The sequence below is a fragment of the Mytilus trossulus genome, chromosome 14, assembly GCF_036588685.1.
Source record: "Mytilus trossulus isolate FHL-02 chromosome 14, PNRI_Mtr1.1.1.hap1, whole genome shotgun sequence".
NCBI lineage: Eukaryota > Metazoa > Mollusca > Bivalvia > Mytilida > Mytilidae > Mytilus > Mytilus trossulus.
This window is the reverse complement of record NC_086386.1, coordinates 67,850,862-67,922,950: the sequence shown is the minus strand read 5'-3', so window position 1 is coordinate 67,922,950 and position 72,089 is coordinate 67,850,862. Positions and strand designations below refer to the sequence as shown.

The 72,089-nt window shown below is 31.6% G+C and overlaps 3 protein-coding genes across 4 annotated transcripts in view; 2 read left to right on the top strand and 1 right to left on the bottom strand.

Annotated features, from left to right (window-relative positions):
- The window catches only part of LOC134695704 (uncharacterized), a 21,535-nt gene extending 3,790 nt beyond the window's left edge, over positions 1 to 17,745 (top strand). Inside the window, exons 2-9 of the mRNA XM_063557072.1 lie at positions 10,950 to 11,128; positions 11,656 to 11,725; positions 12,353 to 12,532; positions 13,760 to 13,829; positions 14,920 to 15,086; positions 15,640 to 15,724; positions 16,427 to 16,593; positions 17,398 to 17,745. Coding sequence (XP_063413142.1) covers positions 12,485 to 12,532; positions 13,760 to 13,829; positions 14,920 to 15,086; positions 15,640 to 15,724; positions 16,427 to 16,593; positions 17,398 to 17,550 — 690 coding nt within the window. The 5' untranslated portion in view covers positions 10,950 to 11,128; positions 11,656 to 11,725; positions 12,353 to 12,484 and the 3' untranslated portion in view covers positions 17,551 to 17,745. The remainder of the gene's footprint in view (positions 1 to 10,949; positions 11,129 to 11,655; positions 11,726 to 12,352; positions 12,533 to 13,759; positions 13,830 to 14,919; positions 15,087 to 15,639; positions 15,725 to 16,426; positions 16,594 to 17,397) is intronic.
- An 8,314-nt stretch (positions 17,746 to 26,059) lies between these two features.
- LOC134697261 (piRNA biogenesis protein EXD1-like) lies at positions 26,060 to 46,081 on the top strand. Of its 2 annotated transcripts, XM_063559426.1 has the most exons (13): positions 26,060 to 26,243; positions 28,450 to 28,518; positions 29,160 to 29,223; positions 34,785 to 34,924; positions 35,354 to 35,454; positions 36,480 to 36,566; positions 37,555 to 37,659; positions 38,800 to 38,880; positions 39,295 to 39,438; positions 39,966 to 40,157; positions 41,687 to 41,903; positions 44,629 to 44,741; positions 44,772 to 46,081. In XM_063559426.1, the coding sequence occupies exons 1-13, from the start codon at positions 26,135 to 26,137 to the stop codon at positions 45,876 to 45,878; spliced, it is 2,529 nt and encodes an 842-aa protein (XP_063415496.1). In that variant the 5' UTR covers positions 26,060 to 26,134; the 3' UTR covers positions 45,879 to 46,081. The 2 variants fall into 2 exon arrangements, with proteins under 2 accessions (XP_063415496.1, XP_063415495.1); XM_063559425.1 differs by having other exon boundaries at positions 44,629 to 46,080.
- A 3,303-nt stretch (positions 46,082 to 49,384) lies between these two features.
- LOC134696572 (F-box/LRR-repeat protein 2-like) lies at positions 49,385 to 65,614 on the bottom strand. Its single transcript, XM_063558428.1, has 7 exons — positions 65,594 to 65,614; positions 64,384 to 65,303; positions 63,119 to 63,290; positions 62,062 to 62,225; positions 56,216 to 56,302; positions 53,310 to 53,424; positions 49,385 to 49,767 (listed from the first exon to the last, which is right to left on the bottom strand). The coding sequence occupies exons 2-7, from the start codon at positions 65,259 to 65,261 to the stop codon at positions 49,672 to 49,674; spliced, it is 1,512 nt and encodes a 503-aa protein (XP_063414498.1). The 5' UTR covers positions 65,262 to 65,303; positions 65,594 to 65,614; the 3' UTR covers positions 49,385 to 49,671.
- Between the last annotated feature and the right edge of the window lie 6,475 nt (positions 65,615 to 72,089).

The following is a 72,089-nucleotide window of genomic DNA, read 5'->3' as shown; positions in this document are numbered from 1 at the left end:
CAAATAAGGCTAAGGTAATCTATTCCTGGGATAAGAAAATCCTTAGTTTTTCGAAAATTCAAAATTTTATATTCAGGAAGTTAAGTCGTGATAACAAGTTACTAAATCTTTAAAAAGGAGTTAATAGTGGAAGTAACCAGTTAGTTAAATCGTGATAACAAGTTACTACGTCTTTGTAAAGGAGCTAATAGTCGTAGTAACCAGTTAGTTTAGTCTTAATAACGCGATAGCTTAGTCGCGATAACAATTTAACTTATTCGTGAAAACGAGTAAGCTAATTTGTAAATAAAACTATGTGCTGTCACTAACCGGACTCCGTATATTTAACCTGGCCAACACAGTTCTTTTCACAGTAAAGATATTTCTTGTTTTTGACATTTTTTCTGGATTTCAATAGGTTACACTATATTGCGCTTAAAGAAAAAAAAAAGATTTGTAGATCTAATTCTTTCAGGTTTTTTTTTCATAATAAAACACACTAGTTCGTATGATATTTCATGTAAGTCTTTCAGTTTTGTTTCGGTAAAATGTAAACTGTTATGCGTGCATATATAAACTAATGATTTTCACATTTACGGTAAATAGTTAGGAGCTTGATACAGTTTGTGAAAGTCAATTGAGTGGGATTAGATATAGACGATGCTATGATGATGTAATCCTCCTTAAACTGTAGGTGATCGTGGTTCCAGTCTGATTCATTAACCGCCCTTGTATGTGACTTTAATTTGAATTTTTTGGATTTGTCTTGGTCTAGCGGTTTGTCCCATATACGTACTTTGTTTAATAAAATGTTCAAGACGAGGCACATTTTTTGTTATCCGATAACTGTGTCAATATTTTGAAATCTTATAGGTTTGTTTACCAGCTTCAGGTTTACATTCCTTATTCTGTTACAATCATGTACGATTTGAACATGATTTTTGGACTTTCTTTCTTTATATAAGTTTTATCTAAGGATAAATATGAAATTCAACGGCCTGATACCAAATTTCAATCGTGGTATCTATGATGAGATTATTTTCATTTTTAATCCTTCTGTCGAGCTTACTTTCTTAGGCAACATAACATCTTTCAGAATGGACAACGTTAACATACAAATCAATTTGCAGGATGTTATTAAAAAAATTGCATAATTTTCACCCAGTTTTTGGTGGGGTTCGTGTTGCTTAGTCTTTAGTTTTCTATGTTGTGTTTTGTGTCTTGTTTAATACTATTGTTTGTCTGTTTGTCTTTTTGATTTTAAGCCATGGCGTTGTCAGTTTAACTTCGATTTATAGATGAATTTGATTGTCCCTCTGGTATCTTTCTCCCCTCTTTTCAAAATAAACTCAAAATAGCTATAAGTTGTCATCGAATACATGGACTAAGCGTGAACTAATTACATTACATATACGATAGAAAAATATTGTTGGAAAATATAAAAAGACATGTGCTATTCAGAACTTATTTGACTTCTATCATCAGTTCTAATAGTTCAAGACGAAAAGTGTTTCAATTTGATTCATAATTCATAAATCTTTGAAGAAGCGAAGTACATGAATGAACAATATTTGTGGAATCACTTCTTATAAAAAGTCGATATACGTCCAAAATAGACTTACAAATAAGAGATCCAAGCAATTTGGACCAAGCAAACATTGATAGCATAAGTAATCAATTGACGATCCTAATAGCAGGTGTCGACAAGCTGAATAATCAGCTATGTTTATGCAATTTGTTACTACAAAGACGTACATTATTAAAATATTGTCGATAAATGGTTAGCATGGTTCAAAACCTGAAAACATGTATCTTAATCATTTTGCTGAAAATTGAAATGGAAAGCAAACGATGAATTCATAAAAAGAATGAAATATTTACATATTTAGTGATGCCCAGAGACAAGTTCGAGAAACCTTTGGTGAAAGGAACATGATGGTCTTGAAATATGTCACTGTGTATCTTCTGTATTACGTGTTATAGTGTTTTTCTATTTGTCTTAGCAAATTATTAAGCTTTACTGTTTAGTCAAGTTTTTGTAACATACTTTTGGTGTGGCGCGGTATTTATCCGTCCCGTCAAGGTTTTGTTTTGCTATTGTAATTCTTTTGTATTCTTTAGATATTTTACATCCAGTCTTTAATGATTATATTCTTTACAAAGCACAACAATATCGACATTCACATCGAAGGCTAACCAAACCTTTCAACAGACTTATTAGGAAGGGATAAAGTTACAATACTGGTGTCAAGTCATTAAAAATATCATATTTAGGTTTTAAAATTGATTCACTCTAGGTTCTTTGCATCGGAAAAAAATACATTTATTTTAAAACAAGTTGTTGGCATGATACGGATTATGTTCTTCTCATATATTTTACGAGAGGGATTGTGTTTGATTTTCATATAATTGCGCCAGTCCCAAGTCAGGAGCCTCTGGCCTTTGCAGTCTTGTATGGTTTTTAGTTTTAGTTCATTTATGTTTTGGAGTTTAGTATGACGTCCATTATCACTGAACTAGTACATCTTTTTAGGGACCAGCTGAAGTACGCCTCCGGCTGCGGAATTTTCTCGCTGTGTTAAGACTCATTTTTGCGTATGTGCTTTGTCGTCTTTAGACCATTTCTTCTTGATTTTTCTTTGTTGACATATTTGTTTGTTTTCATAATGATTAAGCTTTAAACACAATGTTTACTGCTGTTCACCTATTTTTGACATTTTTACCTATCATGTCTGTTAGTTTTGTTAACCAATTGGTGTTAATATAATGGGATTTCATGCGACTGTCATAGAAGTGAGAGATTTAGGTAATTTTAAGAACAGGTTTAATCAACACTTATCTACATAAGGATATGGCAGTAATATGACAGTTGTTTCCGTTCGTGGGATGTGATTGAGCTTTTGTTTTTGCCTTTTGATAAGGGACTTTCTAATGTGAATTTATCATTGGAGATCGATATATGCGTTAAAAAGTTACTTATTATAAAAACGATGCAAAATTGTATAGCGAATCGAGTTATCTCAGTTGTTGTAACGAGCAACAAAATCGTTAATAACGAGTTAACTAAGTCTTGCTACCATTTTAGTTAAACTAAAAGACAGATTGATAGAGTTGCTTCAGGTTGTTTTTATAAAAAAGAAAAAAAAAGTCAACGTAGATATAAGTGTTTTGCCTTAGGGAGGGATAAATCCTATGTTGTATTCCAACAAAAACACTATCTTAAAAATGACCTTATCAAAATGATTAGTTATGTTTGGAGGACGTGTTTTTCATCAAACATCCGGCGTTCCCATTGTAACAAAGTTTGTCCATCTATTAGCTGAATTGTTCATTTACTCAAATGAAGCTGACTTCATACTTAGGAAGAAATAAAAGAAGTTAGAAATATCCGTTAATTCTAACTCTCCGCTGTATAGATGATGTTCTCTCACTAAATAATTCATAATTTGGTGACTATGTTGAACGCATATATCCCATCAAACTTGAGGTATAGGATACAGCAATTACAATTAAGTCTGCCTTATATCTTGATATTCATCTAGTAATTGATAATAAGGGTCGGAGGGAAAAAAAAAAAAATCGACATAAGAGATGATTACAGCTTGTTTATGTGAACTTTATATTTCTATGTAGCTACATTACAGCAGTGACTGCATACGTAATATATATTTCCCAGCTAATTCGATATGTTAGGGCTTGTATTTCCTATCATAATTTCATTGACAAGGATAACTTCTCACAAGGAAGATATTAAATCAAGAGTTCCTATGGGTCAAGTCGAAATCATCCCTTTGTAAATTTACGGAACGCTAGCACGAGTTGGTTGACCGCTACGGAATATCCGTTTCACAGATGAAAATGGATATGTTCCTAATGTCGTAACTACAATCCCGTCCGCTTTCCCGTATGTGACTTACCGATTTTGACTTATTACCGGATTTTAATAATATGAGCAACACTACAGGTGCCACATGTGAAGTAGGATCTCTTTTCCCTTCCAGATCACCTGATACTTTTTCGTGTCGCTCAGTTTCCTGCTTTCTATGTTGTGGTATGTGTTCTATTGTTTGTTTGTTTATCTGGTTTGTTTCTTTTTCTTTTTGACATTTATTGTTTAAACCTTTAATTTTGCATGTACCTCTGGTATCTTTCGACTCTCTTTTAATTCGTAAAAACTAGTAAGCTTTGTCGTGATAAAATAATAGTTTAATCGAGATAACAAGTTACTTAGTCTTTTTTAAGGGGTTAGTAGTCGTGGTAATCAGTTAGTTTAGACGGGATAACCAGTTAACTTATTCGTGAAAATTAAGCGTACTAAGCTAATTTGTAATTAAAACTATATGCTTTCACTATCTGGATTTCTTATATTTTACCTTGTCAACACAGTTCTGGTCACAGTATAGAGATTTGTTGTTCTTGACATTTCTCTGGATTTCAATAGGTTAAATGAAAAAAACTATATCGCTCTTAAAGAAAAAAGATTTTTGTAAATCTATTTTTTCCAGTTTTTTTCATAATAAAACCCACTAGTTCGTATGATATTTCATGTAAGTAATTCAGTTTTGTTTCGGTAAAATGTAAACTGTTATGCGTGCATATATAAACTATTGATTTATAAGTTGACGGTAAATAGTTATGAGCTTGAAACAGTTTGTGATAGTTCATTGAGTTAGATTAGATATAGACGATGCTATGATGATGTAATCCCCCCTGAACTGCAGGTGATCGTGGTTCCAGTCTGATTCAATAACCGCGCTTCTATGTTACTTTAATTTGCAGTGTCAGTACTTGTTTTTGGTCTAGCGGTTTGTCATACGTACTCTGTAATAAAAATGTTCAAGACGAGTCACATATTTTGTTATCCAATAACTGTGTCATTATTTTGAAATCTTAGAGTGTATTTACCAGCTTCATGTTTATATTCCTTACTCTGTTACAATCATGAACTATTTGATCATGATTTTTGGACTTTCCTTCTTTTCTTTTTTACTATAAGGGATGCTATCTAAGGATAAACATGAAATTCAACGGGCTTATATAAAATTTCAATCCTGGTATCTATGATGAGTTTATTTTCATTTTCAATTCGTCTGTCGATCTTATTTTCTTAGACAACATAATATCTTTCAGAGCGGACAACTTTAACAAACAAATCAATTTGCAGGATGTTATTACAAAAAAGTTTGCATAATTTTCCCCCAGGTTTTGGTGGAGTTTGTGTTCCTGAATCTTTAGTTTCCCATGTTGTGCCTTGTGTCTTGTTAACTATTGCTTGTCTGTTTGTGTTTTTTTTAATTTTTTTGCCATGACGTCGTCAGTTTATTTTTTATCTATAGATAGACTGTCCCTGTGGTATCTTTCGCCCCTCTTTTCAAAATAAACTCAAAATCCCTATAAGCATGGTAAGTTGTAATCAAATAGATGGACTAAAAGCGTGAACTAATTTTAAAATATACATTAGATATACGATATAAGAATATTGTAGGAAAATATGATAAGACATGTGCTATTCAGCTATTTGACTTCTATCCTCAGTTCAAATATTTCAAGACGAAAAGTGTTTCAATTTGATTCATCAACCTGTGTAGAAGCGAAGTACATGTATGAACAATATTGGTGGAATCTGTTCCTATAAAAAGTCGATATACGTCCAAAAATAGACTTACAAATAAGAGGATTCTAGGATTTCAAACAAATTTGGGCCAAGCAAACATTGATAGCATAAGTATTCAATTGACGACTCTGAATGCAGGCGTCGACAAGCTTAATAATCAGTTATGGTTATGCGATTTGTTGCTACAAACATAATATTACAATATCATTTTGTCAATCAATGTTTTGATGAATGTTTTTGGTGTTATAAAAATTTGCTGTTACAAAATATTAGAAATTATTATAAATTGAGGAATGTATCTCCCTCATGCAAAGCTCTGATTTCTTTCACGGATTTGGCTATACTTTTTGGACCTTTTGGATTTTGCTCTTCATCTTTTACATAAGCTTTGGATTTTAAATATTTTGGCCACGAGCATCACTGAAGAGACATGTTTTGTCGAAATGCGCATCTGGTGCAAGAAAATTAGTACCGTTAATTTTATTCCAGACCTGAAAACCTGTATCTAAACAAAAATTGAAATGGAAGCAAACGATGAATTCAAAAAAAGAATGAAATATTTACATATTGATTATCTCCTCAATGTTTTAACGATGATTCATGGTCATACTTGCCATACGAGTACGAAAGGGGCCACATTGCTGTCCTATCAAACACACTCTCTAATTTGTTCGAACTTTAGACGCAGAATAAAGTCAAGTTTCCCCTATGTTTTATCCTGCAATTTGAAAATGACAATTTCACGTTTAGTTCTTTAATTTTGAAATGAAAATTGTCTTGGTTTTATAGAAATAATTAAGACTGAAGCGCGGACCAATCAGTGGAGCCCGAAAAATATCTCAAACGTAATAAATATAACATTATGGCAAAGACAACATATACAGCTCGTCTTTATTTTTTTTAACCTATCATTTGTACACTATATGGTGTGATAAATTGATGTATATTAAAGCGGGTGTTCTTTTCTTAGTATAGAGGTGTTCGATTAAAATCGACACGTGTCGCCGAATTTTTTAACAGGTCATTAGTCTCTAGGTCAATGTTCATTTACCTTTAAAGTTGATAACCCGTCTATAAAATTTAAAGTACTATTAATGAATAAAATTGAACAAAAATAGCATGGCGTACAAATCACGTTTATATGCACGTTTGGTCAAAGACATAAATAATCATTTATATAGTCTATGTTTTAGTACAAAAAGGTTAATCGTTAATAAATGTAATAACTAAATCACAAGAACAAACCTAAGTTGTAGGTGATACAAATGGGAATGGAAATTTACCTTAAGATGTTGAGGAAGGGAGCTATAATAAAATACAATTTAGAATTCAGGATCAACCTAGATAATAAACTCATCATAGACGCTAAAAGATTAATTATTTGTTTCACCAACCAGCTGTTATGAGAAAGAGCAATGATAATGTATTGTAAAAACTAGAAGAAGTAACAATTGCAATAGAATAAATTTGTCAAAACAAGGGAATATATCTGAGTTAGAAATATAAATCAATGATGTTAATGATAGTCAGAATTTAAAATCTACATACATAGAAAAATTATAACTATATTTATAATTAGATGACAATAAAATATTCACCCATTCTAATAAAAACAAAGACATTTCAACTTGTGTTTTCGATGGTCACTGATAAGTCGTTTGTCTAACGTACAAAACTATTAATAAATGTATATTTCTTTTGAGGTATAATACGATTATTGACCACTTATTGTGCTCCTTATAAGGTTGAACACATGAAATACTTGTTTATGAATTTCTTGAACTCCAAACTTTATTTCATGTATATTTATGGTTGAAAATATTTTTTTCCGACTTCAATTTTCATTCCTTCTTGAAACCGTCTTGTTTGCCAGCATAACACATAATTTTATAATCCTTTCACTGCAAACGAAACTCACATGCCCACAATTATTAATAGGATTATATAGACATTGTTACAAAAAATGGTCTAAGCATAAACTAGTATGATTTTATATACAATGTATGTACTTATTTAAAAATTTTTTATCTAGAAACAGGAGAAATATTGATTTTTTTTTCGATCCCTGCCTGATACTTTATATTTGCGGTTTTTTGGAACATGAATGAAACGAAGGGGCGCCGAACTTTTCTTTTGTTTTGAAGCGCGTGTAAATGATTTTCGATTGTATCCGTTTCTGACACTGTACGTCTTTTTATTTGACCTGAAAACTAAGAATTACTATTTAAATTATTTGTTTTTATTCCCAACAGTTGTCTTTGAATTTGATAAATAGCGACAACACTTAACGCGTCCCCAAATAATTATTACGTAGTTAGTAGTTATACCTTTTTCTCGAAAAGAAAATTACGAGTATACTTTTTGTATGTACACTTCAAATACAAACCACAAAATGTGGTATACAGCTGACTGGTAATTTCAGAATAAATGAATTTATTATTTATATATATATTTATATAAATTAATAGAGATATCACGATAATTAAAATTTGCGTTCTGTCGCCAACTAAATTTTTGAAAAGGTAAGTAATTACATTGACCTACCAATGTAGGTCAATGTTATTTGCGTTGTTTATAACCTTTGTGCACCATTTAAAGCACCCTTAAAATTCGACAATGATTGCAAACGAACAAAAAAGAATGACGTGAAAATCACGTATAATAACATTAACGGTACCAATTTTCCTGCACCAGATGATGCGCATTTCGACAATACATGTCTCTTCAGTGATGCTCGTGGCCAAAATATTTGACATCTAAAGCTTATGTAAAAGTTGAAGAGCTATAAATCCAAAAAGTATAGCCAAATCTGTGAAAGGAATCAGAGCTTTGCTTGAGGGAGATACATTCCTTAATTTATAATAATTTGTAACATTTTGTAACAGCAAATTTTAATAACACAAAAAATCCGTATTTTCATGCCAATACCGAAGTACTGGCTACTGTGCTGGTGATACCCTTGGGGACTAACAGTCCACCAGCAGAGGCATCGACCCAGTGGTAGACATAACATTAACGGTACCAATTTTCCTGCACCAGATGCGCATTTCGACAATACATGTCTCTTCATAAATGTTGTAACACTATAAATGCCTGTATTTGTCTCTAACATGGTACATAGATAAAACTTTAGTAGGTGTAAATATGATATCACTATTAATGGAAACTGGGTTCATAGTTGATACAAATGAAAACATTTTCAATTTTTTACACACATCGGTTGACGATGTCATTATAGTTCTTTCCCGTCACTAGTTTAATTGACTTTTTATGGATGGTTACTTAATACGTCACAGTATTTAAATAAACTTTTAACTTACATAAACCCTGAAATAGGAATAGGTTGACCTTATCGACCATTTCCTGATTGATATCTAGGTCGCAGTCACGGTAGGTTCTTAATATTTTGGGGCACTCTGGTAACAAATCAGTTGACCTTTTATAGACATATATAAGAAATATTCTACTTCAACATCATAACCCTAAGGCATTTAAGTTTTCCAACTTGGACTAAAATAACCTTTGATATAGTTTTGTCGAAGTGCTTTCAGGTCATTGGAGACAATAATTTGAAATGAAACAAACTACTGCACAGATTTCATGCTTTATTTATACAATAAGTATATTTACCGGTAAGTGTTAAGACTTAATAGTATATCTGTAAAAAAAAATTAATTGCAATGATTAAATTATCCGTCCTAGTCTCATAAAAAAGATTAAGGAAAATGAAAAGAAATCAAACGACGAGAAGACCAACAGCTGTATAGCTATAGATAAATATTACTTCTTTCGAATATAGACTGAATATAAGATATGTTTCACTAATCTTTTCAATGTTTCGATTGTAAAATAGATTAGTATGAATTGCCGTATTTCAGTATCATTTGTGTGGGACATCCAATATTTTGTCAGTGATACATGGCTATATATATACTATTATTAACGTAGTATTGTTGATCAATTTAAACAGAAATGTCGCATTAACGTGCTTTAATTGCAAAAAAACTACAAACTAACGAAAACTGTGAATTTGGATATTATCTTAAAAGTTTAGATGATAGAAATATTTTTACATTATTTAATTTAAAAATAGAAAATCATAGATTAGATGGCAAAATGTGCAAGAGAAAATGGAAAATGCTTTTAAAATTTGTAACTAGCGATACCGGATATGAATTTCATTATATTTTTCTGTACTCAATGATCGTCAAAAAATATGTTTTTTTTTAAAGGGAATTATATTTCCATAATGATTAAGTATTACTACCTCCAATATTGGTCCAATAAACGGACAACTTTATCTTTAATTTGATAAAATATCTTGTATCGTTTCTTTTGTTGACTAGTATATATATACTATAATTTATGATAAATTGCCTCTCTCTTGCTTTCGCATAAATTTTGTAAATTTATGTGGTATTTATTGTGTGTATCTCTATACGAATGTTATTTGGTTTGTTGAGAAATAAAGATATATAGTGTCAATGTGGATGATTCTTAGAATTTTTATACTAGAGGCAAAACTCAGCATTTTTAGCTAAAGGATATATCACACATCAATATTTTGTGAAAAACGAATATTTAAGAATAAATGCCGCTTTTTTAGCGGCTTATCAATATTTTGATTTAAGTTTTTCATTAATAGTGTATTTTATTATTTTACCACATTTTACGATCATTTTTATATAACAAAAATATTGTAAAGGTATAACCGAATGCTCATGGTAGCATAATAAGATACACTTTTAATGAAAAACTTAAATCAAAATATTGATAAGCCGCTAGTAATGGTAAGCACTTTTGTACAAAAACAATGAGAGATATTTTAAATAATAACCTATTCATATGTTAATCAGTAGTTATGTGAAGTGTAGCAACATACAGACTTGACCAATAGCCATGCGTCTAAACACTATCCCTACCACTTTACCATTTATAAAAGTGGTTACTTCTAGCTGTAATGGTCAATTCTAAGGTTTCTTTTAATTTTTATTATCGCTGAATCCAGAGTTTTTCTTAAACAAAACCTAACTCTTTTTCGACTTTTGATGGAAATCTCGATCCAACTTCTCCAGTGTAAAGGTTAGCAGTGAATACATAATCTTCTTTAGACGATTATCTTAGTCGTATTTGGCACAACATTTAGGAATTTTGGATCCTCAATGCTCTTCAAATTTGTAATTGTTTGGCTTTATAAATATTTTGATTTGAGCATTACTGATGAGTCTTGTGTAGACGAAAAGCGCGTCTGGCGTACTGAATTATAATCCTGGTATCTTTAATTTAGCATTCACAAAATGTGTCTTCTTATACTTAAATAGTTCAACATGCTAAATGTTTTCCATTTGAATTTCAGTTACATCAGCGCCTGTATTAATTGGAACATGTGAAGATAGCGGTGTTATGATTGCAGGTGGCGAAATCGATTGTAAATATTTAGAAACCCCTTCTGCCTATAATATCCATAAAAACCCAGAACCCTTTTGTATGAAGTATCAAAAAGAATGCTGTGTAACTTGTACCAGACTAAGACAGGTAATTGTTTGCAATAAGGAAAATGTTATGTGAACTGAGAGTAGTATCCCATGCTTATTTCATTATGGACAAATTGTATTTTAACTAAGGTTTTCAAAGTGTATTCTAAAAACATTAATAGTTAGCAGGAAAATAGGAATCAAACATTTTCGGGACATACAGTTGTTAGAACAAGCACATGTTTACTTTCCTTGATACCTTAAAAAGGCGGTATTTTTTGTTCAATCTTACGACGATCTGTAACGACTACACGAAAAGATGAACTTTTACTCGAATAACAAAAAGAAATAAAAATTTCTTGTATAAATCAAGAAACAGATGACAAATAAATTTACCAGAAACCAAATGAATAATATCAAGAAGGATTATTTGAACATACTTTGTAGAAAATACCACTTGGTTCGCAAAGATAGAGCATATTTCTTTAACTAGGGTGATACATTTCACCTCTATTCATTTATTTGTAAGCTTGATTTGTAGATATTAGTTTATTAATATACTTTTCATTAATTTTTTAACGTTTTCAGAATGGTTTCTTAACAACAAAGAGTACCGCTGTCACTCATACTACGACAAATGCATTAAGTCCACTTTCAGGTAAATTACCTACAAAGTTTTAAAACACACAAGTAGTCTTACAATGATGTTTAATTTGCCATTTATTATAACATATGTAAAAGTCAGTTATACATTTATTTATCGATGGCTAATTCCGTCTTAATATTACGCCACATACGCCACAACTACCATCCTCCAATCTAATACACTGATATAAATCCAATGAGTGACATTTTCAACCAGAACATATTCTTATATAAATATTAAGGTGAACTTAAATATGAAGAAGTCACCTAAACGACAAAAATGACAAAACTATATCTAAAGAGCAACATACAGCCTTGAACAATGAAACGCACGTCTTAACACTATCTCAAACTATTAATCATCTGATATAAGGGTATCTTCTACATCAAATGGTCAATTCAAAGTTGTTGTTTTTTTTTTTTTTTTATTATTTTTAAAATTTTGTTGAATCCCAGCGGTTTTCTAATAAACAGAACGTAACATTTTAATTTCAATTTTGGATGGAAATCTCACATTTAATTTCTCTACTGTAAAAGTTGGTTATGACCACCCAATAAACAGGTATGTTTCCTTTAATGGAATAAATGCATATCCTTTGATAAGTTAATCATGATCATGGTGTTATATTTTCAATTTCAGTTACACCGGTGTCTGTATTAGTGGGAACATGTGAGGATAGCGGTGTTATGATTTTCAGGTGGCGAAATCGATTGTAAATATATAGAAAATCCTTCTGCCTATAATATCCATAAAAACCCAGAACCCTTTTGTATGAAGTACCAAAAAGAATGCTGTGTAACGTGTACCAGACTAAAACAGGTAATTGATATCCTAAAATGTGCACTGCGGTTTCTATAAAAAAAAAAGGAGGTTTAAAGGAGACTAATAAAAACGGTGTACACTCAAACAAGCAATGGTTTTCCCGTTTGAATGGTTTAACACTAGTTATTTTGGGGCCCTTTATAGCTTTTTGTTTGGTTAGAGCCCAGGCGCCGTGTTGAATGCCGTACATTGACCTATAATGGTTTACTTTTATAAATTTTTATTTGGATGGAGAGTTGTCTCATTGGCACTCACACCACATCTTACTATATCGAGGTATATCTAAAAAAATAAATGAAACTCTCTGCTTGAATGACGGAAAACGTTTCCGAAATGTTTTGTTTTGTCGCAATTGCCATTTTTCCTCGTGCAAATTTTAAGGTATACGTTGTATTGCGTCGATTATAAACGATTAAGTTTATTCGAGCGTATGTGATGATTGTAATTATATACACTAAGGTCACGTAAATTCCGATATTTTAATTTCAATTGTATTCAAACTGAGGTTTTCAAAGCCAATGACAGGGTTGATATATTCTATTTCAACCATTTAATTTATTATTCTAAAAATTGAAATTTTGAATTTCAATAAAAGTGACCTATGTGATTGTTCCAGAAATTTAATTCGTTCGCATGGAAATAAGAATTTAACTTTTTGGTCACATATATTCGTAAGAACATGAACATGTTTTGTTCTCATATGAACCTTAATTTTTACTTTAAAATGGTTATGATTTTGTCCTTTCTTTTGAATTAAAAGAGAAAGTAGATTCAACAAGAAGTCTAGAGAAATTGACAACACCAACAACAACAGGAAGAGATAGATTATAACAACTAAAATTGAATAAAATGTATACAATTGAGGGAAACAAATAAATGTTCCAGAAACCAAATATATAATATCAAGTACTATCACCTGTAAACACACTGAACCGTAGAATACACGTTAAAGAAAAGATCACTCGGTTCTCCGCCAAGACATAGTCTATTTCTTAATTATGGTGATATAAACTCATCATAGATATATACCAGGATTGAAATTTTATATTTACGCCAGACGCGCGTGTCGTCTACAAAAGACTCATCAGTGACATTCAAAAATGTTTAAAAGGTCAAATAAAGTAGGAAGTTACTTAATTATGGTGATATATTGCACCTCTGTTTATTTATTTGATAGCTGTAAGGGTACTTTTTAGGTAAACATAAGTTATTTAATGTTTTCAGAATGGTTACTATACAACGAAAAGTACAGCTGTCTCTCACACTTCGACAAAAGCATCAAATCAAATATCAGGTAATTGTCATTTCGATTGAGATAGCATTAGATTGTTTTAATTGTTATGTCATACCTATAGTGTTGCCATTTATATAAACATTATAGAATAAACATGTCAGTACTTATTTTAGCATCTTTACATAGGTCCTCAATGCTCTTCCATTTCTTACTTTATTTTGCCTTTGTTTTTTTATTCGAGCGTCATTGTTTAGTTTTTTGTAAACGAAACACATGTATGGCGCAAATACAAAATTTCAATCCTGGTATCTGTGATGATTTTATTTATAACCCAATCGTTAAAATGAGTGTTATATTGCAAACATGTTGCCCACAAACTTGTCTGTTCATCCCTTCTTTAGTTGAACATGTACTGCAATTTCATGATGTTAGAAAAAACAGGAAAATCAACAAAACTACTTCCTACAACACAGGAAGACAGAACAAGACTAATGATCAAAATCCAATAGATATTATACCAAGCTATATCTCTATGCATAAGCCACAAAAATTACAAGATATGAATGAAAGTTAGTCATGGCACTATGTACATGCTATATAATTTGAAAATAAAAACATTTTGTACTGACCAATATCCACATTAAGTAGTAGGTTGATTACAATTTCTTAAATTCTTATTCTTATTCTTATTCCTTAAATTTAATTTCGAACACTTGACAATCTTTCTTAAACGTGTGCATTTTGCCTCTTTAAACATAAAAATTCCCCAACTCCACTATCTATATTTCTCCATCTTTGAATGAATATTTCTGCTGACTTATAAAAATAAAGCAATCCTTTACCTATAACCTATCATGGATTTGGGAGGGGCATTTACCAATTAAACACTCATAAAGTGATCATTGTCGTTAAATTCAAACCTCAAACTGCGAAATAGACTTAAACTTGTTCAACCGCCGATAGACCCAATTTGATCAAAGATGATCCTCTTCAATTCTCTATGAAATATATGTTGTTAATACATTTTGGCAATTAAAAAAAGGATTACTAAAGTTTCTGGTATCATGAAAGATAATAATAAAAGAACACTATCCAGTGTTAAACATCAGGGTTCTTAATCATAAACAAAGTTCTATTATATTGTTCACAGTACAACCGACAGAGATTTGCAAAGATACCGGAGTATGGATAGGAGACGGCTTAGTTGAATGCAGATATCTAGAACGACCATCTGCCTATAATATCCACAAAAATCCTGCTGGATACTGTCAGAAATATTTCAACAAATGTTGTGCTACATGTACAAGATTAAAGCAGGTTGGAAATTTTCAAAATACAAATGTTTGTAAAAAAAATACCAATAATTATCAAGAAAAACATTAGTCCAGATTGGCTAGATTAACATGACTTTTCCGTTTAAGTAATCATATCAAAACTGTTTGCAACTTTGTACGACATATTGACCGAAAACATGTTTGGTCTTCTCATTTTGACAACATAACTTCAAAGCTCCTGTTGATTTTATTTATATATTCGGCTTTTACAAATGAAGGTGCAAAATACCAAAAGAATGTTCAAACTAATAAGATGATAAAAAAAAAATTCATCGTAACGGTTATAGAACTTTTACAGCATTATTTCAGTCACCTGTAGGTCTTAATCAATTACATGGAAATACATATAAAACGTCATTAACTTTCAATGCAATCAATGACACATTAAATAAAATATATACGCTACTTCAAACTTTGAAAATAGTATAGTTCTTTGTGCTCCTCGACATTTCATCACTATTCCTCTGTTTGCAAATACACAAATTTCACGCAAGAGTTTATCAATGTAATTTCTGCATCTGTTTGCATTTTTTCAGAATGGCTACTCTACAATTGGAACTGTTTCGATAGTACCAACAGTTGTATCGCATACTTTATCGAAGGCATCAATTCCACTTCCAGGTAATTTCAAATGAAATTTAGATGGATTGACCAATTTCGAAGAAGCTCCAATATAGAAATATATATTTTTCAAACACAGTTATCCTATCAGTTTGATATGATTTCAATCCTGTACTACGTTTTGTATACAATGATCTGAAACGCTCCATTCTACATTATGTTCAAAGACCTCTCAAAATCATCTGGATGTGTTATGATGACACACACACTTTAGAATGTGTAAACAGGAAAATAAAAAAATAAACCAATAAAAAAAATATAAGAACAAGAAACTTAATAATTAGTTGATTAATATGGATATTTTTGTAAAACTAAAAAGCACAACAAAAACGCTTACTTAACAGTCAATATCTGGCGTCAAGGCTGACCTTTGGACGTTCTCATGATGCTTAAGAATTCTGGTCATGGATATTGACAAATATCCACACATAATCAATTTATTTATCAAATCGAATGTTACTTGTGGTCATGTTTAGTGATTAAAGAGGACCAATAAATGATTCGTATTCAATTCTCTGCCGAACTAGCATTTCATTTGAAGCTTTAGCGTTTAGTAGAATGGTCAACATTGAAAAATTTTGCGTTTGGAAACAAACAAAAAAGTACAGCCCTCTGATAAATTTTCTTACTTCTAAAAGAACGATGGCATGTTTTACAGTTAAGTGATCAATTATCGGTAAAGTTGTATCGTTTGGTTTTTAGTACGACCAACAGAGGCATGCAAAGACACAGGAGCCTGGGTAGGAGACGGCTTAGTTGAATGTAGATATCTCGAACAACCATCTAGCTATAATATCCACAAAAATTCTGATGGATTCTGTCAAAAGAATTTCAACGAATGTTGTGTAACATGCTCACGATTAAAACAGGTAAGACATCTTTAATGCGTGTATCAAACTGTCCATAATATACAAAAGAACTATGGTCTCCGGGAGTAACTTATGCAAGACAGCAATTAGTATTTTATTGTCGTCTTTTATTAAAAACAAGTTTTTTCATCAATTTTGAAGTCGTTTTAAAACTGATTACCATTCTCTCGTTAAAGTTTTCCGTAGGCGTTTCTGCTATTCTCCTATTGCCCCCTGTATTCTTAAAATAACATCTATCAGGAAACGGTATTAAACTTCCGAAATATTTTGACTCCAAGGCATCGAGAAGATGTCAACTGATATTTTTAAAACTTTCTTATTTTGTAATCCATTCAGAAAATTTATGTTTAATTTTTAATTTGCGTTTCTCAAGCCGTTTCCTGATAGATGTTATTTCAGCTATACTTTATTCTTATGAATCAATATTTAGCTTCTATAGTATTTTGTTTGTTGTTGCATTATCATGGGCACATCTCATTTTCATGTAGATTATTTGGTCTGCTCCTCAATCTTGATCTATTAATAGATTTTCGCTGATTTAAATGTTTAAGTTTGTGAATAGGACGGTTTAAGGAAAACCAATAGTTGTAGATCAATTTTATTTGGTAGAAAATTGTGGAAGCAGTGGTTTATCGCATTTCCATGACGATTGCTAAAAAAGGGGAAAAAGAGTGTTAACCCCTAATTATTGCCAAATGTTAAAATTTAACACATTTACATGATTCATGATTCTTTTAATTGAAATAGTTAATGCAATTACACTTCTTTACATATGATTAAGATTGACTTTAATTTGTTTTTCAGAATGGATTGATAACACTTAATTACGTTACAGAAAAAACAATGAAGAGTACATCGAAACCAAAGTCATTAAAAACGACAGCTTATGAACACTTGAAACTACCAAACTTTGTTTTAACGACCATAAACTTTGCATACAAGGTTGTCTCAGGTTAAAATACAAATTAAGTAAATATTCATGATATGATTTAAAATAGAAAATGTAACGTAGATGCATTCAATAGCAAACTGTATGGTACTGGTTTTGCTCATTGTTGAAAGTCTTTCACATTCGTGTCATTTGATCTCTGATGAAAAGTTGTGTCATTATATTATTTTTAAATAAAACGGGAAAGTACATTGACAACTCAGAAACCAGTCGACTAAAATGCCTGAAAAAAAAGTCAAATAACAAAAATACCGAACTCTAGCGTAAATTCAAATCGGAAAGTTCCTTTTCCATGTTTAACACATAAAAACGCTACCATATCGTATTATAATATGACCAGTAATGATATATTGAAGACTTTCGTAGCGTAAAAAATACTGTGTTATAACACGTTCGTGCTCCTAGAAAATATAGTTAATATGCTGAGACAAACAGAATCATATTCGTTAGTACACCAAACATGATCGATTAGATTGTTTAAAACTAGACTTGCATGTTTATTTGAAGTAAGGGTGGCATACAACTGACAATAAAGATTATCATAGTCATCACAAGATTGACGCTTGAGATTTGTTAAGAGTTGTTTTCATTTTTCAACACTGGTTTTACAGCCGAACGTATCATTAGTTCAGTTGTCAGTTCTCGGTTCTGGTGTGATTTATGAAAAGCTTTATAAAATTATTCGTTTATAAATTGATCATGTTTATATTTATTATGAAATACGATTTCAAATCACTTATTCAACGTAGCCTTAGATGTATTCACTTTATCATTTTATGTTCATCTGGTCATTTAGCTCTTCACTTTATAGGTAGTATGTATACATTCTTGGCTATTCAACTTTGATGAAGATAAACCCAGAAAAACGCTTCCGACTCATGAGATTTTTCTTTTCATTCTGTTGTTGGTTGCTAATGAAAAGTCATCATTCTATTAAGAATAAATGAAATTGAACAGATGATACAAGTCAATGTCTTTTATCAGGTCAGTGCAAACTGAAACTTGATGCTTATGCTCTTCAACTTCGTATTTTATTGGACATTTATTAGAATAGAGCGTCACTGATGAGTATTTTCGTGCACGAGGCGCGCGTCAGCCGTAAATATAAAATTTTAATCCTGGTATCTATGCTGAGTTTATTTATCAGTAAATAAGTGAATAAACTCATCATTGATACCAGGACTAACTTTTATAAATACGCCAGACGCGCGTGTCGTCTACAAAAGACTCATCAGTGACGCTCGAATCTAAAAAAGTTATTAAAGGCCAAATGAAGTACGAAGTTGAAGAACATTGAGATCCAAAATTCCAAAAAGTGTTGCCAAATACAGCTAAGGTAATCTATGCCTGAGGTAGAAAAGCCTTAGTATTTCAAAAAATTCATAATTTTGTAAACAGTTAATTTTTTAAATATCACAATATCAATGATAATTCATGTCAGCACAAAGAGTGCTGACTACTGAGCTTGTGATTACCTCGTGGAAATAAATCTCCACCAGTAGTGGCATCGATCCAGTGGTTGTACATAAACTCATCATAGATACCAGGACTAAATTTTATAAATACGCCAGACGCGCGTTTCGTCTACAAAAGACTCATCAGTGACGCTCGAATCTAAAACAATTTATAAAAAGCCAAATGAAGTACGAAGTTGACGAGCATTGAGACCCAAAATTCCAAAAAGTGTTGCCGAATACAGCTACGGTAATCTATGCCTGAGCTAGAAAAGCCTTAGTATTTCAAAAAAATCTATATTTTGTAAACAGTTAATTTATAAATATAACAATATCCATGACAATTCATGTCAGAGTGCTGACTACTGGGCTTGTGATACCCTCGGGGAAATAAATCTCCAACAGCAATGATTTAAATTTAAAGTGTCATATATATTTAGAAATCCGCAGTTAATAACTATGAAAATATAAGCATTTAGTTTGTTAATAGCACATTTGAAGTGCATTGAATCAATTGAAAACATTTGAACAAAACTATTTGCGAATAGCTAGATATCAAAATATTGCATTTATTTGCTCATCAACTACTTTTTGCCCATCAAAGCCCATAAATTCGGCCGTGACTTTATTAAAACTTATCTGAATAATCGCACATCGCAGGAACAGTTCTGATAAGGCTAAGGCTCAAGGAATGAGCATACAATAAACCTATAATGTTTTTTTTTTAAATAAAGTCTTTTTTTTACTAAATATTTGTGTGATTGTTTGTATGTGTAACTGCTATGAATTAATGTAGCTCAACTAATTGCTATGTTGAAAATGTATGATTTTAAGATATGAATATTTATTAAGTTTGTGACTTTGCAGTCAAAACTACCATTAAGGTACAACACTTGTAAAAGGTTGGAAAGAGTAAAACAATGTAACAATTTATAAACAAAGATTCCATAAAACGTATATAGATATGTACATAAAATTATTAAGTTTTTGTTATCATTTCAACATACTTTTCTATATAGTGTACATGCTCTTTGAGGTAAGTTCCCTGGAAGTACTCGACTTGTACCTAGTAAATAGAATTTTTCAACCAGAGAGTATTCGCCATTTAGGAGCCTATTACAGCAAATCATAAACATCAACACTTATACAAATAGTATTGAGTTTGACAGTGGGTTAATTATTATTTTATATTGGTCTTTTAATGCAATTTACTGTTTATTTATATAGATTAAATTTTTCAAGACTGTTTCATTATTTATTTTATTTTTTAGCATTGTAAAATACCTATTTTTGTTTAATTTCTTAAAAGATAAGTCTTTGGTTAATAAGCAATCATAAAAAAATGGGCAACGTAGATACAAGTATCTTGTCTTAGGGAGGAATAAATCCTACTTTGTAAAAGATCTGATTCAAACAAACAAAAACTGACATTATCAAGATGCTTGTATTCTTGATAGACAACACATTTGTTACGTTCTGAGGACGTGGTTTCAACAGACTGTCGGCATTCCAATGGGAACATTGCAGGCTTGTTTCTATATTATAATGAGGCTGACTTCATACAGGAACTTCCAAGGAAGAAAGATAAGAAGTTAGCAATATCTTTTAACTCTACTTTTCACTAAATAATTCAAAATTTGGCGACTATGTTGAATGCATCTATCCAATCGAACTAGAGATAAAGGATACTACATATACAGTTAAGTCGGCCTCATGTCTTGACTTACATCTAGAAATTGACAATGAGGGTCGGTTGAAAACAAAACTTTACGACATAAGAGATGATTTTAGCTTTCCAATTGTGAAATTTCCATATCTTAGTAGCAACATTCAAGCAGCACCTGCATATGGGGTATATGTCTCCCAATGGATACGATATTCCCGTGCCTGCATTTTTTGATAGATTATTGCAGCTAAGAGAGATTTGTTATCACATATTTAGCATGATGCACCACCTATTAAAAAATGTTTCAATATATTCATGTATGAAATTATCCAGATTGCATCTTTTTATATGTTGTTCGAATAGTACTGTTCGTTTTGATTTGCTTATAAGAAGGGTTGTTCCAAATGCACCACCTATTAAATAATGTTTCAATATATTCATGTATGAAATTATCCAGATTGCATCTTTTTATATGTTGTTCGAATAGTACTGTTCGTTTTGATTTGCTTATAAGAAGGGTTGTTCCAAATAGACTGAAACTTCAAATTAATTTTGCAAGTTCAAAATTCGACATTTAAAAAAAAATGACGTATTTATGTTTTGTCATCAGCATTTAAATTGTGCCAAAAATTTCTGTTGTCAAAACATTTTAAAGACATATAGGTCGAGTCATGTTTAGTGTGTCAAATGGAAAAACTGCATTGAACGTCATAAGTGTCAATTAAATTTAAGATTAAGGTGACTACCTGGGTATCATAACTATGTATGACTTTTATTGAATTTCATGTGTTGAAATGTTTAAGTTAATATTAACCCCAACGGATGAGCTATTTTGTTTCCATGATATATTAGATTGGAACTTGTTATCTTAAAAACTGAACACGACAAATGAATTGCTGTATATAAAAGTATATAAAAGTAGTTAATCGGTAATTAACAAAGTATATAATTTTATCTTCCTCAAAATTATGAATTTAGGTCAGATTTTGTTTTTTGAGTTTTGAGTGGAAATTTGTTGTGTGTGTTTTTATCATTAATACTACATATTTATATATTTGTATTTACTAGTTTTATGTTTGTCCATTTTTGTCGGATACTATCAAGTTTTGTTTTTCCTCAAACGGATAAGGGAAAAATCGCCAGTAGGGGGACTAAAGTTGGTCCCATAGGATATAAAACTGTATGTTGGTAAACAAATCTTATTTTTCACACAACAATCGGGGCACAACAATGATAGTTAACAAAAAACAGAGCATCTTTAGAATGCCATCTTCAGGGACATCTTTTTTGGTTTGAATATAAAGGATTTGACAGTCTTTGTTCAATGAAGATATTTATATCTACGTAGGTTATTCAAATCGTTTAAGTCTTTAAGTTCAGAATGAGGACCACGTGATATTTATTTGATATTGATCTAGTGTAAAAAGTTTCTTGTCGTGATCGGATCCATAGTTTCATAATATATTCAGATGTTATAAGTCCATGTTTTGTTATTGGAAACTACCATGACAACAAAACTAAATATTAGAAAAAAAAGATTAATGAAGTAGGTGGATCAATGCTCGATGGATGCCAACAATTATAAATCATACATGGTTTAAAAGTAAGAAGATGGGGTGGTATTGTCAATGCAAGCAGTATCACTATTCATCAATGACCAAACGATGTCTCTATAGCTCATATGTTTTAAGAACGGTACAAATTACCATAATCGTAATTGTTGTGGTAAAAAAATGAAATATGAAAGTTTACAATAACAGATTTAAAACTTTGTTTTCTGGTTAAACAATTGAAGATAAAGATGCATGAAAATCGTCATAATACAATACATCTTAAAACAAATTCAAACCATAAAAACATGTATGAAAAGTGGGTAAATCATATAATGTTTGTCATCAGCAATGTGTGTCAGATCTATTGTTGACAATACATTTTAAGGACATATAGGTCGAGTCACCCGTTTAGTATGTCTAAGTTGAAAAAATATATAGTACATCACAATTACCAAGGTTGAGATTACGACAACCTGGGTGTCATTTAATGTATATGCAACCATTGAATTTCATTTGTTGAAATGTTTATGTCATTTTAAACGCCTATGCATGAGTTATTCTGTTTTAATGATATACCGGTATTAGATCGTAAATTGTAATCTAGAAAATCTGAACACGACAAATATCTTGCGGTTTGAAAAAGTAGGTAATCGGTTATATTATTAAATTACACTATGTTGACGTTTCTATATATATATAACTGATTCTAGCTAAATAGGCCGGTATAAGTATAATGATGGGTATAAGGGCTTCGTAGTATCATACATTTGATGTGTTTGAGCTTTGGATTTTTCCGTTTGATTATGGACTTTCGAATTCGTTTTTCTTTATTACTTTACTTTTTCGTTTTTGTTTTAAAAAAATATTTTTTTAGTGGATTTTTTTTTTTTTATTATTACACCAGATATGTATATTCCTGCATTTATAAGTTTTTATGTTTTCCCCTTTTTCGGATGCTTTTATTTTGGTTTCTCTCAAACGGATATAATGGAAAAAATGCAAGAAAGTGGACTTAGACTAGTCCTATAGCCGGATATAGAACTATTCTTTGAGAAACTAAAAATAAAGCATCTTGAGAATTTTATCGATATCTTTTTTGGTTTGAATATTAGGATGTTTTACATAGTATTTGATAGTCCCTACCTTAAGGTAGCACAATACAAAGATCTTGTTACTTCCAATCACCAACCTTTAAAATGGTGTAACTTTTTATGAATGCATAAAAAAAGATAAAAGAGGTATATATAGATAGATAAAAGATTAATCTTTTAAATGGATGCAATATTTTTATTATGCAATTATTATGTAAATAATTATTACGTGATTAGTGGCAAAATCTCGGTCAGTTCACTTGAATAAATTAAGCTCTATCATCTCTTTAACAATACAGAAAATTTTAACGAAATCTTAATCAACACATCATGGGCTTCAAAAGGGTGTCTCAAATTGTCCCTATGGTATTCCATTCTCTCATGAATCTCTAATTAGTGTAAACATCCTTACCACATAAAAGAAGATAATTAATGTTCAATTAGGTGTAAAATTTGTTCTATATATTCTATCTGAAATCTGAGACACCCTTTTGTAGATAATGGCCATAGGAACAACATATGATAAAATCAACCCAATAGGAATACCTATTCAGAAGCTCATTTCAATTGAAAGTGGAAATTTGGTGAACAAATATTTTAGACAAAGTTAACATTATAATTGGTTACATAATTGTTGCATAATACTATCATTGCATTAATTTGAAAGCGTAGTCTATTAGCTATCCATAACTACCACTTTTATAAATTTACAAGCATTATTAAGAAAGTTACAGCATTTTAAAACTTGGGGGTTGGAATTATAAAATCTTTGTATTGGGCTACCTTAATGAAGATACATATACCTTTGTTGGCCAATTCATTCGTTAAAGTCTTTAAGTCTACAATGAGGACCATTTGAAGAAAGGACGGAGTAGTCAGTTATTTAATATCTATACGAGGATGATTAAAACACACAAAAAAAAAGTTTAAAATATATCTTGCTTGTTTCTATTCTTATTAAATCATGAGTGAATCTTAAAGTGCTTGCAGTTCTTAACCACTATTCTGGTTTGAGAAAAGGGAGGAGGAGGACTTTCTGTAATTGCTTTCAAATTGGAAGATGTCAATATATGTCATAATACCATCATTTATATGTATTTTGATTTCAATAAACAGTTTGCTTCCAACTACTGTTTAAAAGTCACCGTATTTAGTAGTCTAGCAAGGATTCCTGCAAAAGAATCTTCGAGTTTTCTCAATTTGTTACCTGAAAGGACTATTGATGGGGTTTACCAGATCGACAATAGTAGAAATACAAATGAATATAGATTGATTGATTAATTTTTGTTTGCTTAACGTCAAGTGGCAAATCAATCTCCCTGTTAAGGAATAAAGAAAAACGAGCGAAAACCAAATTAAGAAAAACAGATAACGGTTTGCAAAAGTATAAAGAATAGCTGTGATAAAATTGATAATAAGACCACTGGTTACAGATATGAATGATTTAAAGAATAAAAATATAATCTAATTACAAAAATGATTAATAGTATAATCCTTTTTCTGGTAATTTTACAGAAAAAGAGAGGAGAAAGTTGATCAGGTCATGCATTACTGATGGTTCCCGTCCGGTTTCTTGATTTTCTCCAATTAAATAAATATCCATAAAGGTTTGTGTAAAAAAGAGAAGCATTTTTTTTGCTCTTAAGATAACATTTGAATGCGAATATAATTATGTCCATTGCATTCATCTGCATGCATACAACTTAACCAAATTATCGGCATGAAAATCATTTAAATGATTGACATTTTTGTCACAAACTTCATATGTTTAGATTATTTTATTAATTAAAATTAATGGTTATGATAAAAAGAAATATCCAGTTGTGAAAAAAAGACATTGTTTTATGTTAATTATAATGCATTGCCTTTCATATGATTAAGTTAACAATGGCAACATATATGTTTTATAAATAGCAAAATACCAAATTGAACATTATATTGAAGATCTAATCTGGTTAGATATATATGTATAAATTGTCCGGTTTTAGACACATTGGTAAAGTAAAATATTAGCCTCGAACCACAATGTGAATATCTCTGAATATAGGTCGTACCTGCAGAAATCCTAATACAAATACGAGATATCACATCATAATTTTGGCGTTGTTACACAGAGCTCGATCTGAACGGTCTTTTTTTTCACATTTTTCAACTTGACAACAAACCATTCTTCTTGCATGTCTATCATACAGGAACATTTTTTAGAACTGTTTCTCTTATTTTCAATGGAATCCAACAATTGTTTAAAAAACACCTTTTCCATCCTCACAAAAGAATGAATGATTGGGATCTAAAATAATAAAATACTAATATAAGTTCATAAAACGTATTTTATATTACAATAATAATAAAAAAAATAAGAGCCAGAGATAAATAAATAAACTGATCTACAGCTCACTGATATATGCAGGAGGAACACTGACACGAACTGCCCTCCCTATTACCAACAAAACTTTTAAACCTTTAAACAACATGTCTAAATTGCAGCCGTTAATTCTTTAGTTATTAGAAATGATGTTACTTAAAGACGTCCACTGCGGTTTGTAGTCCATGAATATATCATTTAAGGTAGGATTTGAATATTTGTATAGTACTAAAAATCCTTGAATTTAGTGATATTTCTTTTATTCAATCAGCAAACTTATTAACATTAATGGGGTGATCGTAGTGAATGAAAAATTAGTGGATTATTAAACAAAAGTCCGGAATTGTCACCATTTCCGGTTCCTTTTTATAAATTTATAATTCTTTAATGGGAGGTAATTTCGAAGGGACTCAACTCATTTCCCCGCCAGACAAGGCACAGATTGTCTTCCAATTTTGCCACGATGGCCAACTTCATCGGTCGAAGAGTACGGATCATAACTGATAGCCGAACATATGAAGGATATGTGCATCTTCTTGACCAACAAAATCACCAGATATCTCTACAAAAAGGTTTTTAAAACTCAAACTTTTTTTTTTACAATATACATGTATTTACTGTAGTTATTTATAAACAAATCATTTCAAAGCTACATGTATCTGACAGCTGGTAGATTTAAAATACACTTTATTGCTATGTATTCCAATTCAAACAAATTCTGAACTTCTGAAAGTACACAACTTTTCCATGTTCCATGCGATGTCTCAAACCAGTAAAGCTCTTCCTGGCTCAATAGTTCAAATAATTATGACGTCTTGAAAGGCTTTTATAATTTATTTCTTTGACGCCGAAGTGAGGCGTCAAAGAAAAAAAGTATAATAGCCTTTCAAGACGTCCTAATTATTTGGACTAATCATGGCTATGTTAAAACAGTGTTTACGCAACCCTGCATGGAGTAGCAAAGTTTTTTACTCTTAAGGTAAGCATATCCGCTTCCTTTTTGCAATAAAATGTCATTAGATCTGGAATGAAAAGCGAAATATATGGGGAAAATATTGCAATTAGTGAATTAATTGTTTACTAAGTTATATAAATATTTGTATATATAAAGCCAAACAAAAAGTATGTATGTTACTTGATTGAATTCTTCTGTCCCTATAATTCATAAATTTACTAATTTACATTTGCATTTTTATGATTTTGCTATTTTCTATTTAAAAAAAAATAAAATTGTGAGATATAGAGACAGAAAGCTGAGTCCATTCAAAACAGGCGATTGTGGACAATTTGTTTGCGCTTATTATTCGCTTATTTTGTACTTGTCAGACATCCGTACCTGTATGCACTTAGATAAACGTTTTTTCTACAATTTTGTGTGCCGCAAAATAAGATGTGGTAAGATTGTCAATGAGACAACTCTCCACAAGTGACCAAAATAGCACATGTACAGAAATTAACAACTAGGTCACCATATGGCCTTCAACAATGAACAAAACCCATACTACATAGTCAGCTATAAATGGCCCTGAAATGACAATGGAAAACAATTCAAATGAGAAAACTAATGGCCTATTTATGTACAAAAAAATGAACGAAAAACAAATATGTAACACTTTAACAAACCACAACCACTGAATTACAGGCTCCTGACATGGGACAGGCACATTCAGAATGTGGCAGGGTTAAACATGTAAGCGGGATCCCAACCCTCCCCTAACCTGGGACAGTGGTGTAACAGTACAACATAAGAACAAAAATCAGTTGAAAAAGGCTTAACTCATCAGATGGATGAAAATACAAGTGGACGTGGACAGGAAGTTGTACATCTCAACAACAAAAACACACTTAGTACGGATCTGAGAGAACTTGTAGTTAACTGACAGCTAGTCAAAAGCCTCTTACAACTTATAAAAAAAATAATGCATCTAAGGGTAAATTATCCATACATACATCCAACATCCAATGGATTTCGTGTAAAGACGTCATAAAACATCAGAGAAAAACATGGCCTTGTGCAATCTACAAAATGATCACTTTCAAAACTTTTTACTTCCTCTGCTCATCACTGATGACCCTTAGTTTCATCAATAGTCCTTAGTTAGATACCTGACATATAATAACTGTTTCATTGGAGATTTTCCTCATTTTGTAAATTGTGTTGTTATAAGGAAACTCCAGTAAATGTTGCAAATTGAGGTCCATGAAAAAATATATTTTAACATTTTAAACTATGAATTAGTTTTTATTTTCAATTGATTATGATCAATTGGACAAATAAAGACACCTAAAATGTCTGTTGATCATTGATCAAACATGACAATAATAATAATGTAAATTCAGAAATAATTGCATTGTTTTTATTATTGCAAAAAATGTGTCAAGGAAATAATCACCATAATTTAAACTCCTATGAATTGAACATGATTTTTCTCAATATTGCAAAATTTATAAAATCACATTTTAGTTTAAAATGATAAAATTGCAATAATCATGATAATATTAAATACAAACAATAATTTCTGAATTTACAGTATTGGAAATTTATTTTTACTTTGTCAAAGTAAACTGATGACATTTTTTGAAACTAAATCAGAAGCATATCGTCTAAAAAAGTTTTGTACATGCAGAAAATTACAAGGGCTGCACTCATAACACTCCGTGAACGACTGTTTTCATTTATCAAATATATAATGACATACATACAGTTATGTACAAATAAATAAAAACACACTAAAGTGCAATATACAAGTATAAATTAAGGTTTGATTTATTTTGCAGTGATTATTCCTGATACTGGTAAAAAGTTGAATGGACTACAGACATTCTTCCAGGATGATATTACAAACAGTAAGAAATATGCATTCTGAAAATGATCTGTCTTTGGCATAGTTTTATTAGTATTCGTTTTTATAAAGAATACTGGCATGACTTTTACTGTTATACATATATAGTTTCTAGAAAAGAGAAGCCAAAATCTTCCAAGTTTCAATGCTTGTCAATAACTTTGAGAAGGAAGGTAACATTGTTAAGGTATTCTATTACTTTTGGATAACAATTTAGATCTTGATCCCTATTTCATTACTTGTTTTAAAGTATATTTTTTTGCAAGCAATCATACATATATATATGTATTTCCTATGTTTATTTCAGTTAAGGTATAAGTTTTTGCAAGCAATCATACATAATATATTATATTTCCTATATTTATTTCAGTTGAGGTATAATTTTTTGCAACCAATCATATATATATTTCCTGTATTTATTTCAGTTGAGGTATAATTTTTAACAACCAATCATACGTTTATTTCCTATGTTTATTTCAGTTGAGGTATAATTTTTTGCAACCAATCATACGTTTATTTTCTATGTTTATTTCAGTTGAGGTATAATTTTTTGCAACCAATCATACGTTTATTTCCTATGTTTATTTCAGTTGAGGTATAATTTTTTGCAACCAATCATACGTTTATTTCCTATGTTTATTTCAGTTGAGGTTCTGGAAGAGGAATGCAAGAAAGTGGAAAATAATGATAGAATGCTTCCTGATAAAAGGTGGCTTATCAGATTTAATGTTATTTTAATTAAGAATCAGTGTAATCAATTACATGTTATCTGTTATTTTGCATTGGGGTTTGTGAGTATCAAGGTACAGCATAACCTTTTGGCCCTTATCTGTCAATCAGACAATACATCTACAATGTCACTGTGAAATAAGAAAGCAACTTTAGGGCCAGGATTTTTTATTTTGTTGGTTTACGGATCCGCCGATCTGATTTTGCCGATTTCCAGAATAAAAATAAAATTAACTTTTCATGCTTTTTTATTTCCGCTGACCCTAACAAATGCATTATCACTGAAATATAATTAAAATATTCTTTTTTATATGAAATGAAATGCATTATAATCACCAACAGAATTGATAATACATTTTACTTTCTGATGTGAAAAAACACAACTTCCAGTTTACGTTTCTAAAAATAGACCAATAAATTATAACTGACCTTGAAATGTCGTTTGCACAAATAATTTTGCGGAACGAAAACTGTGTTTAAAACTAATAACCTAACAAGTTCGTTTCTCTTATTTGTCATCAGTTCATAAGATGCATCATTTCATAGAAATAGACTTGTCCAAAGATGGACAGGTGGAAGTTCAAGACATTAAGTTAAAAGTACTGAATATTAACAAATCATTTGAAATTTTCTTGTTTCGTAGATAAAAATCATCCAATTGGATAAAAATAAACGGGGATGCATGACAACAGATTAATCTGATATTCTAGGTTTTTTTAGTGGACGAGTCTATTACGCTTTTGACAGGTGTTTTGAAACTTATTTTCGTACGACGTTTTTACATTTTTTTCTTTAAATAAGCTTGAAGATCATTATTTATTAAGTTTTTCTGAAATTGATTAAGAGCTACACGAATCTGTTATGCTTGGTTGTGAAATGACGATTTAATTTCGTCTTTGTCCGTGCACCCCCCTATTTTACAGAAAATTATTAGACAATGTCATGCGATGTTTATGACAGCTGAGCAATAATATTTCAACTGAAATGTAAGAGATGATATCAAAATAGCATAACATACATATTATTAGAAAGGTGAAATATATATTTATTTTGCATAATCTCTCGAGATTTTTCTGTTTTTTTTTTTCTTTTTTTTCCGTCCGACCAACCCAACTTTTTCATGGAGAAAATCCGTAAACCAACAAATTAAAAAAAGTGGCCTAGATAATGTTCAAATGTACATTCTTCAACAAAGTGCAAAACCCATACGACACAACTGACGGCTAAAAGAATTCAACTTGAACTAATAGCCTGATTTACATTTTGTAAAATACAAGTATTATATTTAAAAACAACCACTGAATTGCATGCTCTTGACTTGTTAATTAATTTAAAAATAATCTGTTCTATTTACATGTGGAATAAACTAAAAGTTTTTTTTTTAGAGAGAATTGCCACCCAGTGAGATATTTTAATTTACACAAACCCCTTACATGTAGGTGAACCCTATGATAACTGTTTTTGTCTCGCCTTGACGGAGTCAAAAAGCGAGACATAGGTATGCTGTTTCTGGCGACGGCAATGACGTCAACAATGTATTAGTTTGTGATTAGCTCAGTTTTATGGGGAACCACTAGTGTTATGTCAATGATAATTGGTATGCAGATGTATTACCATTGCCACATCTCGTTGCCATGGAGATTATTTGGCTCCGCCCCCTCAGTCATGGTCTATTGACTTTGAATGGTTTTCTTACTTTACATGTATTAGTTTGTGATTAGGTCAGTTTATGGAGATCCACTTGTGGTACGTCAATGATAATTGGTATGCAGATGTATTACCATTGCCACATCTCATTGCCATGACGATTTTTTGGCTTGCGCCCTCAGTCATGGTCTTTTGACTTTGAATGGTTTGCTTACTTTACATGTATTACTTTGTGATTAGGTCAGTTTATGGAGATCCACTTGTGGTATGTCAATGATAATTGGTATGCAGATGTATTACCATTGCCACATCTCATTGCCATGGAGATTTTTTGGCTTGCGCCCTCAGTCATGGTCTATTGACTTTGAATGGTTTGCTTACTTTACATGTATTACTTTGTGATTAGGTCAGTTTATGGAGATCCACTTGTGGTACATCAATGGTAATTGGTATGCAGATGTATTAAATGTAGCAGTTAGGATTATTATGTCATAATTATTTCCCTTGTTTAAAACTATAAATTTCATATTTCTTATTTAAGAATTTACATGAAGTTTATTCCGCATATATTTGTTAAATTGCATAGCTTTTGCTATTTGAAATCATTAGTTAAAGGTATTTATTTTAATTGTAAAGTTTAATATTTGCATCGTTGCAACTTCTCTGGATACCTTCGGTGAGAGACTTATAGATTTTATATAACTTCTTTTAGATTCATATTTCGAATCCTCTGAGGACTGACATTCAGTCCCACCAAGGAAAGCCAAGCTTTCCAACCAGCTTTCAATAGGTTAGTGCATTAGCTACATGCCTCCTCAGTATGGTAAATTGAAGTCATTGAATGCTCCATTTCTACCCTTTTGGCTTTACGTGATATACATGATAACAGTTGTACTTTGATGATTAAATTATATATTGTTTTCAGTTTTGGGTTTTCATTTACTTAGATATATTACAGCTCATCACTTTTGGCATCAATTGTTTTCCGCACACATCAGTTTACAAACTAGAATTAGCTGTGGTCCGCATCCCCGAATCTTAGGCAGAATTGTTCCTGCTACATTTGGTAGTGCGGGTGGGGTGTGGAATTCTAAAGCAGCTTTTCTGGTTTGTAACTGAACCAAATTATTTATAAGAAATGGAGCAGACATTTGAGTCAATTCTTGTTGTGATTGGATATGGCAGTCCTCATCAGAGCAGTTTTGCATAGTTATTTCTGGGGTATTTTATGTTCATTGTTTGGTTCATTTTCTACATGTATATTTAGTTATGATTAGGTTTGAAGAAAAACCTTGTTTGTTTGATGGTATCAGCATTGATATAACAGATTATTTTGTGCATTTTGAGACTGTTTCTCTGTGGAATCAGTGGAATGAATTTGAGATGGCATGTCAGTTGGTAATGAACTTGAGAGGCGAAGCTCAAACTATTTTACGTTTCTTAAGAAGGCCACAGTTGTATGATTATGACTGCTTGAAAAATGTTCTCATTCAGAGGTTCAATCCTAAGGAGAGGGTGGCATATTTTAAATTTCAACTGCGAGTTTGCAGTTTAAAGGAAAATGAAACAATTTCTGATTTTGGTCAGCGTTTTAAGATACTAGCTCATAAGGCTTATCCTGATAATTTTTCTGATTTGGATTCGTATTTTATTGACTTATTTACATCATTTTTGAATATTGAGATGGCTAAATTTGTCACATTTAAGCACCCTCATAGTTTAGACGAGACGGTATCACTAGCTATTGAATATGAAGCTGTTCATTATTCTGGTGATCCTGAGATTATTGATGAGACAGAAAGTTTAGATTGTTGTAAATCAGTTCATAACAGTTTTGAAATTTTGATTAATATATTGAGGAGGCGATTAAGATCACGAAGGAAACGTAAACCAAAGAGATGTTTTAAATGTCATCAGTTAGGTCATGTCAGGTCTAAGTGTTCCAACGCGTCTTCGATATGTCATTCTAGAGATTACAGGTCTGCAGATAGTCAAGTGAAGATCTCAGAAATAGGCGAGATGTTAAAGAATGATAATTGTAGTTCAGATTGTGTAACCTTTGTTTAATGGTTGTTTTTACATTGTGTTTTATATTTATAGTTTTACTTCATATTTATTTCAATGTACTCAGGGGTGTCATGCCTCTCAGTTTGGGCTGTTTGGTTTTTCTTTTTCAAAGGGAGGGATGTTGCACATCCCAACTTGTTTTATTTTTCATTTAAATACTGGCTTGAATTATGGCTGATCTTCTGTTTAGTTTGAAGTGTAGACTGTTAGCTAGTTTTAGTAGGAATTGGTTTGTTTTATGAGTTGTTGCTCGTTTGTCTGGATCGTAATCTCTAGCTAAATATTAAATATTTAGGGAGTTTATGAGAGTCCGACTTCTTGACTTTTGTCATGGCAGAAACCAATAGAGTGAACGTTAAGCTTGAAGTTAGGAACACTTCTAGCTCATACAGATGGATCTAATCCATTATTTAGAACCTTGCAATTAAGATGGGCATCGTCCAACTTTATTTTGAGAACCTTGCATATAGATGGACCCGATCCATCTCCGGTGGCACAACGTCTGTGTTACCGTTATCAACAACGTTGGATTGCAGTAATATAACCCGGTGGTACACATCAAACGTGCCACTGTGAGATCAACATTGGTGGACATTGCCTGGTATAACTTTTCATGTTGGATTTCAACCGTTAGCTTTGCCGTTACCCTATATGCCGTACCACTGATTCAGAAGCCTACCTATATACCAAGAGGACTTAAAGTTGCGTTCGTTAACAGATGAAGCTAATCCCGATGTGTATCCGTGTATGTGTTAAACAGTGACATTAATTTTAAATGGATATAATTACATGTGTTTCAAAGACATTCAATCTGAACATTAGGTATCAAATGTTATTTCATTTACATTTGTTTTCGAAGGGAGGAAGAGGGTATCAGACTGGTGTTGTGATCTCCTTGAACATTCTCGTGCTTCAACTTTAACTGATGTATATTTGATTTAATGTTTGATCCTGACATTTGGATTTTGTGTGCGTATTGATGCAGATACATGAATTTGATAGACATTTTAGTTTGCAGACTTTATTTATGAAATTTATTGTTTGTCTGAGGGGGGAGGAATGTAGCAGTTAGGATTATTATGTCATAATTATTTCCCTTGTTTAAAACTATAAATTTCATATTTCTTATTTAAGAATTTACATGAAGTTTATTCCGCATATATTTGTTAAATTGCATAGCTTTTGCTATTTGAAATCATTAGTTAAAGGTATTTATTTTAATTGTAAAGTTTAATATTTGCATCGTTGCAACTTCTCTGGATACCTTCGGTGAGAGACTTATAGATTTTATATAACTTCTTTTAGATTCATATTTCGAATCCTCTGAGGACTGACATTCAGTCCCACCAAGGAAAGCCAAGCTTTCCAACCAGCTTTCAATAGGTTAGTGCATTAGCTACATGCCTCCTCAGTATGGTAAATTGAAGTCATTGAATGCTCCATTTCTACCCTTTTGGCTTTACGTGATATACATGATAACAGTTGTACTTTGATGATTAAATTATATATTGTTTTCAGTTTTGGGTTTTCATTTACTTAGATATATTACAGCTCATCACTTTTGGCATCAATTGTTTTCCGCACACATCAGTTTACAAACTAGAATTAGCTGTGGTCCGCATCCCCGAATCTTAGGCAGAATTGTTCCTGCTACATAGCATTGTCACATCTCATTGCCATGGAGATTATTTGGCTCAGTCATGGTCTATTGACTTTGAATGGTTTGCTTACATTACATGTATTAGTTTGTGATTAAAATTACAAAAAGGCGAGACATATCTCTGTGATAACAGTTTATTATTTTAACAATGATCTTTGTATCAACAGGGAGCATGGAACTCGGCTGCTTCATACCAAATACACTCCATCCCATTTAAAAGGATTGGTAGATTTTGAGCCATCAAATTATCTATTGAAAAAGGTTGTCAATGATGAAGAACACGGTACTGGAGATGTTCCAAAACCAGGTTTGTTGTCATGGAAACTGAAATTTCAGCCATTCAATAATTAAGATTTCTATACTGAAAATGTTTAGGCAATTCAAAAAGATCTGTGATGTTTCTTTGATATATTAGACTCTAACAAGTATGAAAAAAGGTTGATTTATGTTTATTTAAACTATTTTGAATAACAATTTTAATTGTTTTTAATTTGACTAGACTATAAGGTTTACACTATAAAAAAAGGATGAGTTCAACCCATTGATTCATTTGACATAGAATAAAAGGCAAATCTGTGTATACCAAAATATAGGAAGACCCTGCTGAACAAAATAAAATGCTACTTTAATGTTTTTTTTCTCTTAAGACATTAAAATCTGTAATGTTATAATAAATTACTTGTTTTATGAAGAGTTTCATGTAAGCTATCATCTACTGATTTTCTTTCTGTTGTAGCTAATAAAAGTTCTGACTATGATTCAAGCAGTGATCAAGAAACTCTAGATTTTGAAGACTGTATCTACTTATCTAAAATCAATCAAAGATTCCATGATGCAGTAAGATATTTTATAATATTACCAAAACATAATCAAACTTCTTAAATATATAATATTCTTCTTTGCATAATAGTTATTGATAAAATTCCCTTTATTTGTCAGCAGGTTGTTCTTATACATAAAAAAGTATACAAAATGCAATATAAAACGTATGCAGTATGCTGTTCTTATAAATACCCATACATAGTATCTTTATACTTTTTATGCTCCTGCCGTAGCGAAGAAGGCGTTGAGTTCTACCTTTGTAGGTCCTTACATTCCAAAGTTTGTTTCTGTTCTCTAACTTTTGTTTTTCCCAACCAACTTATATGAAACTTATACAATATGCTTGTCACCACTAATCACAAATCAAGTATGAATATTGTTAGTCTCACTTTAACCATTCTAGCGTACAATGGAAAAAATGCTGAGTTTTTATTTCCATTCCTTTACCAGGACTCAAACATAGTATCTCTATACTTTTCTTATATACTGTCCTCATACTATAGGTTCATGTTACATGCATCATGTGTATAGCAGTTGCCTGTAGCTTAAACCATCATTACAATCTACAGTGGTACCATTGACAGTTGTAAATCTAGTGTTTGACAAAGGCTTGTTAAAATCCTTAAGTAATGAAAGGTACAAAAATGTATCTAAATAGTTATCAAAAGTACCAGGATTATAATTTCATAAGCCAGACGCGCGTTTCGTCTACATAAAACTCGTCAGTGACGCTCAGATCAAAATAGTGAAAAAGCCAAAACATATACAAAGTTGAAGAGCATTGAGGACCAAAAATTCCAAAAAGTTGTGCCAAATACGGCTAAGGTAATCTACTCCTGGGTAAGAAAATCCTTAGTTTTTCGAAAAGTTCAAAGTTTTGTAAACAGAAAATTTATAAAAATGACCATATAATTGATATTCATGTCAACACGGAAGTGCTGACTACTGGGCTGGTGATACCCTCGGGGACGAAACGTCCACCAGCAGTAAGTTATGTTCATTACAATGAATAATGGAACACTTTAAATTTCTGTTTACAGATTAGTCATTTAAAGGAGCAGTCCGAGGTTGGAGTTTCTTTCTCAGGTGTGTGTATTGGACGAGATGGGAAATTGTCATTAGTTCAGGTAAAACACTGAAATTTAAAATCAAACATTTTACATTGTTATTTTAATGGTTGATGTAATCCCAAATGCTTTTTATGCCCCACCTATGATAGTAGAGGGGCATTATGATTTCTGGTCTGTGTCTCCGTTCATCCGTCTGTGCGTCCGTCTGTGGGTCCGTCTGTGCGTCCGTTCGTCCCGCTTCAGGTTAAAGTTTTTGGTCTAGGTAGTTTTTGATGAAGTTGAAGTCCAATCAATTTGAAACTTAGTACACATGTTCCCCATGATATGATCTTTCTAATTTTAATGCCAAATTATAGTTTTGACCCCAATTACATGGTCCACTGAACATAGAAAATGATAATGCGAAGTTCAGGTTAAAGTTTTTGGTCAAGGTAGTTTTTGAAGTTAAAGTTATATCAACTTGAAACTTAGTACACATGTTCCCTATGACATGATTTTTCTAATTTTACTTCCAAATTAAAGTTCTGACCCCAATTTTCACGGTCCACTGAACACAGAAAATGATAGTGTGAGTGGGGCATCCGTGTACTATGGACACATTCTAGTTTTGGTATAGAATGGTCATATGAGTTCAAAGAGTCGGAAAGATAATTACTATATATATCAGATTATTTATATGACTGACAGCTTTCTGTACAATCAAATAAATAATTAACACATGTAACAAAGAGTAATCAAACTGTCAAAATGTTTGTGAACAATCTGTAAACCATATAAACCACAACCACCAGTCTCCTTTCTTTCAGCTATCTGAATATGTACAATTGCTTCTTCGTTCTTTCCCCTCAAGCTAAAACTTTCTGATAGAAAGATAGATATTTATATATAGTCAAATAAACAATAGACTTTGTCAAGCAGTATCTTACATATTTGAAATTTATGTAGTTTCATTACAGCCGGTTGATATTGCACACAAGTACCTGAATATTGTGATGATTTAAAGCTCTCTAGAGTCAATTATATTTGTGTTTCATTTTATTTGCAGATTGCTACCACCATAGATGTATTTGTATTTGATGTTTTAGCTTTGGGACCTAATTGTTGGGATTTAGGTTTGAAATCTATTTTTGAAGATCCAAGACTTTCAAAGGTAAATAATTTTATTATAAATGGTAGTTATTCCAGTTCTATGATATTGTGTTTTTGCTCTTGTGGTTTTAACCAATTTGATTGTTTGATATGTTGAAGTTCAAAGGGCGGCACCAGAATAACTTCAACTTATCTGAGGTTTGGGTCATCTATGGTTGCAAGTTATACCAATTGAATAGTGTTCCTAACTTCCTTGATGTTCAATATTCCAATCCATCATTAATAACAAGATGGAGAATGCATAACTCTTCTGACTGATGGTTACAAAGATAAATTAGTTAGGCAATCATGAATTCTAATGCAATTATTTTGTAACAATTGTTCTGATTGGATAACAGCAAGCGTAAAATTCTCTATCTCCTTGTCTGTAACTAAGGAAGCCGACATTTTGAATTTCGGAATGTATTCCCATGTTAATTCTACAATAATAAACAAAAAACTCACATGTTGCGCCTAAAAATCTTCATTTTATCAAATTTTATTACATTCTGAAGCGGCACAGAAGCCAGAAAACACCTGGTGTTTATGTTTGACGCCGGAAGCATACATATGACGTCACATAGTGTAGGGACCAAAGAACATAACATCTTTTCGCGGAATTTTTTTTAAAGAACATTTTACACTGAAATAATGATTAAAATTTAATCATAAACTTGTTTTGCATTAGAATAGAGATAACTGTATTGTATTTGAAGCTTTGCGGACGTCCATTGGTAGTTTTACTGTTGCAAATACCCGTTTACCTGTCTCTGCTCCGCGTCGCCAGGTAAACTAAATTTGCGACAGTAAAACTACCGATGGACGTCCTTAAAGCTTCAGATACAATACAGTTATCTCTCAAGTACCTTTACCTAAACAGATCGTAGATAAATGTCTTAATATATCTCAGTATATTAAAACTCTTAATTCTTTTCAATCTTTAATAAGGACATTCTTGTCTTGGGTCTTTTAGATACGTGTCTGTAATTGTCTCATGTACCACAAACTTAATTTGCTACTATAGTAATCAATTGACAAAGGTGTTGACAAACAATAAACATGCAATTCCAAATTGTTTATAATGATTTAGGAAATTTGCACACAGAAATATTTGATCTACTATATGTATCCTATATGTATCTGATTTATTCTATAATTTCAGGTGATGCATGACTGTAGGTTTCCTTCAGATATGTTACATCATCAGTTTGACGTTAAACTGGTTAATATATTTGATACACAGGTCAGTATATAGAACATTTTATTGCACTTGTCTTGTCTTTTGATTATGACTGCATACTAAGTGCATGTAGTGTTGATTTACATTGTATATGTAAATCAACATTTTGTTGCAGATCAGTATTTTTGCTGTTCCTTTGTTTTTCCTCTTAAAGTTGATTTAATGTATAACCCTTGGTTTTAGTTGGTAACTGGAATATATTTTTGCGTAATTCATTGACTTTTGATCAGTGGTATACCACTACCTTTATTATTTAAATTTGTATTGAAATAATTCACAAGCATGCTGGCAGTTACTGAAAGTTTGCTTTTTTGAAATGTGTAAAGCTTGCTGACGATCTTATCAATTTTGTTGAGTTGTATATGCATGGCTTAGGAAAGGAGAATGAAATTATTTAAGGAAAATCTTTTTTTTCAGGTAGCAGAAGTATTTGTATACAAACTTTATCACAATGGAAGTTGGCCTAAGTGGGTAACTGGTCTCTCATGTTCTTTGTTTGACCACCTTGGTCTTCCTGAAGATATGGTTAACAATTTAAAGATAAGAGAGAATTTGAAAAAGGTATTTTTATGTATTTAATGATTTATCTGGTAATTTGTTAAAACCATAATTAGAAAGGGAAATCTGCTGGCAGCATATGAAAAAAATAACATCATTGATCAGACTTCAGAGAAATATAGATATCCACCAATATTAAAAGTGTGGTTGTATTAGACCTTCAAGTCTTCTAAGCCAAAGAATTTGGATCATTATTTTAACTTGGTAAAAGAAAATTCATAAAAAAAGTCTTCAATCAAAGTCAGTGTGATTCAACTAAAATTCTGGACAAAGGAAGATAACTCCAAATTTTAAGGATGGCTTTAAAAATGACAGCATTGATATTTTTTTATCTTGCAAAAGTTATGTAATTTTCTTGACGAGTATAGTATCATTTGGTAACTTTAATATCTGAGCATATATTTCATTGATGAATTTCTGGAAATGTTTATGGATAGGAGGATGTATAGAATATTATGATCAATGTCACATTTGTATACATGTTCATGAATAGAATTATAATAATACTCAATATTCAATTCTGATTGCAGGAAGATCAAGAAGTTTGGATGCAGCGACCATTACCTAAAAATTTACTGAAAATCGCCATAAAAGAAGTTAACCATTTGATACAACTGCGCCATACTTTGATGGAGAAGATGATGGGAGAATTCATTGCAGGAGTTGATGTTTACTTGGCACAAGTTAGGGAGGCATCAAAAGAAGATGTGAAGAAATGCCAGGTATAGTTTATGACAAAAATTATAATTATGAAAAGTTAGATTAAAGGAAGTAAAAAAAGTTCATTTGATGCTATTAGTCAGAGTGGAAGACATTCATTTCTTTAAATAAAACCAAAATTTTTTGTCCATGTGTGCAACAAATATTTCCCTTTCACTTTTCTCAGGTACTACTTGAAACCATATTTTCTCTAGGCCACAGTGTCTTAATTATGGAATTTGCATATTTTTTTGTGCTTCAAATTTTTAATAAATTCCATGTTTATTCTGTACTGTGCGGCGAACAACACTTTCTGTTACAAAAAAAAATAGTAAATTTTCAATAGAATGTGCCTCGCACAACACAATCTATTCAAAATACTTTGTATGGAAATTTATATGAACTGCTCAAAACACTATAATACCAAATCAACATGGCATTTATTAAATTTTCAAGCACAAGATATTATGCAAATTCCATAATTAAAACTAATTCCAAGTTCAAATTATAGACTGTTTTAAAAATGTTTTTTTGAATAAAATTGATATTTTCATTCTGTCTATCAAAGATGGTCACAATTATTTCCTTGAAATGACAAATTACAATAATTCAGATATCACTCAAGTATTTAAACTGTCAAGTCAATAATTTATTACCTCCCCTAGACCAAACTATTATTACTAACAATTATTAATAAATTTCTTTACTGAACTGTTTGTTGATATATTCCTTTGTTATAAAGAAAACACTTTAGGTAGCTTCATTAACCCCTTATGAAGACTCAAAGCATCAACATTACTAAACACATAGTTCATTTAAAAAGATGGAAATGCAGTTATTCTTTGTGGCTGAAATATCCTAAACATCTCAATCCTTCTTCGTCTGTAAGCACGCTGCTGCAGCCAAAGTTTTTTATTGCGTAATTGAGACATCTTAAGCATCTTTGAATTACTACAAATTATCCAAATGGCTTTCATAACTGCTAGAAGGTTGTTAGAAACATTTGAATTTGATTCTATGTAATCAGCATTTAAATTTCTTAGAGTTACCAAGGATGAACAAATCTTTTTTGTTATTTTTGTTTTGTTTTATCACTCTAATTATCTACTGTTTTATTTTGTAATAATTCATATGATTGTTTACTGGTTAGCTCAAATGTTAGACACCATGATTGGTTAATAAAAAAAAGATCTATCTGCTAAACAGAATGATTTCATATTTGGTTGGAAGCTTTACATTGATTTATTTGCTGCAAGAATTTATAGGTTTCTATTATAAAATAATTTGTACAAAATTGCAAATAAACATGTAGGACCAAAAATGTGTTGAAAATCAAAGTTGAACTGGAGATTATGAAATAAAATTTTAATTTGATGAGGAATGGAATCAAGCTATAAAGTATTGTAAATAAAACAGTCCAAACTTTGCCTAAACCTGTAAGCTTGGTTATTATGTCTCTAAATAAAATGGAAAAAAAATAAAGCTCCCTGTTGTCATCCTAATGATTTAGTTTTGTTTAGATTTAATGATGTATTATTTTGTATAATTTCAGAACAATGCCCACAAACTTCCTGTTGCATTTGAGAATTTATCAGGCTTATTAGCCAGCAGAGACAGTCGCAGATACAACCGACACCGTTACAATAGAGGACCACCAGATGATCATGACTTCAATAAGGACTCCTCTGGATTCAATGAAAACTGCAGAGGGATCATAGGCTTGGATGTAAAATACAGCAATGCATCTATATGGCATGAAGGATTAGGGGGTAATCTTATTTTTGATAATGAGTCCCCTACCAACAAAGTCAAAGGGGACTATAGGTTTGCACGCAGTCTGTCCTTCTATCCTTCCGTCAGGCATTTTTCGTCATGCTTGAAGATATTGATTTGATATTTGTTTTTATAGTTCCCACCATGACAAGTTATAGATCTATTTAGCTTTTTGTTCCAGTGCAATGAAGTTTTGAAGTTATTGAACTGCTCTTAAAAGGTTTGTGTCCCTCCTTGAAAGGTAGACATAGGTATGCTGGTATTTTCCACTCCTGAAATAGGTACGACAGAGTGATTTAAAAATTTGATAAAATAAATTTATTTGCAAATTTTTTAGGTGAATCTTGTAAAATATAGGCGAGGTAATATTTTGTGTTTTGTATACATAAAATCATAGGTTCCAACAATATTGATCAAAACAAGATGGTATGAAACTTGATTTACCACTTGAACATTTTTTTAATTCATCAACTGCTGAAGTGATTTACGTTGACATGTAATGTTCACTTGTAATTGCAGAATATCAGTCTGTGCCAAAAACTATTTGATGCACTAGCCCTATGGGCTTGTAAAAAAAAAAATTACTAGCCCAAATTGATATGTACTGGACCAAATAAAATCTGTGTCACCGGTTGAGGATCACGTTTCAATTAATTTCTCATTCAAATTTGACTTTGGAAGTTAAAGAGATCATCCTTTCTGATGAAGACCAAGAAAAGAAAAAAATCAATCAGTTAAAATTTTATTCTTCATGATTTTTCATATTATTTTTCAATTTGCTGAACAACTCCTGTTCAAATACAAAATACAGATACAAATTTGCCTCCTTTTCCCTGCTCCTTACAGTAGCTACACAACATAACCAGATTCTCGTACTGGAGCCAGGGTCAGGGATTCAGGGACGACCGTCCGTCCAATGGGTTATAAATTCTTGGACCCGTTAATCCTCATATTTTTTTTAGCCTCCATAACTTGGTCGGACTGTCGAGACAGCCTTTTTGATGCTTTCATGGTTTCGCACTTTCCCACAGTGAAGCCATGTATATCAAGCGATGTTTGTGACCACAATTATGTGTACACTTTCGAAAAGAAAACAAAACTGGTTCCACTTCTTCATAAAATTAACGGTAACCTGTCACTGAAGTCGTCCTAATAACCAACTGTCTAAAACACACGACAAGATGTCAAGCGGGCAGTTACGAATTAATATCTTCTGACGCAAAAATGACTTTAAGGTTCAATGTTTTTATTATTTTCTGTTATGATTATATTTTATTAAGTCTATGCAACATAAATCAATCAATAACTACCAAAATTTGACATTTTCAAAACACGTGGTTCTGACCGTTTTCGCGCTTTTTTTAAAACTTTTGAACAATCAGTAATTAGGGAGACCGTCAAAACTGGTTTATGGAATTTTTGCAAGGAAGAGAGTATCAGTTTATTAATATCGATTGCGTTGATTGACATTCTGCGTTAACTTACGGTAACGATTAAAAAAGTACACACATATATGCACTAGACCGGTCGGACTATCGGCAGTGTACATTAACTAGTCCGAGCTTATTTAAACTAGACTCGGGCTTCGGGCTACAGCTTAACGTCGCAGACTGGAATATTATGATTTCTTATACAGTATTACAGTTTATACTTTCTGAGGACATCAGATCTTGATCTGAATTAGTCAGTAATTAAATTCAACTGCCTTAAATGATTTTCATTGAATTGTCATGGATGTCTTTCCTCCCTCTACAGACGACTTTTAATTAGCAACACAACAGGTGTCTTGCAAGAAGCAGTAATATAACTGCCCATCCTTTCAGAACAGCTGATTTCTTCTGAAGTTTTTAGGGTTTCATGATATTCTTTGATGTGTGCACTTTTAGTTTTATGCGTTATATAATGGAAGTCTGGGTCTGCTTTGAGTTGGTTTTCTCATTTTTGTTCTTTGTCTTTTTTGCACTTTGTATATAAATAAGATGGGGTATGAATACCAATGAGAACTCTCCATCCAAGTGACAATGTATTTAAAGTTCACTATTATAGATGTTAGTTAGGTCTTTAATAAGGAACCGATGCTCACACCTAACAGCAAGCTGTAAATTGCCCGTAAAATGTGTAAAACAATTCAAATAGGAACAAACTACAACTACTGATTAACAGACTTAGGACAGGTGCATAGAAATGCAGTGGATATGGATATTTTTACTTAAAGATGTCTGTATTAGCACATATACATCTTCAAATTTCTATTAAATCTAACAGCTAAAATGTACAGGATTGTGAGAAGACTAGTCCTTCACAATTGATAAGAAATCTGTGTTAATGCTGGAAACAGTTTCTAGGGTCTCAATTTGACGTTCACTAAAACACTTAAGTGATTGTTGGTTTTTATTTACAATATAAAGAAGCGTTGCAGGAAGTAGACACCATTACTTTTCCTGAAGCAGGAATATTTGAAAGGAGAAAAAAATCTGTAAAGAAAAAAATGTCATGAATGTGGGCGGGTCCGTACAACAAAGAATTTAATTGGTGTGTCCTAAGACATGTTAGTTATTGAAAACACAATTTGTTGTTAAGTCATTAAAAACTCACAATATAAAATGAAATAAAAATTGTACATGAATACTGTACGGGAAAATAATCTACATTTGTTGATACATGTAGTAAGGTAATTGATTAGTTCAATTAATTATGTAATTGTTTATATGTATCTTTCAGGATCTAATAAAGATAGGCAGAAATTGGACAAACCAGTAACAAGAACTGCAGAATCTTTGTCCATAAGTAAGAACCAGACAAACAAGATATCATCTAGTGATATGTCTGAACCATCAATATCGTCCGTTCATATGTCTGAACCAGCAGTATCATCAAGTCGTACATCAGAGCCAGCAATATCATCTGGTTACATGTCAGAACCAGCAATATCATCTACTCCTACTGGGAGACAAACCTTACTGAAAACTCCATCATCTCTACTGGAAAAATTGAAGATGGCTGCAATGGCAGATGAAAGGAAAGTGCCATGTGGTCACACCTATGAGAATGATAACACTACAGCTAATCAGAAGCCGTATAATAGTCCGAAGGCAGCTGATGATAACTCGGATAAAGATATTTCCGTTGGACGTTCAATAAGGTCATGCATCAAATATTACGATTCAGATTCTGATGTCATACTAGTGCCAGCAGGAAAAATGCTTCAGTATGGGAAACTAAATAAGCCTAAACAAAAAAAATTAACAGAAATAGAGCAGATGAGCACGAAAATGGAAGAATTGAGCAACTACATGAATGAAGTGAACACTTCAGATAACATGTCTCCTAATAAGAGTGGATCATCTTTTTCTATGGGAGATTCACTAAGGGGTGCAGTTTCACCAAGATCTTTTAATGCTTCATTTGGTGAAAACTATGCTACAGCCCCTACTTCACCATATCAGTCTGACATCAGTGAATCTATATCACAGAACACATCACTTGTAGATAATTATCAAACTGCTCCAACAACTCCTGCTATAAATTTGTCTCAAATTGTACAATCTGCCTCACCAAGGAAAAGTTCAATGAATATGCCTATGCCAAAAAGTCCAGAGATCATACTCTCAAAAAACACTCAATCAACTGAAAATTCATACTTCAACAAGAATCCAATGAGTGTGTGTTCTCCACGCAGTCCAAGCAATGAATCATCACAACAATCTTTGATATCTTCATCAGAATCTGATTGTCCTTCATTGTATAGTCATCAGATGACATCCTCACACAGTACATTATCATTAAAGGGAAATTACTCTCCCAACAAGGGAAATAACTATTCAGGAGTTTCAAAAGATGATTCAAGTGATTCTTTAAAAACTTCTGAACTATCTGATGATACAAGTAGCAGGCTAAAATCAACAACCAGCAACATTGAACGAATTAGAATTCTCATGGATGCAGCTAAAAAGAAGTCACCTAAATCCTAACTGACTGTGCATTTTTTAAAGTTTTTAGGAAAATTTTAGAATTCAAGTCGTTGAAGCTGCTTCGTTTTATTCAAAATACATGAAAATTTTAATGAAATTGCTCACTTGATGAAATTGAATTCAAAACTATGTGTCATCTTTTTCTGATGGAGTTGAAATCTTTATTATATTCTGAATTAAAAAAAAAGTCCAAAGTATTTTAATTATTCATCTTTCAGCCTTAAATTCAATAAAAGATAGATAAAAATTACACAAATTTTTAAATAAGAGATATCCTTTGGTTATTAAGACTGCATTATTCTATGAGATATTAGAAATGATATTTTTTGTTTACTTATAATGTTTGCCAAAGGCTTTCAAACTTCTTAAGTTTGCCTCCTCAATTGTCAAATTTATCATGATAAGAAAATTGAAAAAAAGTAGAAATATTCATTCATAGCAAAACATGTCTACTAACACCAGACAATTTCCAAAGCAAGAAACAGGACTTCATTTGCTGTTCTTCATCCCGGAGTAATATTGAATCTTTATACTACACACCAAAAAGAATGAATTTTAAGAATCATGACCAGTTGTCAGGTTGTTTTCTGCCCTTTGGTCCGACTTTTTGTCGTGCTTACATCTTCTGTTGCAGAAAGCTCGCAATATGAATAGGGATCTGATGGCAGTACAGTGTAACTTCTTCAAAGCTTTATATTCTAGGTGGAAGACATGAATGCTTAATACTTTGTATATAGATGCCTATTGTTACAAAGTTTGTCTGCCATATGTTATTTGTCCTTGACCTTATTTTCATGGTTCAGTGCACATGACTACTTGCAATTTTTTTTTATCTTTTTGTAATGTTAAATTTCTTCTTATTATGAGTAAAAGGCTTTATTAAGTATGTGCATACCTAGAAAGGTCCTCATGCCCGTCAGACAGTTTTCATTTGACCTTGACCTAATTTCATGAATCAATGAACAAGGTTAAGTTTTTGTGGTTAATTCCATATATATCAGATATTATAAGATAGATCTCCTATATTTGGTGTATGGAATGATTGTAATGTGTACAGGTCAAACTTGCGAGTGTCATCTGACCTTGACCTCATTTTCATGGTTTAGTGGTCAAAAGTTAAGTTTTTAATTTTTTTGTCTTTTTTTTCAAATAATATATATGAAATAGGTCAACTATATTTGGTGTATTGAAATCTGAAATGATGTTCATATCAGTCACACAGGTTTTATTTGACATTGACCTCTTTTTCGTGGTTCATTGCTCAGTGTTAAATTTTTTTGTTTTGGTCTGTTTTTCTTAACTATAAGCAATAGGTCAACTAAATTTGTTGAATGGAAGGATTGAAAGGTGTATATGTCTGTCTGGCAGGTATCATCCACATTTTCATGGTTCATTGGTCAGTGTTAAGTTCTCCTTGGTTTAGTTTGTTTAGAAGATAATAAAAGCAATAGGTCAACAATATGTAATGCACAGATTGATTGTAAGGTGTATCTGTTTCTCTGGCATGGTTCATCAGACCTTGACCTTCTGGTTTATTGCTCAATAAAATTGAGAATGGAAACGGTGAATATTTCAGAGCAGACAACATTTGAAGGCCACCAATGTGTCTTCAGGGCAGGGAGAAAATCCCGCACCTGGAGGTGGTCCTCAGCTGGCCCCTTAAAAAAAATCAGTGAAATGGATTTCACACTCAACTGAAACATGAACTTAAGTTAAAAATTAAAAAAAAACATACAAGACTAACAAAGGCCAGATGCTTCTGCAAAAAAGCTGTGGGGTTGAACATGATCCCTCCCCTTATAACTCTAGCCTATGTAGAATAAACAAACACATCTGTGCTGATGTCAGAATAGGTAACAGAAAAACTAAGCAAACTGACATTGATACATAAATTAACAAAGAACTACTAGCAGTTACTAACATGTGAGCTGTAACTTCAATTAAACTGATTGAAAGATTATGTCTTCATCATATGAAAAGTGCGATACTTTCCGTTTGGGTTTAAGTATCATACAATCATAAAATATATGAAAAGAACATAACCAGTATATCAATGTTTAGTTTTCTTGGTTGTTTGTTTCTTAGAAACTAAGCAATAGGTCATCTTTATTTTGTGTAATGAATATTGTAAGGTGTACATATATTTCTTGTTTAGTTTATATGACCTTCACCTCATTTTGTTGGATCCTGTTAAGTTAATGTGATATTTGTAGAGTTTTTTTTTTTATAAAATATTTTATGTTCATTTAGGTTTAAGAATTTGAATATAAATGTATTTATCAAAGTTGTACAAAGATTTGAACATGCCAAAAGTTGTTTGTTTATAGTCAGATAAAAAATGTTTTGTTATTTGTAGTAAGGTTTGTTAAGTTGGGATGTTCTTGGTTATTGCTCTTCATTTTGTTTTTTTTGTGTTTTTTAAATATATATCAATCAGGTCTTTGGACGTCTCTTTTGATTTGAATTGGTGATCTTTGTTATACCAAGGCTTTTTACAGTTTTTACTTTGCAATATGGTACAGTAGTTCAGAGGATAATTTTTTTTTAAAGTTTGAGATGATGGAGTCCAACTGATGATGGTAAAAGCTCTAATGGCCTTTCAGGCATGATGTGCTCATAAGTGAAATGAGATACTACAGATAGAGGTATATGTGTACATAAATATGTAGGATTCAAATCTATGGTGACTTCCACATCTATGCCAGATTCCTAATAAATGGCAAATATGACTTCATGCCATCCCAAATCTATTGCAGATTTTTAAAAATCCTAATCTAAGGCAAGTTTTGTATTTTTCTAAACCTGTGGCGGATTATTGTGCAAATGTAGAACAAAACAGTACATATATAATCAATGAGTTGTCTTGAACAGATGTCAATGTACAACAATGGGAGCATGTCTATAAACATCTGTGAAATAAAAATACCATAATGGAGAACCAAATGGTGATGGCAACCATAAAATTACCATAGTGTAGAAGTGATGTACCTTAATACAGAATTCAGGATTAAAATGATGTGAATAATAAAGGCATTTCCTCATATTTGTATGGTAAAATTGAGAATGGAAATGGGGAATGTATCTACCTGTTTAATTCATTTCTTATACCAATTAGTAAAAATGGAAGTCCCTTAGCAAACAAGAAAGCAGTTTTTAAACAACAGCTTAAAATTTTGAGGTTTATATTGCTATCATGTCATTGTCGCTGTCACAGTTAAGACTTTTCATAAAAATATCCTCTACTAAAAAACAGCAGTGCCTTTCGTCATCACATCTTCCTATAAGCCATTGGCAAATTGTTCTAGAGGGAAAACAGTGTGTTTGTTTGTATAATTTTGTGAGCCCCGTTTTAAATATCTGTTTTTGATTAACATTCTACAAATAGAAAATAATCATGACAAAATAACATGGTGTTATATATTACTGTTTTCCACAGAAAAATACAAAATTTCAGTCGGCTATAGATTTGGAGAAAACAAAAAATTGCCATAGAGTTTTGTGGTATTAAGCATTATGTATAAGTTTCATAATGTTTGGATGAGGAGAACTAAAGTTAGAGAATGGAAACAAATTTTGGGATGTACGTACAGACGACAAGGATATCACTTAATGCTCCCTCTGCCATGGTTATATAATGGACTGTAGAAAACAAATGAAAATCAATTAAAATGTTAATTTTTATGGCAGAAAAAATATATCAAATTAACAGTGCTACTACACATATTGCTGTTTTCCATACTGTAAGTCAACAGTGATATATATATGAGTTTTGTCAGTAAACTTTTAACTTGTGTCATGATTGTTCAAACATTACAGTTTCTCCATAGTAATTAATAACAGTCAGGTTTCTCTTCTGTCGAACAACATCCTCAATCAACTCATCTTTGATCTGAAATAAACAATACATTACAATAAGCAATACACAACAAATAACATTACATGAATATATGCATGTTTTTATATTGTTAATAACAAAAGTAATTGTTTTGTTTCATGTCCTCATATATGCATGAACAAATACATTCACAGCTCATGTGTTTTTCACAACAAACATACAAACTTGAAAATAAAATGAATAAAATAAAAATAAAAGAAGTATTCTGAGAGCACTGCATGGTAATACATAGTTCCCTACCAGTTCACTGTATTGGAACAAAGGGCAAACTTGATCTTTAACCTGTCATGGTGTAACCTATATAACAAGACCAAGTCGATATCTTCAATGAAACTAAAAATTGTTGAAAACTGATTATTTGAGTGAATTTTCTAATTTCAAGGACCATAACCCTGGACAATATCATTAGACATGAACAAATTCAACCTTGTTCTGTAACTGGTTGAGATAAAACTATATACCAATTATTGAATCAATATCTTCAAGTATCATGAAAAACATAGCTTTATTTCCATTTTAACATGGATAATTAAATTTGTTAATTTCAAGCTAAAAAGGTTACTTTCAAAACATACTGGCTAATGGCCATGTGAAAATTTCGATTGAAACTATGGCTTGCATCAATTATTCGTCAACATTAAATGTTTGCCTTTTATTATTCACTCCATCTATCATAGTTTCTGTAAAAAAAATTAGAAAAATTAGCTTCTAGGGACAATATTTCCTGTAGGAAGTCAATTGACTATTTTTTCAATCTTGACTCATTTGTAGATCTTTAAAACTATCTGGTAATGTTTACTGTTAAAAATTTCTCTCGTTCTGTAAAAGATATCAAGACAATGATATCAAAAACTGCAAAATTTCAGGGGCAATTACTCCAAAATGTGTAGTTTGATTTTTCTGGAAATTTGGTGTAAACAACATTTTATTCTGAATAGTACAAGTACATTTTGTAATATTTACAATAAGGATTTAGATACAAACAACAAGTACTTATATTAATCTGTCTCCTTGTTAAATTAAATACATTATACACAAATATATAAGAAAATACATGTTCTGTAACTTCTGTTACATAATGTTTAAGATCACTTAATTAAAACATTGGGTAGATGGAGTTCTGATAGTTATTATCACTATATAAAAACAGATAAATCTTCTATTAAGAAAGCACAGCAACAAATTTGTAACAGATAAAAAATTTCTAACAGTAATTATGTATATCCTTATATACTTGTGTGTATATATATATGTTTGTAAATCTATGTAGCATTAAGAATAACTCTTGATCATTTTATTTTCATGAACTAGTCAGTTGTGTGTATGTTATATCATTAATTTATGTACAGCTTAAATTGTGTTTCATAGAATTTCACAGTGTGTAGTTGAAGGTTAATTAATTCCATTACCCACTTTTTCACATTTCTTACCTTGGGGGTAACTCAGCTGCTTCACACCTGAATTTTTGGACCCTTTCGAAATTGACCACTGGTCAAATTTCTCATTTCCCCCAAGTCATTAAATGTAATACATCTACATTTATTTCTCACTCCACCGTCAATCTAACCCCCTTTATCGTAGCCACATGCTATGAAATGGAGCAACGCTTCATACCCTTACTCATCTGGTTCCGGTTGGTTGACGGAGTGTCCATGTCCATGGGGCTTGGTCCATCTATACCAAGTGTCGTCGACAGGGCCTGGAGCTAAATTTCCCTTTGCTGAGAACTTGACTCCCAAGGGCCAAATTATTTATATGTTTTATTAATAAAAAATAGAAATTAAATAATCTTGTTGTCAGGAGAAAACTCACTGATATAATGTTTGGTCTTACCAGATTCTTGGTTTCAATCTTATAGGAATGTCTATGTCTGAAGGTCACATTAAATGTCAGTTTGTCAACACTTCAGGAGTATGTTAAGAAATAAGTAACAATACAGGGTATAAAAGGATACTAGAGAACACCTAAACAAGAGAGCTACAAATACAGGGTATAAAAGAATCACCAAGAACACCTCTTAAAAAGAAGAATTCTTAAAAGGTCACAGTTTACTGAATCATGAGGAAAACTTAAACAAGAGGCAACCAGCTAAACAAGGTACATGAATCATTATCAATAAACCACAGAAAATAGATTACAGACTTAACAATGAATAAGTCATCACTTGCTGCATCCGTCGTGTTGTCAATGTCATGGTTACTTCTGTTAAATCGTAGATTTCAGTCGTTCTGTTATATCCCTAAGTCCCTGGAGTCATACAACAAATGAGAAATAAACTAATGTTTTCATTTGAAATCATATTTGACCCATTTAATAGTAATTCTGTGTCTGTTGGTACCGTTAATTTTAGGCTTTTAAATGATATCATCATTTCAAGTCTTATGTCCCAATATAATAGGCAAATAAAAAAATAAAAATAAACTAGTTTCTAAATTACCACAGTAATATTTAGGAGAAGAAAATAGTTTTCTTGGAAAAAGGTGAGATTTTAAAAAAACTACTATTCATTCTTAGTCAGGCATGAAGAATTTGGCCTTTTCAACATCCAGCATAAAAGTATAAATGGACTTAAATATTCTGATTACAAATTTGTTTCTTAAATGCAGAGAGAGATTCACATTTTCTAACACTTAATGGTCAATGATTCCATAATTTGATGGATGAAGGAAGTTAATAATCTGAATTAAGTTTTGTACGTGATTTAACCTCTAATAGATTATTACTTTCTGGAAATTTGAGATAGACTTTAACCTGCTTTTCATTTTTCTGCTGTCGGGTATGATATAACATGTATAACTACTTTATTATTTTTTTTAAGATAAAAGCCAAATACTTTGAAATTTACTAAATAAATTAAATTACAGTGTAATAACTCCAAAATGGATTAACTGTAAATTTGGCAGTTGATAGACCTTAACCAGCTGATCACTTTGACCACTATATATTTTCTTTAACTGCTTAGTTTTTTGGATATTAGCTGCATTTTTCCATTATCATCATGAGCAACAGGGGCCATGTTTGTTGATAGATCAAATCACTGGATACACTGATACTTATAAAGATTATTTAGTTGGAAATTTGGTAAAATTCAAAACAGAACTTTCAGAGGAGAATTTTTTTTTAAAAACTTCACTATGACAGACTCAAATGGATGGCAAAATCTCTTTGATAATTTCATCTTTCAGAATTCCTTATGGCATTTTGTCTCATGTGCCCTTTAAGTTTGAAGTTGCTCACTTGTAAACATAAGCAAAGTCAAGAGCCTCCAAACTCACAGAGGCAAGCTACCAGAGAGGATTAAATAATATAATTTTAAAACAAAAAACAAAAACATTTTGAAAAAGCAATTATTGTATTTTAAATGTATTATGGTCATCATTCTCTTATTTTTAACATACCATATTACAGTCAGATAAACATAACTTGGTTAAAAATGGCATATCAGTTGGTATTCTAGCAAAACTGTCACCTGCAATCGATTTGACACCTTGTAGACTGAGCAGTTCAAGGTATCTGTAAGTATATAAAAAACATACCCTGTTACACTGTTTAAGGTCTAGTAGTCTAAGGTGTGGCATTTCTGTTGGTACTCGCCCAAAACAGTCCCCATTTATCTTGTCGATCCCAGTTAAATCTAAGTGTAGCAAATTGCTGAAAAGATAGTAAAGTGACCATGACTCTTTCAAATTTTTCTACTGTTTAAAAGGATAAAGAAGTAAAAGTTTGATATTTTCATCTTCAATAAATTTTCAATGAATGGGGAACAACTTGAAAAACAAGCATGACTAAAAACAGTGTGGAAAACTGATTATATGAGTGAATTTTCAAGTCAAAGGACCATAACTCTGCACAAAATTATAAGACCGAAACAAAAATTCAACCTTGATCTGTAACATGATAAAACTATATACCAATTATCAATCAATATCTTCAAGCATGATTAAAAAAGTGTGTAAAACACTATGATATGATTAATAGTTGAATAGTTCTCTAAAATTAGATATGATGTAATACAACCCTATTTTCCAATTATAATCAAATAAAACTAATAGTTCATCAGTAGGGGAGTAATTTATAAAAGGGAATATGAGCAGGCAACTTGCTTGATATTCTTGCCGTATGATATAAGTATCTAAACCAAAAATGCAATATTTTTATTTATCATATATTTAGTACAAAATACAGCTATTTTGTATATCTAATAAAGGTTCTTTTTTCCAGTCTGTATCACCTACCCTGTATCGCATACCCCGTATCGCATGGCTAAACCCGTATCGCATACCCCGTATCGCATGGTAAAACCCGTATCGCATACCTTCTTTTTTTTTTTTTTTTTTTTTAAACTAAAGTCAGTTCTTTTGGGTTTTTTTTTTGCTTAAGAATTTTTTTTCTATTAAAAAAAAATAAAAAAAAAATATTAAAAATATTAAAAAAAAAATAGATTTTTTTTTCTAAAAATAGGTAAATTTTTTGAATGACGTCATTGTTTGGTATGTAACGTCACGAACATCAAGTTTTCATATTGTATGTGACGTCACGAACATCAAGTTTTTACAACAATTTTTTTGGCACACTAAATGCAACTATAAAAAATACAAAACACTCAATAATACAATAATAAACAAAATATTTTCAAAACAACAGATTGTAAGGTAACCTAGGTGCTTCGTATAAATAATTGAGCAGTTATTTTAAAGCTTTGAAACAAGACAAAAGAACTGAAGGTAACCCAGTGCTATGGATCAGAAAACAGTTCATATAATATAAAACAATTCCTAATCATTACATAGAGAATAATACATGGCAAAATCCGTATCACATGCCGTATCACCCTCGACCAATATCATCCCTCGGGCCTAAAGGCCCTCGGGCTGATATTGATGTCTCGGGATGATACGACATGTGATACGGATTTTGCCATGTATTATTCTCTATGTAATGATTAGGAATAAAAATGTGATAATGTGGACATTCTTACCTACAATGATCAACTACTGCAGTTACACCTCTATCTGTGATGTGTCAGCACCAACATAATGATTCTTACCTACAATGATCAACTACTGCAGTTACACCTCTATCTGTGATGTGCCAGCACCAACATAATGTGGACATTCTTACCTACAATGATCAACTACTGCAGTTACACCTCTATCTGTGATGTGTCAGCACCAACATAATGATTCTTACCTACAATGATCAACTACTGCAGTTACTCCTCTATCTGTGATGTGCCAGCACCAACATAATGATTCTTACCTACAATGATCAACTACTGCAGTTACTCCTCTATCTGTGATGTGTCAGCACCAACATAATGATTCTTACCTACAATGATCAACTACTGCAGTTACTCCTCTATCTGTGATGTGCCAGCACCAACATAATGATTCTTACCTACAATGATCAACTACTGCAGTTACTCCTCTATCTGTGATGTGCCAGCACCAACATAATGATTCTTACCTACAATGATCAACTACTGCAGTTACTCCTCTATCTGTGATGTGCCAGCACCAACATAATGATTCTTACCTACAATGATCAACTACTGCAGTTACTCCTCTATCTGTGATGTGCCAGCACCAACATAATGATTCTTACCTACAATGATCAACTACTGCAGTTACTCCTCTATCTGTGATGTGCCAGCACCAACATAATGATTCTTACCTACAATGATCAACTACTGCAGTTACTCCTCTATCTGTGATGTGCCAGCACCAACATAATGATTCTTACCTACAATGATCAACTACTGCAGTTACTCCTCTATCTGTGATGTGCCAGCACCAACATAATGATTCTTACCTACAATGATCAACTACTGCAGTTACTCCTCTATCTGTGATGTGTCAGCACCAACATAATGATTCTTACCTACAATGATCAACTACTGCAGTTGCTCCTCTATCTGTGATGTGCCAGCACCAACATAATGATTCTTACCTACAATGATCAACTTCTGCAGTTACTCCTCTATCTGTGATGTGCCAGCACCAACATAATGATTCTTACCTACAATGATCAACTACTGAAGTTGCTCCTCTATCTGTGATGTGCCAGCACCAACATAATGATTCTTACCTACAATGATCAACTACTGCAGTTACTCCTCTATCTGTGATGTGCCAGCACCAACATAATGATTCTTACCTACAATGATCAACTACTGAAGTTGCTCCTCTATCTGTGATGTGCCAGCACCAACATAATGATTCTTACCTACAATGATCAACTACTGCAGTTACTCCTCTATCTGTGATGTGCCAGCACCAACATAATGATTCTTACCTACAATGATCAACTACTGAAGTTGCTCCTCTATCTGTGATGTGCCAGCACCAACATAATGTGGACATTCTTACCTACAATGATCAACTACTGCAGTTACACCTCTATCTGTGATGTGCCAGCACCAACATAATGTGGACATTCTTACCTACAATGATCAACTACTGCAGTTACACCTCTATCTGTGATGTGCCAGCACCAACATAATGATAGATGTTTTAAAGTCTTTCCACAGCTGTAATACAAAAGGTGTTGAATAGAAAATATGTAGTTTAATTCCTAAACTGTTGGGACCAACAGTGAACACTCCAAAAATCAATCCCATTCTTCCTTTTGTGGTCATTAACCTTGTGTTTCAATTTCATAGATTTCTATTTACTTATACTAAAGTTATTGTGCGAAAACCAAGAAAAATGCTTATTTGTGCCTGTTTTTTTACCCCTAATTCCTACACTGATAGGACCAATAATGGCAATATCACCAAAATCTATTCCTACCTTCCTTTAGTGGTTATAAATCTTGTGATAAAATCTAATTGATTTCTATTCAATTATTCAAAAGTTATTATCTGGAAATCATCTGTCATTGGACGACGCTGATAATGACGTGATAGCAATATATGACCAAAACATTTTTACAGTCATATAAAAATTCCTGTTACTTCTGAGACTAATTGTGACATACATGACATATATTTCCTGACAGGGACTCCATTTTATACGTGAATTGCAAGTGATAATATTATCATTTTTTATGTTTTAATGTTACCTACAAATTATGTTTTGTCAGGCACTGAGATAAAAAAAAAAGTTAGATTCACAAGAAAAATGTAAAATTTGTGGTAGATGATATATATATATGACGCCCGACAAGCAAAAACGACCCTTATGGCAAAAATTATGAATTATCAGATTTTTAGTTAATTAAACAGAAAATACTTATGCCAACACAATGTAAAAAATTTGAAGACGATCGGTGAAAAATTAGTTTAGAAAATTCAATTTTGGTAACACATGAAATGTTTTCTAACGTTAAATTCAACGTAACGTTGAAATCATACACTTTGACATCGATTTCAGTTTGCTGCAATTAACTACTTTACTCTTCTACTGGTGCTTGACAAAATGTAACCTGATATCCCTTCCTAGCATAAGGACGATTTTTTAATTCATGTATAGATGTTCCTACAGAACACGTGCAGTTCTGGCTGCATGAATATCTACAGGACGAGCCAACTTATCGAACTAATATTAAGAACGATGCAGAGTATCTATTTCTTTTTATTTTGTGCATTTTTTTTTTTGGCAAAATTAATTTCTGATTTATCATGAGCAACGATGAAATAATGGTACTTTCTGATACCATAGAATAGGTTTAATCTAAACAGATAAAATTGGTTTCTAATCTATCCATTTTTTAAGTAGTTTCATCGTTCTCTTGCCTACAATGTTAACCGACTTAACTTATTGATGATGATTTTTGGAATAATTTTGTCACATGCGCTACAGTATCACAGTGTGATCGTCAATATTTTTTTAGCTTGACAAAATCTACCAAACGTTTAGTATGACCAAATGCTTATTTTTTCTAATATTGTCCAGTTACATGTAGCACACACAAAGCAAGATAGTCAGTCATAAACCTACAATAACAGAACAATAAAGACTTTCATTTGTTGGATTTTAAATATAAAAGAAGTGTGAACTCCTGATTCTTACAGGGCACTATCTGTTTTTCATGGGGTTCGTGTTGCTCAAACTTTAAATTTCTGTGTTATGTTTTGCATCACTCGTTTGATTTTAAGACATGGTCATCTGAGCTTTCTGTTTATGATTTATAATTTCACGTGTGGTGTCTGTTTGTATTTATTTGATATTTAATAAGGATCAATTTGACTCATTTTTACTCTTATTCGATCTTTCTCAGGTTCAGATTGAAACAATTCATATTGCCAGTTAAAACAATTTGGCCATTCAAATTCCAATTGACAATAAAATTAGAAATGAAATATAGATTAAAGGAGCACAATGTGGGAATTTTGTCGTGGAAGGTCAGTGTTTTGAACATTTAATCTAAAGGAGTGGAATGTATTTTGCCAATAGGGCGTTTAATACTGGTATTAATTTACAGCCGATTCTATTGCATGTGAAGGCAAAGGTAATATATTTGGTTAGCTTGATTCGCGACTAGCTAAACCGTGAAGTCATTTTTAGTTCAGGTAAACTCCTTTAAATGTAAATTCATCCGTCAGATAACCAATCTATCTGTCTGTTATAAGACCAGGCTACTCCGAAAGGATGGGCGTATACCTTAGCTAACCAAAGTTATTACCCTTGCCTTCACACTCAATGGAGCCGGCTGTAATTAATTTAATTGTTTCATATTTTTCATATCGGGGTCTTTTATAGCCGACGATACTGTATGTTTTATCTCAATGTTGAAGGCAGTATACGTACGAAATGGGACTATTATACCAGTATAAGAGTCCCAACCACGACATCAGAAAATATAGATGCAAATATTATGTGCGGACAGCAAGGCGACCAGACATTTGTTCATTCTGTTCAGTGGACATATCTAGTCTATAAATGGTCCGTGTTAAAGACCGTACTTTGACCTATAAGGGTTTACCTTTTTAAATTATAACATGGATGGTGAGTTGTTTCATTTACACTCATACTCATCTTCTAATATCTACAGCCAGTGCCATTTGTCTGAAATGCTGGTACATATGTGTCAAAACCCGACTGTTTTGATTCACAAGAAGATATAACAATCTGAGTTTCAGAGTCATGTCTGTTATGAGGTACTGTTTGTGGTAAACCATGCAGACTAGCTTAATTTTTCAAATATTAAATTCCCTCAAAACGGTCTATAAAATTTTGATATTTTCTGGGTATTTCTATTACTGTTGATGTGTTTAATCAACGGGACTCTCAAATACTATAGGTAATAGAAATACATCTCGACAAACTTATCTGTCGCCAAAGGTTTAATGTAAAATTGTGTTTGCTTTCGCTCTCCGTATCTTGAACGGGATTTATCTACGCCTTTTATTTTAATTTACCCAATAAATACGTATCTTTGCCTTCTTTGGATAGTTAATTTCTACATGTATTATCTTCAATGTTATCGTTAAATTAGAACTGCAGCTGCGTGTGCAATTTCGTCTGTTTCAGATATATTTCTTGCAATAAATATAAACGCATGTAAATGTTTACAAAACAAACTAAAACGCACGTTAAACTAAAAGTGATTTAAACGAAGAATAACATTTATATAAAAACTTTATATATTAAAAATATATCTCGAGTGCGAAATTTCAATCTGTCCATCTTCGTAATAAATATTAATTATTTTTATGTATTACTATAATTAAAATAAGTTTCGCTGGATATCCCTTATCAGAGAAATTCGATTCGAAGTGAACTTGAAAATTTCAATATTATGCAAAAGTAAAATAGATTGTTTTTTAACATCTAAAGTATGACATTTCAAGATTGAAAAAAATATGAAGAACAACAGGATTATTTGATGTGATCTAATTATATGTTTTTTTTCAGCTTGTGCTGCCTCAATTAGTCCTTGCTTCATGTTTACAGATCATTGTAATATATCCAGCATCATCTTTTTTAAAAATTAACGCAATATTGCAAACTTGCATTTGTTTTTGTTTCTGATTTTTACATGGCGTTTAAAAATTCCATTGAAAGTTTATTATCGGAGTGTTAACCTTATCTACCCGTGAATTCACGGAGATTTACACGACGGGTGATACAGTCAATGACTTCTGATCATTAAGTCAAAAACATCAATTTAAAAATTGTCTTCTCGTCGTTGTATAACCTTTCGTACTGGAGTTGCATATTTATTTCAAGAAAGTTAACAACTCAATTTAAGTCAAACAATATCCCGCATCTCGTTTTATTCACAATCAAAGAAAATTAAGACAAATGATATTAAATTGCGACCATTAAATAGTATACATTTATTTGACAACATTGTAACAATGATTAACCAGCTTAAGCAATCTCGTGTATGCATCCAAAATTGTTAATCATTTTTTGAATTAGCTCAAGCCTCTAGCATCTTTTATTTTCTAATGATTACTGTTGTTTTTTCTAACTTTCCTTGTTGTTTTGTTTCTTCATGGCCTATCACACAGACCATTTCAGAATATAAGATTCAAAGAATTTTGTTTCGAATGGAAGCTGAACACCTATATTTTGTTCACTTTTAGAAAATGTAAAACAATAATTACGATAAAACTTGTCCTGAATAAAATTGAGAAAGGAAAATTAATGTAGAATCTGCCAAAAAGACAACACCCTAGCCAAAGAATCGTATTGTAGGTTTATTATAGTTTTTGTGCCATATGAGCCGAGTTAACTCCATCCCCTTTCCACTTAGAAGATGAGTGGCCGGGACCTCTAAAGCCGATTTTGGCGATTCTAGTAGGAGATTTAAGTAAACTTTAAAGCATGTAAAACAAGTGAAACTTTTGAGTTACTGCTTACTGAAGATACCCCTGCCGAAATATTTCGGTAAACAGGAAGTTGTTGGGAGATGAATCTGAAAACGCATCGCACGATATAACTGATTTACATAAACCCTGAAACAAAATTTCAGAAATCCTTTTAATGCAACGAAAATATTCATGGGACGAACGGTCGGACTGAAGGATGAATTGACTAAAGGACAGACAGAGGGAAAAAAGTATACCCCACTTTTTTTAAAAGTGAGTGATATAATTATAAACTTATATTTGTTTCGTATTTACAGTTTTAAACGCATTGCAAATTTGTATGCCCCACCTACGATAGCAGAGGGTCATTATGTTTTCTGGTCTGTGAGTCCGCCGTTCGTTCGTTCGTTCGTTCGTCCCAGTTCAGGTAAAAGTTTTTGGTCAAGGTAGTTTTTGATGAAGTTGAAGTCCGATCAACTTGAAACTTAGTGTTATATTAAGGTATATAGGAGGGAAAAAAATCTGAGACAAGTGCCTGTGTAAAATACTCATAGCATGTTTTCATTTGAACAAACTGGTTTATTGTTTTATGTACAGTAGTAAATATTGCGGATTAAAGCGTGGCAAAATAAAAGACGAAATATTTCAGACAGACTTTCTTCTCTTAATTTCTTGAAAGCAAACTCTCTCGTGTGATTAACCATGCAAGATTTTCTGCATTTGGCATGCATAATGATGTGCCAAATATTAAATTATTTTCTTGGGTTCTTCATACAATAACTTACCGTATTAAAAGTATAAAAGAAATCTAGCTGCGGAAAAAAAACTTTTAGTGTTTTTTAGAAAATATTTAAGTGGTTTTTTTTTCACACAACATTGGTATTAATTTATATATTGTAGATGGTTAATACGTAAATCATCACATATCGTGGATGTATGTCATAATGAGACTTGCTGATGTGTGGGATTTTATTATATTGTTTATAAATCATTTCTCTCAAGACAGTAAGATTATACAGCGTGTCAAAACAAGCATTTGAAAAGTTTTAATAGAAATTTATTAATATAAGAATATACTATTCAGTTCACATGGATAACGCTATGTTTAGAAAAAATATCTCAATTTCAACGTGGAATTTATCGGTTTGTTCTACGTTACATTCTAGCGTTGACTACCGATAACGACGTCAAATGCGATAAGGGTGGTTTTTGCTTGACGGGCGTCATATATATTCTTTCAAGGTTAGCTTTTAAAACGGTTCCACATTGTTCCAAGATGCAAATTTTGAGCAATTATATAGAAGAAATATGATTACTGGTTATAGCAAAAAAAGAGATCTGAAATAAAGATAAAATTACATGCATTCATCCAAATTAAATGAATCTGGTGCACATCATGGTGGTAGATGGCCAGTCTTAGCTGGTGTAGTAATATGTCAGGGAGTTACAAATTTTACATTTTTTCTTAAATCAGATTATAAATTGATTTATTTGTTTAATTCCAGGAGATGAGAAGACATTTACCATACCTTTGTGATAATTGTGACACACAAATATCATCACAACCTGTGCATTCTGACAAGTCTAATGATGTCAAATGTTTAATTCCAGGAGAGGAGAAGAAATTCATCAAACCAGCTGCTGTGAATTCTGTTCCTTTTCTTAAACGCAACGTCTTTAATTTATTTAAATTCTAAAATATATAAATCACACATATACCGGTACATGTACATCAACAGTAATACTCCTACATTCAAAATTAAAAGATTTTTTAAATAATATTTTCTTAAACGTTATGTCTTCAATTTGTTTAAATTCTAAAATATATAAATCACACATATACCGGTACATGTACATCAACAGTAATACTCCTACATTCAAAATTAAAAGATTTTTTAAATAATATTTTCTTAAACGTTATGTCTTCAATTTGTTTAAATTCTAAAATATATAAATCACACATATACATGCACATCAAAAGTAATACCCCGACATTCATGACATTCAAAATCAAAAGATTTTTTTAAATAAATTAAATTTCACAAACTTTCGATTCATTGACTTATGAACTCGACTTTAACAGTCACAATTTGAACAGAACATTGACTTTAACAGTGCTTATTTGATTTCAAGGGGGGTGACGTCCAACCCCCCCCCCCCCCCCCCCCCTAGGTGTTCTTCTGACCAGCAGTAAAAATGCTTGCCAAATAGTTGTGTTTGGCTTAGCGGGATGTTGTCAGACACATCAAGTTAAAATGGGGACTTTAAATCAAAAGCTTTATGTAAAGTGAGTGTCACACTCTATGCACCTTAAGAACCCTTGCAACTAATCTTTGAGGGGAGGGTAAGTGGACTGTTGCAAGGAAAATCATCTATCCCTATCCAACATACCCTCATTTTCCCCGACCACCATCCTGATGACCTTTATTACAAGACCTACCTATCGTATATATTGTTAACTTGTTCTCCTTCTGAACATTCATAAAATATTTGCCACTGGATTTTAAGCAAACCAACAATCAATCAATCATTGTATATCAGATCTTTAAAGGACTTACGATGATAATTTCATAGATATTACTATACCTGAAGATATTCAAGGCTTTTATCTGTTAACAGTTCACAAAATGATGCCTCAAATACTGTTAAGTAAGAACACTTTGCTATGGATTCATAACAGTCATCTGTTATTTCTGCTCCATCAATGACAAGCTCGGTTAAATGTTCATTGTGTTGTTTCAACAAATATATCACAGGTCTGAAACAAAACATAAAACATATAAATTTATGCATTCAAATGAACCTAATTCACAACTTTAAAACAAAATGTACATTGATTGTATACCAACCTCTAATAGTCATATCAGCGATTCTCAGAAGATATTAGTTTGACATATTAATAATATTCTTGGATATTTTCTACCTTCTTAAATTTGTAAAATAAATTGCTCACAAACAGCTGGGACTATTATACTAATGTTGATATATTTTATATCCAACAAAAGTTTAGTTTAATTACAGTATGCTAACAGAAGTTCAAAATATATCATAAGACGGTTCAAATACAAATGTTTGTGTATTTGCAAGGTAATAAACATTTAAAATTGTTGTAGAAGGACCTTTTACTATGAAAGCCCAGACAAAGGACAGACAAAATTCATATTGCCATAGTTGGTTCTATGTACAATGTAGATTATTTGTATAAGTGTATTGTGTCAGACAGGTATAATACTTATACAAGTCATTTCTATTTGCTTGAAAATCATTGAAAATGTAAGTAATATTTTTAAAATTGTATAAGTAAATTTGCATGATTTTTATTTTATTTTCTAGGTTTGAATTATCTCCCCTTAGTCTACTCCAAAAATTAATTTATACAAGTAACTTTTTTACAACCTCTATTCTTTAGTGCATAATTACATCATGTACATGTCATGTAATCCATTGTTTTCACACCTTACAAAAGTCATAAAACACATCAGACAAATGATATATTTTGCTATACATTGCTATACTTAGCATGCTTAGTATCTCTCATCCTTTTTTTTCTATAGTCCTTTTTTAAATCCATTCACAACTAGTCTACTTTGACCTCTTTGACATTGTTTTTTTCAAAGAAATTATTCAGAAACTGAGATTCCAACTCACAAAGGTAAAATTTGCTTTAAATGGATTTGGTTTGAAAATACTGTGAGTTTACTACCTCAGAATACAAAGAAAACAAACAACATGGAAGATAAATCAAACATGAACTCATTGAATATAAAACTTAACAAACAAAATAACTAATACGATTACTAACTCATCATCAATCCAACTTAACAAACATAATAACTAATACCATTACTAACTCATCATCAATCCAAGAAATGCCATCTATATTGAGACTTGTTATAGTTTCTAAATTCTTCGCTAAATGATAAAGATCCATGTTTTCTAAAATACAGTGTGAGAAATTCATTTCCTTTAAGTGCTCACATCTACTGAGGATTTGTAAACTTCCAGGTTTAAAACATGTATCCCCTTCCAAGTTAATACTTTCAAGCATGGGACATTTGTTAACTATAATTGAAAGCATTGGAATATTCATATTTTGACAAAATCCTAAATCTAAGTTTTGAAGATTTGATGTATATTCAGTAAAAACAGCAACTTCACTTTCTGAAATATTTTCTCTTCCATGCAATAAAAGTGATCGTAAGTTTGTAGCTTTTGCAATTAAACGACATAAATTGACGGACGGTATGTTTCGGTAGTTGTGAAGGTCAATAACTTTCCATAAACTAGCATCAAATGCATAGTCATACCATGATTTACAAACTCTGGACAATTTACAACAGAGTTCAGGTTGTGTAAAATATGTAAAAATTTTCATAATTATCTCCCTTGGAATACAAATAATTGGACATGTACAAAACATATCATCATCACTTGTCCGGACTTCCTCTGCCTGAATCATTGCAGGAGTAATCTCCCTTTCAATAAACTCTATGTCTGTTTTTATGATTGAATTCCTAACATGCTGAGGCTCTATACCATTATCGTCTAAAGTGTTCCTTTTTTCTACACAATTCTGGTCCATTTCGTCGTCAGAGAAGTTTAATGATGGACAAAGAAGATGAAAATCTGATTTATCCACATTTTTCACTGGCGACAGTTGAGACATATCCTCTGTGTATCCACTATCTGCTAACAAGTCAAAATCACTGTCTTCATTTGTCTCACACATTTCTATTTGTTTTCCAAAATCACATTCACATGTACTAATTAGCTAAAGAAAAAAGAAAATTGTCAACATCATTTAAAGACAAGTATGTGCTAAGCGATTACGTAATATATGTTTGTGAAGATAAAGAGAAATCGCTATGTTCCTTTTTTTTTTAACTTTTAGTTTTTCTCCCATAGAAGCTTATGAACTGTAATTTCACACATATGTTACTGAACATATGTTCCAATTGAAACTGATGTCTGATTCATGATATATAGAAGACTTCAAAAGAAAAAATGTATAAAAGTTTAAATAGTTCAGACATTTTTATAACAATTTAAAGATATGAATACCTGAATCCTTTGAAACGACAATCACATTTAAACTAGTATGAATAGAAATTCTGCATTTCAGCTTATAAATCAATAATTATAAAGTGAAGTTAAACATGATGAAATTTTAAGATTGTGTATGCTTTTTTTTTTTTATATCACTTGCATTTTCACTTCTTGACCATGTTGACTGTACAGAGCAGATATGATCTGTACCATATGACATGAGGTTGTCAATTGAACCAAAGGTTTTGACCTTGACCTTTGACCTAGGAAGTATTACAAACATTATAACATACCCCTGGTGTTAGTTAAAATACACTTAATGTATGAACATGATGAAATTATAGCTGTTTTCTAGAGGGGAAATAATTTGTTACACGTTACAGAGGGACAGATGAATGGTCAACTGAAACCAAAGTCTTTTACCTTGACCTTTGACCTAAGAAGTTTTACAACCAATATGACACACCTTCTGTTTCCAGTGTTGGTAAATATACAAGTCTGGTATAAAAATGAAATTATAATGGTTCTCTAAATAGAGGGGAGACAATTTGTTACAGACGGACGGTGCAGACAGACAGACAGACTAGTTATTACAGAGCAGGTCCCTAATTATTTTTTTTATAACAGTATAATAAGTCTTGACTCTTGGACATTTCTATAAAAATTATTATGGGGACAAAGTACCCAATTAAGGTAGAAAAAAAACAATAAAAAAAATCTAAAATTTCTGGAAAATTTCCCGAAATTTTTCATTCTACTAATCATGGTAATGAATGAACTCAAAATCATTAACTTTTGTTTTCAAATTTTTTTTAAATTTATCCCCACATTGCCCCACATCTGCACAGAAATCTACTTCCTTTTACCGGTCTTGTTTGCATGAGACTATGAATAAAATATCTATTTATCAGTCTAGTAAAATATATACGAGAAGGAACTCAATACCAATTCATTTTAATAATTGTTTGATATGAAAAAAACGTTACCTGACAGTTGGAAAGCAAGTTCATGAAAATGTCTGTTGTAGTCAAGCTCTATCAGCAACAATAGCAGGTGGAATTAATTAGGTGGTGCTACAGTCGTCAATAACATCAAAAAGTCCCCCCAATCAATCGGCTAAAAGATTGACGTTTGAAGTATTTTCTTCAACTTGCCATGCTTTTATTTAATTATAATTAAATTTTAAAATTTGAAGGTTTTTGACCAAAATAATTTCTTTACGACATACACACATTATAAAAAATAGATTGTTATTGCTACTCCTTTATCCTGTCCGTTCTAAACAAAATAGCCATCTTTTTTGTACGCCAAAAAGATTCATTTTTCCTAACTTGACGTTTGCGTATCCAAATACAGAAAAGAACGGTTATAATTTTAAATGAAACCGGGAAACCTATTTCAAATCTTTACACAATTTTGAAGCCATCATTTTTTACTATTATACATCAATTTTAGTGACCACCACCCATGTCAATTTGTATCTCGTTTTAGCTGCGTTTCAACTTCAAAACAGTAAAGTTTAGCTTCTTTTCATTGTACCTGTTTAGAAAGTACTGTAAAATACTGATTTCATTAAAGATATGAATGAAATTTTGATTAAAAATTGTGTTTTATCACAATTCCATAAGACACCTGTATTTTAAAGTAACTAAAATCCCTTTTGATCCCCTACACAAATTGACGGTGACATTGTTTTCTTTTTTCAACATACTTCATGTAATGTTAAAAACAAAACATGTGTCAGGGTCATGTACATAGTAAAAATTTACACAGTGGAAAAGTGAAACAACAAACAAAGATCTTCTTTATTGCGTTTGAAACTATACGTCTCGGGAAATTCTGACAAATCTGACAAATTATTGTTAGACTATGGATTCATGGATGGACAAAGGCACCAAAAATAGCAATAGAAAATGCATTGCAAAGAAAAATTCTGGAGGAAAAAGCATACTAAAAAAGGAAATGAAGGTCAGTTAATTATATTTATATTTTATAAGTGAAAATCTTGCTTATATTATTATCTCTTTACTAAGTAAGCTACAATAATAAGAGCAAAAACTACATTTTATAGCTTATTAAGTCAAAAGATGTGTTCTTACAAAATAGACCACTTTCTAGTTCATACGTCACCGGAAAAAACTCGTCAATTATACGCACCTTCATGACATCATTTACCAGATAGAGGGGGTCGCCTGTATCCCTGCACTATTTACATTCATCAAGCGTCTTAGTGATCGTCATTGTGCAGTATAAACTAGAAATAATGGTTGTTCTGTAGGTACTTAATTACAATTCCCTAATGACAGCAGTGCTGATTTTCAATTTTGGGAATTCAAGTTGCCGAATAATTTGTACAATATAGAATTATAGTTTTCCAACCACTCCCTCAACTTTGAAACGGAAGTGACGACGCCCCTAAACGCACAAATGACGTTCTCTAAAACCAGAGTTTTTGACGGAAATGCATCGAACTCGAAAGTTGTCTATTGAATTTATTTGGCAAATTCTTGTCAAATCTAATCATCATTGAACATCTGAACATTATCAAAGTAAAATGCACAAGATTTGTCCCACCAATTTCATTTCATTTCTGAGATTAATATCCAATTATTCAGGTAAAATATATATACGAAACAGCATGTGATACAGCAACCTGAAGAGAAGACCCATTTTTATTTTTAAAGTTTACTTTTATAATCTATATAATGAGATATAAGAAAAAGGGCTACTGTGCAAGCTAATCTAAAAGTTAAATTCTACAATAATAATGATTTTGAAATTCAAAATTGTGTCACTTTAATTTTAAGCATTATTTTTTCACAGAATGTTCTGTCAACATTTTTGGTATATAAATTATCCCTTATCTGTAGGATATTTTCTAGGCAGTATTTTACAGTTCAACTAAGAGACAGTTACATGTACATGTGTCTCAGTTTAAAGGCTCTCTTACTTTGAAGAAAGTTATTGTGACTCTTGGTCCCACTTTATAGAATATAAAATATAAACATGATAAATGATCAGTACTATTATTCTATCAATGTTCAGAAAGATTATTCAAATTGTATATAATATGTTTTATTGCATTAAATATTATCAAGGGGAGATATTCACTTGCACAAATTGGCATAAAAACCACCACTTCGTATCAAAAATAACTTGAAGTTTGCGTATCCGACATTCTATTGCCGAGATATTTATATCGAGTGTTTGTTTTAATGAGATGCTTTATTAAATTTAAATTCAAATTCAGCCCATCATTTTTTGTTTCCTCGTAAATATTTCGATTTTTCGATCAGGAGACTTGACAATTTTCACCCAAACTCCAAGTTTGAAGATAAAATAAAGAATAAAGGACTTTTTTTTATTACGACAATAGTATTTAGTGAGTAAAAAATGAGGTTTGTCTCGTCCGTTTTTTTACTGAATTTTCACGGTCATGTGACTCTATTGTTGCTGATAAACTTGGGGTCAAACTGTGACCTGCTTTCCAACTGCTAATGACAGCGTTTCTTTTGTTTACATCAAATATGACGTCATAACTTAAATAACGTCATGAACTAGACTCCCTAACAACAGAACCAAAATAGGAAACATTACGGTAATTCCGTTTCTTCTTTTAACATGTTTGAATTAAAAAAAATCACACAGACTTCGTTCCCTTTCACAGGTAATGCCTGCCTTATATTAGATCATATGGGGACGAAGTCCCCAACAACAGTCATGATAGTAGAAGATTCAATAAAAAAAAAAATTCGGTAAAATTTCCCGAATTTTTCATTGTACTAATGAACTCAAAATCATTCAATTTTTTTTATGTCATGTTTGGAATCCCGGACCTGCGCAGAAATCTACAATGTACTTCCTTTTTCCGGTTTTGTTTATATGAATCTTTGAGTAAAATATATATTTACCAGTCTATTATAAATAGGAATGAACGCAATACCAATTTCATTTTTAATAATTACTTGAAGTGAAAAAACGTTACCTGATGATACTGTTTCTTTGTTTACATTGCATATGACATCATAACTTAAATAACGTCACAACTAAAATCCCTAACAACAGAACCAAAATCGGAAACGTTACGGTATTTCAGTTTCTTTTTTTAACAAATATTTAAGTTACAAAAATATAATTCATACAGACTTCGTCCCCATTTACAGGTAATGCCTGCCTCATATTATTAGAATACGTTCAAATGACAAAATATTTCTTACTCATTATCTGAGAGTAGTCTCAGTGAGTATACACGATGCTATGGCGAAACTAAGCATATGTATAAAATATGGAAATACGTCTCTATGTAGTTTTAAGTAGCATCAACTGTTAATTTAATTGTTGACCAACAAGTAATTTTTAATTTGGAAAAATATTTCTTCACAGTGAAAAATGATTTAATTATCAATGTGTAAGTTCTCATGCTATTAAACTTATATATGACTAAGTTAAATAGTTATAAAGTTAGACTTAATTTCGGAAAACGAGATACAATCCGGATTGGTAATTTTTAGGAACATATATATATTTAACATACAATAAAGCCTATACTTTTATATGGGTGTGAGATTTGGGGATATTTCAATCCCTTTACTGCACGTTTAAAAAAAGGAAACATAACAGTGGATACAATTTACTCAAGGATACTTTGTGAAAAACTTCATATTAAATTCTGCAAATATATTTTAGGCGTTAATAGGAAGAGTACAAACTTTGCAGTTTTGTCTGAATTAGGCCGTTTTCCCGAATTCGATATAGTCAAACATGTTTTAGGATATTGGCATCGTTTAGAAAATATTGGCTCATCATTTCCCTTGTTAAAAGCTGCATATAATTGTTCTAAAAAGCTATTTGAAACAAAAAAAAAACTCTTGGTATGGATCAATTAATATTTTAAGGGAAAAAATGTCAGGCATAGAAAAACATATTCTTGAAAAATATTCAACATTTAAACTACACTGTGGTCAGATAGTTAATGGATACTATACTGCATTGTGGAAAAAACAGCTAGATATACATAAAGATGGTAAACTACGAACTTATGTAACATTCAAGTGCAACTTCGGTTTTGAAAATTATTTGTCAAAGCCTCGGAAATGTATTACTATATTAAGAATATCTGCTCACAAATTGCAAATTGAATCTGGTAGATACCAGGGTACTCTTCGGCAAAACAGAATTTGTCTCAGGTGCACCTCAGGTGAGGTTGAGGATGAAGTTCATTTTTTATTTAAATGTGATACTCATTTATTAAAAAGAGAGGAATTGATGCAAAACATATTAAAATCATGTCAAAAATTTAAATATTGATAACAGAATATTGACTCATCTGCATAAAGTACAAGTAGGGACTCCCCTTTAAGCACCGACTCTTGGTGCTTTCTGCAGATAAGTCATATTAAATATCCTTTATTAAATATACTTTGTTATTTGCAGTATACCTCATAGTCAAATGTGGGAGTGCTTAATTGCTTTGTTTTTTATTGGGTTCTTTCAAAGTTGTATTGGTTTTTTTTTATATTGACATTTCTCCACACAAACTACTAATGCCTCATGTTTGTCTTTTTAAAGTGAAGATACACTTACCGGGTGCACTTGAGTCAATTTCAACATAGTATTCATTGAATAATAATACATTACTACTATTTTGTTGAGTGTATTTTCTGTGGTATATTATTTAATTTTATTATCTTTATAACACTTGTTACATATCTTTTATTGTGTGTGTATTGCATATGTTATTGTTTATAATAATATTGTCTGTATCATATGCCCTCCTGGGGCCCTAATTTGGAAAATAAAAAATATTCTATTCTATTCTATTCTATTCTATTCTATTCTATTCTATTCTATTCTATTCTATTCTATTCTATTCTATTCTATTCTATTCTATTTAACACATTGCAAGAGTAAAATCTCTTTGTTCTTACTGTGCTATAATGTGGATAATGCACAGCTTAGGTGTGCATTAACTACCTCAGATATGTTGGACAGTTCAAATCTATTTTTACCTTTAGGGGCGGTTCTTGGCTTTTAAAAGGGGCGTTAATATTCTCTCAAATTAAAAAAAAAATATCCCCGAGTGTAGCGAGACGAAAGACAATATTGACGATTTTAAGCTAAAACACGATACTTTGTCAAATGCAAGGGTTAACGACCTGTTCTCCCCCACCCCCGAATCCGCCATCTGCGTTGAAATTACGACAAAGTTAAACTTCGTACAAAGGGGGGAGGGGTCCCCATAACAGAAAAACAATGAATTGATTTGGTGAAAAACAGATAACAAGGAATTGAAAAAGGATAATAACAGATAACAGTAAATGAAATATGAAAATAAATCTGTCCAGGACCAATCCAGTAGATGACTTGTAGATCTTAGTATATATAACTTGTGGTATGGACCTAGAAAATAGTAATTTGTGTAAACAAGACGTTTCGGTCGTTGATACATTTCTGCCTTGGTTGATTTTGTTCCGTAACTTGTACAATAATTTATTTAACTTTATACATCATT

Coding starts and splice junctions, on each gene's coding strand:
- LOC134697261 (XM_063559425.1), top strand. CDS start 26,135: ATGGCCAACTTCATCGGTCGAAGAGTACGGATCATAACTGATAGCCGA. Junction 28,519..29,159: donor CCAGGATGATATTACAAACA/GTAAGAAATATG, acceptor TGTTTATTTCAG/TTGAGGTTCTGGAAGAGGAA. Junction 35,455..36,479: donor ATCAAAGATTCCATGATGCA/GTAAGATATTTT, acceptor TTCTGTTTACAG/ATTAGTCATTTAAAGGAGCA.
- LOC134696572 (XM_063558428.1), bottom strand. CDS start 65,261: ATGTGTGAGACAAATGAAGACAGTGATTTTGACTTGTTAGCAGATAGT. Junction 62,226..63,118: donor AAAGCCTTGAATATCTTCAG/GTATAGTAATAT, acceptor TATATATTTTAG/AATTTAAATAAATTAAAGAC. Junction 49,768..53,309: donor ACCTTAAACAGTGTAACAGG/GTATGTTTTTTA, acceptor TGTTTATTTCAG/ATCAAAGATGAGTTGATTGA.